The sequence below is a fragment of the Oryctolagus cuniculus genome, chromosome 14 (assembly GCF_964237555.1).
Source record: "Oryctolagus cuniculus chromosome 14, mOryCun1.1, whole genome shotgun sequence".
Classification (NCBI taxonomy): Eukaryota; Metazoa; Chordata; class Mammalia; order Lagomorpha; family Leporidae; genus Oryctolagus; species Oryctolagus cuniculus.
This window is the reverse complement of record NC_091445.1, coordinates 77,262,532-77,334,620: the sequence shown is the minus strand read 5'-3', so window position 1 is coordinate 77,334,620 and position 72,089 is coordinate 77,262,532.

Here is a 72,089-nt window from a genome sequence, read left to right as displayed (position 1 = left end):
CATGGGTGCAAGCGCTAACCTCTTCCAGAAGCACCTCACAGACACCCATAGTGTTTTGCCAGTATCTGGGCATCCTTTAGTCCGGTCAAGTTGACGCTTAAACTTGGCCATCACAGGAAGGATGGGAAAATTCCAGGCCTAGTTAAGAACTGGGACTAGATCTTCTCCAAGCTGAGAGGGTTGGGGTGGGAGGAAGGCTGGGGTAAGAGGCAACGGTGGATGGCCAACTGAGCACAGGAGGCCGGCCGGTGGCAGTGTCCCCTCCGTGAGCTGCAGGGGTCACACCTGTCACAGAAGCCGCCAGGCCCTCCCCGAGCGGAGGGGCATCCGTTCCTAACTCTGGGCAGCAGGTTCCCAGGCTGGAAGCAGGGGTTAAAAAGTGCAGGAGAAGCCAATGAGAGAAAGCCCCGCCGTGCGGAAGGAGGCAGAGCGCTCAGCGTGCTGCGGCCGCCGGCCGTGTTGTGAATGCGGAGGCAGGGTCGCTGCAAGCTGATTAAGTGGAATTAACTCCATGCTCTGGGATCTTTCAACCTCCTGTTGCTCGCCTCTCTCTAAACCCTTGTTTGACCTCTTCACAGCCTCCTGGAACCTGAGGAATTTAGTAATGAGGTCCAATTACGGGAAATTGCAGTGGTTTAATCAACTTTGGACGCAGGCTGCAGGGTCCACCTCACCTCTTCTGGGAAAAACATACATTAAACACGATCGCAGGTGAATTGTATACTTGACTTCCCGCAGTTCCCCGGCTTCCCATGCCTTTCCAACCATCTGAACCCCACTTCCCGCTGCCTCCCGGCCACCCCCAGGACTCGTGTAGCACGGGGGACGTCAGCTCCCCCCGCCCCCCATTTCAGAGCACAGGACAAGCCGAGAGCCGCGCACCGGCTGGCTTCCCTCCAGCCTTCCCGTCCTCCTCCGTGGCTGTCTCCTAGGGCCCGGGACAGACTTTTCCTGGCCATCTCCACCCTCATCGACGGCAGCAAACAGCCTTTGTTCCCTCCCCCAGGATATTTTTGAAGATAGATTAGGGGTTTGAAAAAACACACTCGGAATAATTCTTTAAACAGGTTCTCCAAACCCTGGCGGAAGGAAACCCAGGCGGTGGTGGGTGGGAGAATCAGCCCTGAATAATGTTCTGTTTCTCATCCCCTGTTGCCTCAGGCCCCTTGACGCTTGGGCTCTCCCAGGCCTGTGGAAACTTTGCAAACTTCCGGGGCGGGGTCTCTGCGGCTGCTCATTGCCCTGGGAGCCCTGGGCCCGCCACCAGCTGCTGTGGGAATGCCACAGCTGGCAGTGCCTGCGGCCACTTCCTCTCCAGGGAGCAGCGTGGGCTCCACCCCGTGTGGCCGCCCAGAAGGATGTCGGAGCTCCTGGGGGCGTGGGCTGCAAGCTCAGGTCCAGTGAGGCCTGCAGCCTCTGCTGGGCTGATCAACCCTGATCCTTCTGGGAAAGCATTTAAAGGGAGCTGGGCGTGGCCAGGTTTCCCATAGCTGAAAACTCCGCCTCACAAGGTGGGAGAGCTGTTGATTTGTCTGAGTGACGCTAAGTACGCTGGCAGGTTGGCCCACAGAGCTGGGCGCCTTCTCCCTCCTTCTTAGGTAGCGCCTTTCCCACCCACCCCCTGTAGCAGACCGGGCCTCTCTAGTTACCTACAATTCCTTTGGTCTCAAATGACTGAAGAGCCACTTTATCTGTAGTGGAAAAATCAGGGCATTTGTGGGCTCCTGAAATCGGGGTGGGAAATTGAGCTGGGCTTCGGGAGCCCCTGGCACCTGTGTTGTGTTGGATGTGGCTCATGCTGGGTCCTGCTACGTGTGAGCCAATTGTTAAACACAACTGTGATGACAAATTATATTGTATAAACTCATGAGTGAAAAATTCTGTTAAGCACAAAGGTCATTCTGAAACCTCATCATTTTCTAATGATTTTACTGTTTTGCTATTATGTGGACTCTTGAGAGTCTTTGTGGCATCTGGATGGTGGAAACACTATTCAGTAGTGTGCTGTGTGCATCTCTCCCTGACTCCGTGAGCACTAATGCCATCTGGAAGCTTGAAGCTGACCACGCTGGTGTTGCGTCACAGTGCTGGTGTCCCACAGGAGTGCCGGTCCGAGTCTCCACTTCCAATCTAGCTCCCTGCTAATGCTCCTGGGAAAGCAGCCTAGGATGGCCCAATTATTTGGTCCCCTGCCACCCACATACAGAGTTTCTGGCTCTTGGCTTTGGCCTGGTCCAGGCCCAGTTGAATGAATCCATGGATGGAAGACATGTCTTTCTGTTTCTCCTTCTCTCTCTCTGTAACTCTGTCTTTCAAATAAATATAAATCTTAAAAAAAAAAAAGTTGGCCTTAGTAGAGGCATTTGCTCTATAGAAACTGGCAAAGCTACAAGCAGGGCTTGATCTATGGTAGATTTTCTAGAGTGTAGTCTCAAGGAAATGATGGAGAGGATGTTGACAATGCAAACCACAGTAATAAGTGTGCTGTGTATCTGTTTCACTGTGAATAGCGTAAAATATTTGAGAAGATATTCTTTTGGGTTTGGAAAACTATTACCTGGTTTAGAAAAGAAGTTACTTACATCACTGAAGAGTGAGTGAAGTTCCACGGATGTCTGTGCTGCTTCACTTTCTTCTTACCCAGAACGAATTAGCAGCCGCCATTCATGTCAGAGCTGCAGGCAGACAGCTTGTTGTTAAAGCCACTGAGCAAAGCCGGCGCCGCGGCTCACTAGGCTAATCCTCCACCTTGCAGCGCCGGCACACCGGGTTCTAGTCCCAGTCGGGGCGCCGGATTCTGTCCCGGTTGCCCCTCTTCCAGGCCAACTCTCTGCTGTGGCCAGGGAGTGCAGTAGAGGATGGCCCAAGTGCTTGGGCCCTGCACCCCGTGGGAGACCAGGAGAAGCACCTGGTTCCTGCCATCGGATCAGCACGGTGCACTGGCCACAGCGGCCATTGGAGGGTGAACCAACGGCAAAGGAAGACCTTTCTCTCTGTCTCTCTCTCTCACTGTCCACTCTGCTTGTCAAAAAAAAAGCCACTGAGCAGCACAGAGCGGAGGAGCCAAGGGCTTTGATATCACTGGGACTTCCTTATCTCCTTTCTGTTTTTTCCCCTGTCTTGGCTTTCTTTCCTCAGACCAGTGCGAAGGCAGCAAGAGGCTAAGAACTCTGTGTTTTGGCAGCTGCAAAGTGCATGTTCTAGCTTCATGCCACCAGAGGACCAGAGTGCAGGAAGTCCCGTCCCTGTAGCTCCGAGTAGGCTACCATGGAAGAACTCGGATTGGTTTGATTTGTATGATGTGACCGGGAGTGTAGATTTCTATGATTGGCCCAGAAAAACACATGGTGGCAGTGTAACAGTCTGTGTGTGTGTGTGTGTGTGTGTGTGTGTGTCTATGACTGTGCATCGGAGGTAGGGGCGTACTGAAAACACAATCCTTGAAAGAAAGAGATTGGTGTGCCATAAAAGTAAGAGTTCTATGTAGGTAAAGCAACAAATTACTTATCTTTCTGGTCTTCAGTAAAATGGAGACAATTCAACTCATTTCATAGGATTATTGTGACGATTAAGTGAAGTAATGTGTACAAAGCATCTTGTGTATGGCAAACAGAATATGGTAGTTGTCATCATGGCATTAAGTTAGGATCGTTTTTCCAAGAATGTAGATGTAGGTGTCTTGTTGATATTTTATAGCACTTTCAGGATCCTATGAAGCATTTTTCTTTTCTTTTTTTAAAATTAAATATGCTTTAGTCTCTCTTTTTTTTTTTTTAAAAAAGATGTATTTATTTATTTATTTGAAAGGCAGTTACAGAGAGGTAGAGGCAGAGAGAGAAAGGTCTTCCATCCACTGGTTCACTTCCTAGATGGCCGCGATGGTCGGAGCTGCGCCCATCCGAAGCCAGGACCCAGGAGCTTCTTCCCAGTCTCCCACGTGGGTGCAGGGGCCCAAGGACTTGGGCCATCTTCTACTTCTTTCCCAGGCCATAGCAGAGAGCTGGATCAGAAGTGGAGCAGTCGGGACTCGAACTGGCACCCTTATGGTATGCTGGCACTGCAGAGGGTGGCTTTACCCGCTATGCCACAGTGCTGGTCCCAAAGCATTTTTCTTAATAGCAGGCACATAAATTGATACTTTTACAAAATGTTAATAAATATGTACAACAACAATATCCCCACTTGGGCTGTAGTAATTATAAACTATACATATTCACTAGTTATCATGTAATAGATAATGGGTACCACATCCTTGGTCTCACATGTCACTATAAAGTATGAGGGATTGGGTTTCTTTGAGGAACAAGTAAGTGTGCATGGCTGGGAGACTGATTTTGCTTTCCTGCTGACAGACCAATAATAATAATAGCAGTAATAATAATAATTTCTCTGATTTTTGATCTAGGACAGATGTGCAAACAGCCACTTAGCTGGATCATTACTTTATGACTGGCTGGTAGAAACTTTACTGTTTTTATTGCCTGTGTTTTACTTGAGGGAAAGATAATCATTAGTGGTTGACCATTGCTTTACATTCATGTTTAAACAGGGGAGCAGGAACAGGGAAAGCCACTGGCCAGAGAGGCTCCAGGTCCTGGGGAGGATGTAAGCTGTTATCTCTAGTGCTTTCCATCCAGTTCCCTCAAGTCTGGGTGTGGCAACCGGGGCCCTGGGCTCTGCACCTTGCTTTGCCTAGCTTTGCTTCCAAAAGTACCTTTCTCTGTTTCTGCCTCCATCTTCTCTCTTGCTAAATCAGGATAGATCCCCAGACTCGATTTTCAGAACTCACTTTGTATAACCTTTTCTCTGACTTGCCCCAGACAGCCTTAACCAGTTTGCTCAATCCCCATTCACTTGTATTTCTAGGCAGTGGCCCTTAATTAAGTCGTTTGGGTTCTTTCAGTTCTTGCCCATCTTCTCTTCTGAACCAAACGTACCTCACAGCAAAGGCAAGCAGTTCTGGTGCAACTGGGCTCTGCTGGCCCAGCAAGACCTCGGTTCTCAACAGCTGCATCTGGATCCCATGGCCAGAGCCTTCCACCAAGCATGGCTGACAGGGCAGCCAAGACTGACAAGGAAAACTGAAGCCTGTCACTGGCAATGGGCCATGGCGGGGTGCGAGTCCTGTGTCCCTGCTGTGATTTCCCTCTCCGCTGTCTTCTGTGCCATGATGGTTCCAAGCCACGTTGGGTTTTGTACAAAACTGTCTGCGTGAGCAATTGTTATTCTTAGAATATCCTTGGAGGTAGATGCAGAACCTCCAAATTCCGCCGTATCATGCAATTGGAATATCCACTCTTCTCCTGCGCAGATTCTGCTGAATTAATTTTCTGCAAATCCGTCCTGAGTCCCTGGCTGCTTCCTTTCCTAGGTTGACAAAGCAAGCTGGAGAGCTGCCAGTTAGGATTTCTAGTTCCAGGCAACAGAAGTTAATTTATCTATGGGTGTTGAGATCAGCTGCTGCTGTACTTTCACTCACAAAATGACAGTCGTGATGCATGGTGAAGTTGAAAGCCGGTCCCTGCAGTAAAAAGTAGTAGTCCCCATAGAAGTAGCAGAAGCTACTGTATGGTTTGCAGCATGTGTCTCCTGTTATCCTAGGTGCTTAACATGGGCTCTTATTTAGTCCGCAGAATAACTTGGTATATGTTTCTTATGGTGATGCTATCCCCATTTAAGTGATAAGGAAACAGCCCCTTGGGGGCTAAGAAATTGGCTCAAAATAGCAAAGCCCACACACGGCAGAGCCAGAATTTATGCCCAGGCCCCCTCAGGCCTAGCTCAGCCCTCCCTTCACTATATTATGTTATTTCTCTTGCTGGTGGGAGGGAGATTTGGGGTTTATCTTGGTGCCCCTCAAATCATGCCAAGTCGGTCTTCGTCTCCCTCCATGGGGCCAGGTGTGCAGATCGGTCCTCCTTCAGGGCCTTTGGCCTATGGCCTTGTCACACTCTTGTCAGCTGATTCTAGCAGACAGATGTGCCTGGTTGCCCAGCCTGGGTCATGAGCAGAAATCGTTCAGGATCCTGATCCCAGGTGTGAATCTCCATAAATGTGCTTGGAGGAGAGCTACTTCTCAGAAGGCGTGACTTGGCAGGGCCTGTGGTGTGGGGTAAGGGAGCAGGGCCCCACACACGTCATTCAACCCAGGACTCCGCCATGGGTTACTGAACCCTTGACTCTGCCTCCATGCTATTTCACTGAAACCATGTATGTCGGGGAATAGTCCGTGGCGGCATCGCTAGGCGGAGGTTTTTAGTTTCGGTTTTGACGGGGTGTGTGTGTGTGTGTGTGTGTGTGTGTGTGTGTGTGTGTGTTCCTATGGGCGGGGCTCTCCGGAGGCGCAGGGATCGAGGTCGCGGTAAACAACAAGATGGCGCCAGGACCCCCGCAGTGAGTCTGCCTGCCTGCCTGCTGCGTGACACCTCACCTGATTGGCCGAAGGACGCGTGCCCTTCACGTGAACAGAGACCGGATTGGTGTGCCTGATGCATGGACTCTAGCTTGCTCCTGATTGGTTGCATTTTGTATATAAGCCGCAGGTGTAAGGAGGAAGCTCTCTCTCTCTCTCCTCTCCTTCCCTCCTTCCTTTCTACCTCTGTCACGTCTATTTTCTCTAATAAAAAGTCTACTGAAGACCGATAAGTGCCGTTTGTTCTTTTCTCGCCCGAGAAACCGTCGTCGCGGGCCCTGGGTTGAGTCTGCTGGCCAGACTCCCCGAGACGCTCACAGCACATGTAAAAGGAATATTTGGAAAAAACAATTTTATGCAGGAACCTTCCAAATGCCTTATTACCTAAATCTCTCCTTCTGCATCTTGATCTCCCACTATTCGGTTTTCCAAGTATATGCAAAACAGTCATCTCTGTGTTTTGGATATCTCATGTTTCCTAAGACGGGATCCCTGTTCATCTTCCACTCCCTGTCCTCCAACATGTTGGGTATTTCCTAGTCCATTTGTGTCCTTTACTTCTCTGCACATCATCTGAATGCACCACTTGTTTCGGCTTTAGTGTGTTGACTGACAGAGTATATTAGTGCAGTTTGACTTGAAAATTTCATTTGACCAGCATGTGCTGAGTGGCAGCTCTGTACACAGCACAGCAGTGAGCTCTGGGGGATAAAGGAGCACATGCTGACGGGTCCCCACTCTTAACCACCTTAGCATCTGATCAAAAAAAAAAAAGTAAATGTTTCAAAATTGTTCTTTGGCCCAAATAGAAATGTCTCCCACAATGATTTTAAGACATCACTTTTCAGAATTTTTTTTTCCTGTCTTTAAGGTGTAGAGCTTGTTCTAGTTCATAATTTTTCGAAAGATTTGGACTCAGTAAATCTTTTGTACTCTTTCCCCTGCTGATGCCTTTTTTTCTCTGAATTCTTAGTGCATCTGGACAGTTCTGCACAGTATTTTTGTTCTCTAATTATTTCCAGTGCATGCCACTCCCTAACCCCGACCAAAGTGCAAGCTTTGTGAGGCAAGGACAAGAACTACTGCTTGTCTGTCCCTTGATATCTGCTCAAGTGCTAAATAGCTAACATCCCAGAAGCACATGGCGCCTTGCCATGTAGACTGACAGATGTAATATTCTTCTTCCTCCTCATGTCTACATCCCTCTGAGTTGCTACTTCTCATCTGCTGGCAGTGGGAGAAATCAAATGAAAACCTTGTTAGAAATGTGGACAACGTAAGAATAACTTAACTTCGAGTGATATTTTGATAGGTCTTGAATCAATGAAATTTGCAACGTTAAGACATCAGTGTTTAAGAGTTTAATATCTGTTTTGCTTACTCAGAAACTTCTCTTGTCAAACTTTTTGGTCATTAAGATACATTGAACTGGCTGAGGTTGGTAGACAAGTAAGTTCTGAGTAAATGTGTGGTCACATGGCCTTCCAAATAAATTTATACATTGATTTTTTAAAATTTTTTCAATTTCAGGAAATGCAGCTTCCTTATAACTTTATAGCCATTGATTGATGAATGTTTGGGCTGACTTTTTGGCGGCATTATAAAAAAACAGTGAAAATGAATGTGATATTTATAATCCAAGATATACTATTTTGTCTTCAAATAGTTGAAAGGGCTAAAGCATTAGCCCTTTAAGAACAACTCCTAAGGTCTAATGAACACGTTCAAGTATGTAGAAGATAATTCGTGCTCTGGTTCCTGTTCTGGTTCTGAATGTAGAGCATGAGAGGATTTGAAAAATCAACCCTGGTCAACAGAGGAGGGAGGGTCACACTTGAATTTAAATACACCTTCAACACCCAGAGAGAACATGTGTTTGAGATAATACTGGACTTGTTCTTATAGAAAACTCAAGTGGACTTGGGTAGCCTAGGAATTGGATACAGACTTCTTCCAAAGCGAGACACCTTTGCTAACATTTACTGAGTGCCTACAATGGACAGTATTTGCATATAGATGTTCAACCAAGCATTCATCAAACACAGCATTGCTTAGAAGTTGAGCACATGAAGGACTATAAAGCTTTATATCCCCAAGCATTTATGCAGTGCCTAATGTATGCCAAGAGCCATAGTTTTTCTGCGTTCTTGGTTTCAGATGAGCAGACTGAAGCTCAGAGTGTTCAAATTGCTTACACGTGAGAGCCAGGAGTTGCAGTCAGGCCTAACTCCAATGGCTAAGCTTCCTCTCCATCCCCTTGCCTCTGATGTGGCTGCAATCAGAATTTCCTGTCCTGATGCAATCCCTCTTCCTTTCACTGGGCTGGGGGCGGGACAGCGACCTGGGGAGAATGTCACCCACATCTACACAGATGGAGCCAGAAACGTGTAGACTTCACCAATGGCAAAGCTGCCGCACAGGTAGGAATCTAGTTCCCTGCCTTACAGGAATTCTGAGAGAATTGGCACTGATATTATCCAGAAGTGCTTTGAGCGTCTCAGATGAAAGGCTCTGGATGACTATAAAGCAGGGCTATTAGAAGCTGGCTTGGAATTTTATATGAAGAAGAGTGCTTACTAATTATAGCTAGTCACTTGTAGATTTATTTCCTACCTTAATCTCTATCATTGGCACTATTACAAGGACTAGAAAAGTGCTCAGAGCTCTATGCCCAGGACTCAGAAGCTAAGTTTACATGTCCTGGATAGACCTAAATAAATCTTAAAATAATAAAAAGAATTCTAGTAATTATAATAAACCATATTTACAACTTGTCTTTCCTTGAATAGCTTTCAAATCTCTGCAAAATTTAGCTACTAGTAGTGACATTGGTACATTGATCTCTGCCTTCTCTGAGCATCTGAGAACATTTTAGCCACCCCAGGAACTGGGGGGCTCACAGATCACGGAATTAATGATGTATCATCACCTTGGCAGCACACCTGTTGGCGAAGAGAAGGGAAAGCTGAATAATTTTTACTGTACCATCATGGCCAAACGTCTTCCAAATCTTTTATATCCTTGACCAATCCTGAATCAGCCCTGAAGGCTGTTATTATAAAGTCCCCCCAAGTTAATGTTTCTCTTTGTCTATTGTTTATTTTTAAATGACCTAGGCAGTGGCTCAGAAAGGAATGCAATTCCCATGAAACATTTTCCCACATTAAACAATTAAAAATTATTTGGGGGAAAAAGAGAAAGAAATCAAGAGAAGGAACTTGGAGTTTTGGAAAATCTTGTATAGAAATTTGATTGGTATCTTTCTTTTGTGGCTATAAATAGAAAGCCAAGGAAGGGTGAAGTGTGATGGCCAAGGTCACAGAGTAGATGGGAGTGGTTAAGCAGGAGTAGATATAGGCAGAACAGGTTATGAGGTATAGAAATCACAAATCAGTGTTCTTTATTCTTGGGTCCCCTGGCTTCAAAAAACATCTATAGATACCATCTGCCAGTCTCTTCTTTCTCCTACCTGTTTCCACTTCCTCTCAAATAATTCCCACTCTGATGATTAAACAGTGCAGCTGGTGGGCTCCTCAACCACCTTCCCAGCTTCATCAGCTGATGCTAATTAAGGTACTAATACCTGCTATCATACACTCAACCTGTCTGTACATTGGCTTCAACACAATAGAATCTTTTCCGCATTGATATAAAGCCTACAATAAAGGTCCTATCCTCTAAGCAGTGATCTCTAGAAACCTATGCTCCTTGGGTCTTGTGGCTCTACCACGTTCAATATTGGACTTCCAGTGTCACCCTGGGTGGGAACATCCAACCTCTGGGTAGGATACAGGCCAAGAGAAAGACAGGTAGACAGTTTGTGTGCCTGTGTGGGAGTGACCCGTATCATTCTGTTCATATTGCTCTGGTCCTAACTCGGTCATGTGGCCACATGTCACTGCTAGGCAGCCTCAGAGATGCAGCTGGCTGTGTGTCCAGGAAGGGGAAACGATATTTGTATCTAACCAGACTGCCTGGCTTGGGCTCTTTCTCTAGCCTTGTTATTTGTGGTTCCTTTTCCTTCCACTGGTCCTCTCAGTAGACAGAACAATGGACTCTCCTCAGAGAGATTTTTTTCCTACTTCTTCATCTCTTCTCCTCTGGGCCCACTTCCTGTGGAAGCCCCTTGGCACCCAACTTTTTCCAACCTTCCAAGTGCTGCTTTTATGGGGTTCTACTTGCCTTTTTCAATCTTCTCTTATTGTATGTAACTTAACACCCCTCAGGAGAATAAGTAAATTCCCTGTCTTCTCACTTTAGCCCTTAATGCCCTCTCCTCTTTATTTATGTATTTGAGAGGCAGAGAGACAGAGTGTTGGTTCACATTCCAAATGCCTATTATGGCTGGGTCTTGGCTGGGGCCAGAGCCAATAGCAAAGAACTCAGTCCAGGTCTCCCACGAAGGAGGAAGAGACCCAATTATATTAGCTATCACTATTGCACCCCCAAGGGTCTACATTAGCAGGAAGCTGGAGTCATGTTCTAGAGCTGGGAATAGAACCTGAGAAACTGATCTGGAATGCAGTCATCTCAACACTACACCAAATGTCCATCCCCCTCCTCCTTTTTCCTTTGAATCACCTCCTCTTACCTTCTCCTAAGCCAAAACTTTTAGGCCTGACCTTCCAACACTGTGTATTTTATATGTCATTCATATGCAATTTAGTTGTTCCTTCTGTCCCATACACCCAAATCTCTTCCTCCACTTCTGGTTGTGTTTTTCTAATTTAACCTTTCTGCTCAGTTATGTCCAGTGAACATCAGGCTGATGCCCCTCCTTATGAAACACAAGTTCTGTGGTCTCTCAAACACCACATGGGCTGTCTCACCATTTGGGCACTGTAATTTTGTTTATATAATTCTTTTGAGCAATTTCTTGAGTGTTTTAGTATTAATCCCCTCAACAGTCTGAAAGGTGGGCATCATTAATGCCATGTCACCCACCAGAAAACAGATCCAGGGAGAAAAGGGATGTTCTCAAGGTCACAGAATCTATACAAGATGAAGTGTAGGCTGAATAAAGACTTACCTTAAAAGCCTGTCAACTCTTCTGCATTCCAGAGAGTTCTCATTTTTTGCCCCTAAGCTATCTGTTGCAAGTACTTATTATTATTGCCTCCATTTCTCCACTGCCGTAGCCTCTTTGACTTTCTGCTGTCTCTGGCCCCAAACCTCAAGCTCCTTCATGCCCTGCCATTAAGTCTCTAAACTCATTGCTGCAGACTGGCATGGAATGTCCCTGGATGCAACATATGCTGTGGCTGAGACTTTGTAATGAGGAAAAGAATTTTTTTGACCAGTGAAAAGTTTTAAAAACTTCAAGCTCTATTATAGAAAAAGTAATGAGTAAATAAAATACAGGACTGCAGATATGAAATAAATAGACAAGTGATCCACCATTCAGCCAGCAGTCTTTTGAGTCACAGCAAGATAAGATTTTGTGTTTGCAGTTATGAATCATATGAAGAGTGAATGAGAGGGCTTTTTCTCAAGGAGCCTTAGAGTAGCAGGACAAATAAGACAAGGCTCCAGATAACGATGATGAAACATCCAAAATGAAAATTCATGCCAGCAAAAAGCACGAAGTTCACCTGTTACTTTGGATGATTACTAAGAAGACTCTACCAAGCTGGAGAGGCTGAGGGTGGTGCCTAGGGAAGTGGAAACTTGAACTGGCCTTCACCTTCACCCAGATAGCCGTTGATAGATAGTCTAAGAACCTACCATAGTCCTGTAGCTAGATGTAGGGCAAAGAATGCAATTAGTGCAATCTGTCTTTGGAGAACTTATTCTTTAGCAAGGGAGAAAGCCACCCACTGATGACCGCATCAGCAGTTATTTAATGGCAGAAGGAAGATGTGATATGAAGCAAAAGTCCAAAGTGAATGAGTGCGAATCTATAAATAGGGATTGCACTGGAGGGATGGAGTTTGAATGCGCAGGTTGACTGTCTCTTACCTGAAATGCTGGGGACCAGGAGAGTTTCTGACTTTTCCAGATATTTGAATATTTGCATTTACATGATGAGATATCTTGGGGATGGGACACAAGACTAAGCATGAGACCCATCTATATTTCACATACCCCTTCCACACACATAGGTAATGTTGTAGATTTTTAGCATGCCTGTGTTTTAACTGTGACCCATCACAGGAAGTCACGTATGGAATTTTGAACTTGTAGTGCCCTGTCAGCACTCACAAAGTTCCATGTTCTAGAGCGTTTTGGGTTTCATACTTTTGGATTAAGGATGTTCAGCTGATAGTAAGAGAAGGAGGTTCCAGGGAGAATTTGAGGATGGAAGAAAGCATGGAGTTATACGAGAAGTTATTCTCAGTTGGGTAGAGGGAAGGCAGAAAAGATAGATTAGTACCAGCCCCAGGGTCTTCCTGGATTTTGGAAATGTGAAGTTGATTTGCCAGGAAATGGGAAAAGCCATAATAAGTGAGATAATCCAGGAGAACAGTTATGGCCCAGACCAGAACAGGCCATCTGAGAAAGAAATACATAGCTTTAGCTTTTGTGTATAAAATCATGCCAGACCATGTAAGAGGCAAGACAAGGCGAGCTCATCCGGAGTATAGCTGGACCCACGGTTCTTCTCCATGGAAATCCTCTCTGCAGTTCCTAACTGAAAGGCTTGGTCCCTTGCTCATCTCACTGGGCATCAGGCAAGATGCAAGAGCGTGAACACCGAATCAGGAAAGAGTAGGAGGCAGGACTTTTTCTATGCCTGCAAGTGTGCAGCTGAAATGTAGGAGCTCCCCGCTGCCCAGCCCACGTGGCACAAGGAGCAGCCCAAAGCTTTCCCTTTTCACAGTGCGGACAGGATGGAAATGAGATTTCTCCCTGGATCCTGAGGGTTTTCCCTCCTTTGTCCTTCTCAGGTGGAGTGGTTTGACGGGCCACGCCTGGCTCTGGGCCAGCAGGCTCACCCAGCGATTTCCAAGTGAGACTATTATCCCAAGGTGAAAGAGGCATGCTCCAGCAGGGTGAACAGCACCAGTTTTCTCTGGACGCTTCTCTTAAATGTCTTCTTTAGCAAGGTCACATCCAGCACACAGACTCTATCCATCACTGATTACATTCCTTACCACCCCAAACCCAAACCGACGGCTGGGCAGAGCAGGAAGGGGGCTGGCTGCCATCCAGACAGTAAACAATGGAGGCAATAATTATGCAGCCATTAATCTTGTCAATTACATATTAACCCAGGTGCTAGGTACGTAGGGGAGCACAATTCTCTGCCACTTTTTCCTTCTTTTCCTCTGCCCTTTCCCCCTCACTCCCCAGAGAATAAAAAGGGACTGCACTTCACCACTTCCTCAACGTTATCCCTAATTTCACTTTTCTGTTTAGGGAAACAATCATGGCAACATGGAAATTCATTTAAGCTAAGTACTGATTTATTTATTTATTTTTTTCCTTTTGGGGACTCCTAACAGAACACTTTGCAGGGTGCTCAGGAAGCTGATGTTGCTGGTCCCTGTAGGTCTGTGGTTCCTTTTCCACTTTGAGTTCTCCAGCAGAAAGGCCGTGTTAACGTAACTGGCCTGATTAGGTAACACGATGACCAATATAGCACAAATGCGTTCCATGCTTTGGAATCTCCTTCCAGCATGCCTGTGCTGTAAGAGCCTATTTCCCATTCATCTTTGCCTGGATAGATGCCACCCAAGGACATCCTTGTTCATTTGAAAACCTATAGTAGTTGGTTTTGTGGTCAAAGGAGATTTAAAAAAAAAGGGGGGGGGAGCATTTCCAGATGCAATTAACTAGCATTGTTCAAGCAGACGGTGAAATGGGCAGTTTCTCTTCAGTGCTTTAAGCCTTTGTCTCCTTCACTCTCCCGTCAGTACCCTTGACTTCCCTTTTCCGTCCCTCCTTTTCCAAAGTCAGCTGTAAGAAATGGCCCCTGCCAGTCATTTATCCCTTCACTAGCATTCGTGAGACTGGAGAATGCTTGTTCTTGCTATATTTACCCTGAAAGCCTTTATCTATGGAATGAATGGAATTTCAGGTATTGGATCGCAACTCAAAGTTCAACTTTTTAAGGTCTATTCATGTAGTGGGAAGGAAAAATGTTGTGTTTTTTTTTTTTTTTTTTATTGGAGAGAAGGCAGTTCTGAGCAAGCCCTCCTCCCAGACTCCGGATGTGACTGGTCTCTCTCTCCTTTCTTTGTGGATCCATCCCCCTGGGGATAGGGTGAGAGGTTGGGGCGAAGGTGTTTGAGACCTAGTCCAGTAGAACCCTAATTCATGTCAGATAAGATGATCCCTAGATCAGGAAGGCAAGAACTATCCAAACTGGGCATTGATCTCCTTCTTCCTTGGGTTGTGGCAAAGGATTCCCCCAGAGGCTTCAATGTTCAGGGCCTTTGTAATCTTGCAGGGAAAACAAGAAGTGAATCCTTGCTTGCTGAACTTAGACTATTTTTCAGGGAGTCAGGAACCTTTTTATGCTACTTGTATAAACCTGCAGGTTCATTTCTCAGATTTGGTTCATGTATACAGGATGGTACCCTGTATTCAGTAGAAAGGATCCAGACTTGATGTCGCATCTTGGTTCTGTCTCTAGATCCAGGCTAAGGAATTTATTCTGGAGCTCAGTTTTGGTGAAATGAAAGAGTTGACTGTGGTTGCCTCTAGCTCCAGAATTCCAATGATCTCTGAGACCTATGAAGTAAAATTAATTGGTGCAACTTGATATGGTGTTATTTGCACCAAAATACTTAGGGTCAGGGTACTGGTGAAAGGTCAGAGCCAAGAATAAAAAGGGTAGAGCCACTTTCTATGGCTTACTTCCTCCCAAATTGGAGCAGATTCTAGGGTCATGGGAAACAGTAGAAACTGCAGGTGGTGAATCAATATTAATTGCATCACCAATAAAATTGTTCAGGGAAATATGTTTATGAAGGGTGGGAATGAACAGGCCCAGGGAGAGGCTGGTTTCTTCTAATGACAGTGGTTTGATCTGACAAAGGGCTCAATTCCTCATTTGATGAAATGATTAAATTGAACCGTGAGAGAGTTCTAAAGAAGCAAGTTGCAAGTCAGCAGCCATCAGACAATCAGCAAGTGTTCACCTCACAAGTAACCAGCTATTACACAAGTCCTTGTAGCCTCCAGAGCTTCAGCCTCCAGGTGTCCAATGAGCACTGGACTTCATAAATCAAGGAAGGCCAATAGAGAGAGATTTAGAGAAAGCTAACAATTGCAAGTTTTTTTAGGGTTTTTCTTTTGGCGGTGTTGGTCTTCAGTGTTGACAAACACTTTCTTCAGTAACACATTTGGTTGAAGAGTAGTATTAGTAAGGGGTGAGCATTTAGATTAGCAGTTATGATGCCTGTGGGCCACCTCAGAGGCCTGGGGTTCTAGTCCTGGCTCTGACTCCTGAGTCGAAACTCCCACAGATACGCAGGGAAGATTCAAGTAATCAGGCCCCTGCCACCCACATGGAAGACCTGAAGTGAGGAGTCCCTGGCTCCTGGCTCTGACCCCAGCCCAGTTCCCAGCTGTTGTGGGCATTTGGAGAGTGAGCAAGAGGATAGAAGCCCTCTCTCCATCCATCTCTCTGTCTTTCTCTCCCTCTGTCTCCCAAAGAAATATTGTTAAAAAAATAGTTTCAGTAAAGACAGGATTTCAGGATAATCTCCATAGGCTAGTTGTCTGTAGTTTAGTAATAGTTGACCTTATGCTTTGTGTCCTCAATACTTCACAAGGAAAGTAAGATGCACTTACAACCTTGCAAGAATTTAAAGTTTATTTTACATTTAAGAAAGTAAAAACACACTTACAATGGATAACAAATATGGAAATCCTTTAACCTTGCAACTACAGACTGTGTCACTAGCTCTGCTTAGCCACGGCAGGGTTGGGGCCACAGGAAGACTGAATGAATGAGGTAGACCAGGGTAAAGGCATCATCACCCCAGAGCGTGTGTATTCAGGCTTCTGTGTGTTATCTTCCATATAGGAAGATTTGTGTAGTTTCTGGTTGGAATGTTTCTTTCTTCTTTAACATGTATAAAAATTTAGTGATCAAATGACTTTAGCATTGGGTTTCAAGTTCCTCCAACTTCAAAAATGAAGACGTTAAAGAAGAGGAAGCTATTCTAGAATAGATATGTGATAAAAATATTTTAATATGCACATATTTATTGAAAATCTGTTCTGGGATCAGCTTGCTAACTCCTTTTATAATTCTTACTCTCATAATCCTTTGAGATTGATTAGCCATGTGTTTTGATCCTCGGAAAACTCTGTACAAGAGCTAAGCATAGAGTTCTACTGCCTTTTCAAGCAACAGAGTTTTATTTTTAATTTTAAAAAATAGATTGTTATTTATTTGCTTTCATTTTATTTGAAAGGCAGAGAGAGAGAGAGAGAGAGAGAGAGAGAGATACAGAGGCAGATTCTCTATCCATTGTTTCACTCCCCTAATGCTGGTAATGACCAGAAATGGGCCAGGCCAAAGGCAGAAACCAAGAACTCTCTCTGGGTCTCCTGTGTGGACAGCAAGCACCTAAGTGCTCGGGCCATTGTCTCCTGCCTCTCACAATGCGTTTTAGCAGGAAGCCGAAATGAAAGCAGAGTAGCCAGTACTCAAACTAAGCATTCTGAAAGGGTACATGGGTGTCCCAAGGGGCAATTTAAACAATGTGCCCAATGCCTGCCCCCCAAAAGAGGGTTTTAGAAGCGAAGGGTTGCCGGCGCCGTGGCTCACTAGGCTAATCCTCCACCTTGCGGCGCCGGCACACCAGGTTCTAGTCCCGGTCGGGGCGCCGGATTCTGTCCCGGTTGCCCCTCTTCCAGGCCAGCTGTCTGCTGTGGCCAGGGAGTGCAGTGGAGGATGGCCCAAGTGGTTGGGCCCTGCACCCCATGGGAGACCAGGATAAGTACCTGGCTCCTGCCATCGGATCAGCGTGGGGCGCCGGCAGCGGTGGCCATTGGAGGGTGAACCAATGGCAAAAGGAAGACCTTTCTTTCTGTCTCTCTCTCTCACTGTCCACTCTGCCTGTCCAAAAAAAAAAAAAAAAAAAAAAAAAAGAAGCGAGGGGTTGAGGGGGACTTGCAGACCCTCTCATTCCACCCTTAGCTATGGACAGCCCTGTTCCTTGTGCTGTTCCTGGCACAGTGTAAACTCATGAAATGGAAAATGTGCCTGTGTTGTTCAGGTGGTTAGCAGTTATGGAAGATTTAAGTGTATTTGGGACTCCTGCTGCTACTTGCTTAGTCTTGAAAAGTGTGAAATTAATAAATCAGTAAATGTTTAAAAACGATCAGATTACATTTATTCCACGAATTCTAAGTTGGTCATCCTATTAGTCAAATAAAGGAGAAAAATGATGTGATCATATGAATAAATGCCAGAAACGTTTTTATCCAAAATGTGCATCCTTGATATAAACTGTTTAGGAAAATGTTGAGTGCTTTGGGTCAGGTTCCTCAGAAACCGATTAAGAAAAGGAATCCTTAGGTGAAATTTATATGAAGTAAGGGAAGGAAACAGGAAAGGGCATGGGAAAAGATCAGGCAAAGATATGAATTCAGAGGAACTAGCCTCAGCAGGACCTGGAAACATAGACAGTACATAGGTTATCCCACCTCAAGACAAAAGGCCTCTCTGGTGTCCCGTATCTATTAGTCACTGGCTAGCAGCCACCTGTCTTAGTGTTGTTTGTGTTGCTATGACAAATACCAGAGGCTGGGTAACTGAAAATTGACAGGAGATTATTTGGCTCATGGTTCTGGAGCTTGGGAAGCTCAAGATCCTGGCACTGGCATTTTGTGAGGACTTTTTGGCTGTCTCATGGCATGGTGGAAGGCAGAATGGCAAGCTTCTACAACAAGCGCACTCTCACGATCACTAACCCACCCCTGTGAAAACAGGAAGCTGTGCGTGAGGGTGGAGCTCTCGTGACCGAGTTGCTGTTAGGCCTACCCCCCAACACTGGTGCCCTGGAGGTTCCGTTTTCAACCCATGAACTTTGGGGTACACAGGGGAAAAGCACAGCTGTGAGCTGAGAGCAGCTGTTACCAGTCCTGCAAGTCCCAGGAGACGGCACCTGCTGGCCACCACCGCACAGTCTTCTAGACTGACATTTTAATTTTACAAATAATCTAGCTCGCTCAGACCTAGAAAAGCCTCCATTTTAACCATTTCTGGGACTCTGACTGGCTTCATGTTCCAACTTTTGATCTAGTTCCATCTTCCTTCTGCCTGTGCAATTTCCTTTAGTACAGGTGGGTCTGCTGGCATTTCCCTTAGTCTTTGTGTATCTGAAAGGAGTCTATATTTTTCTCCCATTCTTGAAAAATGTTTTCCTTGGTCATAAAGTCTGAGTTAACAGGGTTTTTCCTCAACCATTTTAATGATGTCATTTTTCTCTCCTCTGGCTCGCACAGTTTCAGGTCAGAATTCTACCATGATTCTTAGCTGCTTCCCTCTGCATGTAACATTGCCTTTCCCCCCGCAGTTTTAAGCCAGTTGACTATGATGGGTCCAGATTTGTCTAGGAGTGGTGGTGGGGGTCATTTATCTCCCTCCTTATCCTTCTTTATTTTGTTATTTAATTTGGGAGTTCTCTGAGTTTCATAGACTTGTGGTTGTTGTCTTGGTTCAGGGTTTGCCTTAGACAGACTCTGTATCTGTAATTTAGGGACTCTTTTCAAAAGTTTTTCTACATGGAAAATAGGTTCAAATGGATTTGACAAGTCAATCAACAAGTGAAGCCTCAGGACTGAAGCCAGGGAGACTCTGATGTTAGCAGCCAGGTGAGACCAGCACAAGGATTTTGGATCACCAGAGTGCTTCTCTCCCACGGGGGTCCGCTTTGCTCTGGCGTAAATGTGAGCGTGGAGTCTGCAGAAACTCTGCATTGCTCCAGGGAGGACATTCGCGGAGAATACAACACAGATGATACCCGTGAGGTTGTGTCGCCTGGTGCTCCTGGGGGAGGGCATGTTCTAGACCAGTGTTGTGACTCGTGAGCAGTTGGGTGGAAGTTGTAGGGTATGGGGACATTTCTGGATTTTCAATAAACCTTTGGCCAGTTGACTTCCAATTCCCTTAGAATGGTGGGAAATAATAGGGGATAGTGAAATGGGGAACAAGAAGTACTGGGCCTATGTCATGTCTTTGCCGACGCCTTCCCCTGTCATCTGTTGGATGCCTAGAGAGAGCCCATTAATCTGTCTTTACATCTAATGTTTTAGGACCCAGATTGAGGGAGGAAAACGGAGGGGGAAGAAATGCTGTCTCTATATGTCTTTTCAAGGACCAGGAACTATTTTGCTCTTTTCAGAGCTTTGCCGGGATGTCCTTATATTACAGTTTGAGTGCTAATTTTGTAATAATAGAAAGACATTAGAAGCAGCCTCATTGTTCACAAACAGAGGCTTGGAAATGTAAAATTTTTGCACCTATCAAAACAGTGCTTCTGAGGAATTTTTAATGACATGAGAAAAGTGCTCATAGTTTAAAACACAGCCTTTTAAAAATGTGCATGTATTTCTTAGCTGTTGTGTAAACAAGTGAAACATTTAAGAACAAAGATTCAGTGAAATGTTTCTAAAACACTAGTCATTAATTTTGGATGGTGAGATTTCCCTTTTTATCTTTGTAATCTTCCCAACTTCCAGGTTTTATCTAATGACCATATGCTATTTTTAAAATCAGAAAAACTGGGCTGGCATTGTGGTGTTGCAACGTGGGCACCCCACATGTGTACCAGTTCATGTCCTGGCTGCTCCATGTCCAATCCAGCTCCCTGCTAATGGCATGAAAAGCAGTGGAAGATGGCCCAAGGGACTGAAGCTCCTGCCACCAATGTGAGAGACCTGGATGAAGCTCCTGGCTCCTGACTTCTTGAACCAGCAAATGGAAGATCTTTCTCTCTCCCCTCCCCAACACCAACTCTGACTTTCAAATAAATGAACAAACTTGGGTGGCATTTGGAGAGTGAACCAGCAGATGGAAATGTGTAAGGCAAATCCCTTTCTGACTCTTCTTCCTCTGTCACCCTGCCTTTCAAATAAGTAAATCTTTTTTAAAAAATCAGAAAAAGAGAAAAGGCAACAATGTGAATGTGACCTGTAGCAGTTAGAAAGGACAAGACAAGTGCCATTATTTCTCACTTAGTGATTATTATCATGTGAAAGCTCTTAATTTTGTATAAGAATTGAGAGAAGTCACACTGTTTTTACTTCAATTGTTTTCATAACATTACATAACATTACATAACATTAGCTATGATTCATTGATTCTGTACCATTGTTGTTATATTTGGAGTACATTATTTACCGTACATATATAGAAGAAGTTAAATGCTTTCTGTATTAACGTTTGTCTTTCTCTTATTTGGTTAAAGTCCAAATCTGTGTGATTTAAATAATGCATGTGGTTTGATTGTTCGCTTGTAATAGTTTCAGCATTAGGCAGCTCTTCCCAACTAAATTCTTTCCACTCTTTCTTGGGTAGAGCAGCAGCACAACCAATCTCTGGTTTTGTTGAATAAGTTTTTTCGGTTTTGCAGACACAAGCCACCAATAGGTCTAGAAACCATTCTGATCCTTAGGGAGAGACCTAGGAGCACTTGACATAGCACTTTACCCTGAGGAAGTCCTCAAATATCAATTAATTAATAATTAATAATTAATTAATTATTATTAAAAGCATTACTTTTTTTAATTATTACCAAATCATTGTGTCTATAGACCGTTATGATGTCCTGTAGTGGATATGATTTGAGTAGCCTATTTGTTGCAAGAAACAAATCAAGGATTTCTTTGCTTCATTTTTTTTTTTTTTGTCATTGAAATTCAAGTTTTTACTTTTGTTACTTCTATCTTTTTCACATATGGACATCACTAATTTGACTTGCGAACACTATAGAAGGCTGAGCAGTGCATGTGCATGATATTGTGATGGACACATGCATGGTCATGATTCCTCTGACCTTAGCCCTTCATCAGGGACAGGACTTTCACGTCACAGGACAGTTCCTTCTCATGCAACAGCATTTGAAGGATAACCTCTTCCAAACCTTTTTATTTTTATTCTTTTAGTACCACTGACAGGTTGAGTTTCTTTCCTGTGATGAGAAGTTTTCCAGAATTCCTGAATATTGGTTCTTCTGGGACACACGATTAGAAAGACAGGAAAAAGGTTTTTTGGAGGAGAGTCAGCCTCGCCTCACAGATAACAGCTGAGCCAAGTGAGACGCATTCCATTCTCAGGCATTTCCACATGATAAAGGGCAGCGTGAAATTATTTTTTAAATACATATTTGTGTGAGAGAGAGAGAGAGAAAAAGAGAGAGAATTGGGGTATGTTGGCAGACGGGTTAACTATTGCCAGGTCATAGATTTTACAAGAATAAGGGAAGGCAGTATTTACTACCTGGGAAACCCATAGCAGACCAGAGCTCTAACTGGCACTGCCCAGCCCTGTGGAGGGGAGAATTGCATATGCCCCGGCTGTGGCTGGATTACAGAGCAGATGAGCGCCGGGGTCCCCGACCCTGGGGGAAGCCTCTCCCTGCTCCTGGAAGTCTCCTTGCACATGGTCCTTGCACTTTACTCTCGCTTCCCACAATTCATTCTCTACACAGAAGCCAGAGTGATGTTTAAGCAAACATAAAGAGAAAAAGAAAGAAAACGAGGAAATATAAATCTGTTTGTTTCAAGTTTAGAACTCTCCCAGGACTTCCCATAACACTTAGAATAAAATCCAGAAGCCTGTAAATTGTTCCTTGGCCTCTCCTTGGCCCCATCTTGCACCATTTCCCCTTATCTGCTGTGCTCTGGCACGGTGACTTCTTTCAGCTTCCAGAAGTGATTAAGTTTGCTGGTGCCTGGATGTTTCGTGCCTCTGCCTGCTCTCAGCCAGCAATGCTTTTGCCTCTTCCTGGTTCATAGCTCTCGACCAGATGCTGTCTGTAATGGCCTGCTTTACCTCCACCATCTTAACCCTCTGTGCTCAACTCCCTGAGTAACAGTTTCACTTTAAGTTTCGTGTCTGTTCTTCGTTGATTGTCATTCACCCCGCACTGTACCCAAATAAAAGCCTCCTGAGTACAGGGACCTCATCTGGACTTGCGGAGCTCTAATCTCACTGCCCAGAACAGTAAGTATCTGGCACATTGTAGGTCCTCAACAAATTAGTGTTAAATGAATGAATAAGTGTCAAATTGAGGTCCCAGGGCTGATCACAGGATATCATTATGAGGATTAAACATGATAATGTCTATGAAGTTAAAATAGAAACAGGCACATAATACTCTCAATCAATCATACTTATTGTTGTTGTTGTCCTCATAATTTTGCAATTTCTTAGGTGATTTTCCCCCCGATCTTTATAATTGGGAAGTGCTTTCTTTGATGTACACCGACACCTGCTCCAATTATCTATTTTCCTATGTGTGGGCCACACAGAGTTGTAATTTTTCTGAAGCCATTTTAAAATAGCAAGTTTAGCCCTTGGCACTGTCTCTTCTAAGTCAAATAATTGTGATTCTGCTAAGCTGTTCTTATATTATCCTTGGAGAAGTAATTCAAAAAAACCCCTGTGTCAACCTCATCTGAGCCCCAAGGCAGGCTACTGAACCGAGCCATCACCACATACTAATTAGCAAATTCCTGCACAGCTCTTATTTGTCCAGACATAAAGGAAGCTGCCCACACAATTTCCCCTTGAAAATGACAACTTTGCCACAGTACTTCTACCTACTGATGCACACTTTCCAAAATGCCTTGACAAATAAAAGAGGTCTACTCAACTCTCTCTCCAGTAGATATTTTTGGGTAGCTTCCCCGCTTATCAAAAGGACATCATAATTGAAATTGGGATCTATGAAATTCTTTCATAACAGTGAGTGTTACTGCTTTCCAGTGTGATGGGAGAAGTGATTTGTTTTGAGTCTTTCAACAAGTATAGAGGGTACTTACGTTATGGGGTTTGTTTATGTTTCATTTCCATCCTAAGAATGAAAAAAGATATAATTGTCAGATGAGGGAGGAAGAGAGAGAGACAGAGAGACCACTTGTTCACTCCTCCAGTGCCACAGTAGCCAGGGCTGGGTCAGGCCAGAGCTAAGGGCCATAACTCAACTGGGTATCCTAATGGGTGACAGGGACCACGCTACTTGAACCATCCACCGCTATCTCCCAGGGTGCACATTAGCAGGGAGATGGGAAGATGGATGGAAAGCAGACCCAGGACTCAAACCCAGGCTTTCCAATATGGCGTAAAAGCACACCAGGTAGCAAATGAACTGCTGCACCAAATACCCACACCAGTAGAAATTTCTAAGAATCTGAGGAGGGGCTGGCGCTGTGGCATAGTGGGTTAAGCCTCTGCCTATGGTGCCAGTGTCCTACGTGGGCACTAGTTAGTGTCCCGGCTTCTCCTCTTCCAATCCAGCTCTCTGCTAATGGCCTGGGAAAGCAGTGGAAGGTGTTGGGCCCCTGCACCTGCATGGGAGACCCAGCAGAAGCTCCTGGCTCCTGCCTTCAGTCTGGCCCAGCCCTAGCTGTTGCTGCCACTTGGGGAGTGAACCAGTGGATGGAAGACTTCTCTCTCTCTCTCTCTCTCTCTCTCTCTTTGCTTCGCCTTCTGTCTGTAACTCTGCTCTCAAATCAATAAATAAATCTTTAAAAAAAGAATCTGAGGAACAATTACAGTTGACATACTATAAAGGAAAGGGAATTTGTCAGCTCACTCTGGGTGCGGCTGGTCTTACTCATGTTTGGCTATTTTCCTAAGTTCCTTCTCAAAATGGAATGTGCATTTGGAGAATAAGAACATGCAAAGAAATGAAAAACACCAATCTTTATATGTATATGCAAGAATAGCTCAAAAAGTTTGTGGGAAAGGGAATCAAAAGGTAAGTTTATTTTGGGGCAAAAACTTTTTAGAAACCCATGCAACGTGGGGGTCTTCAAAAAGCTTGTGGAAAACACCATTAAATTGTTCTTTCAATTTTTAAAAAAATGTCTTGCACCAAAATAAACCTGTATTTTAATTCCATTTCCATGAACATTTAGAATTACCCTTGCATAATATATTCATATGTTTCCCCATCACAAGGAAAGTTTTATTTTTACTTTTCATAGAAATTCTCAACAATTGTGAGATTAAGGCTATTTTAAATCTGAAATACCATGGTCACGACTGCAGCCTGACTAGCGTGAGATTTCGCTAGAGAAATTAAAGTTATGGAGCCGGTGTTGTGGTATGGTGGGTTAGGCTGCTGTCTGAGATGCCAGCATTGTGTATGTGCAGGTTCATGTCCCAGCAGCTGCACTTCCCATCCAGCTCCCTGCTAATGGCTGGGGAAAAGCAGTGGAGGATGGCCCAAGTCCTCGGGCCCATGTCACCCTTGTGGGAGACCCACATGGAGTTCCTGGCTGCTGGCTCCACCCTGGCTGTTGTGGCCACTTGGAGTGTGAACCAGGGAATAGAAGACCTCTTGATCTCTGTCTCTCCCTCTTTCTGTAACTCTGACTTATAAATAAATAAACCTTAAAAAAAAGAAATTAAAGTTTCTTTAGAAGTAATAAAAGAACAACATTGATACTTTGAAGAAGCAAAATTAAAGAGATAAACAATAAAACTGAAAAAATTCCCAGAGTGGCCAAGGAAAAGGACTGAGCTCCAAAAGATTAGAAATTAAATTATCAATATGCAGGGGGTTGGTGCTGTGGCATAGCAGGAAAAGCCCCCACCTGCAGTGCCAGCACCCCACATGGGCACCGGTTCTAGTCCTGACTGCTCCACTTCTGATCCAGCTCTCTGCTATGGCCTGGGAAAGCAGTAGCAGATGGCCCAACTCCGGGCCCCTGCACCCGCACCCTGCACCCTGCACCTGGAAAAAGCTCCTGATTCCTGGCTTCAGATTGGTGCAGCTCTGGCGTTGCAGCCAACTGGGAAGTGAACCAGCAGATGGAAGACCTCTCTGTATCTCTCTGCCTCTCCTTCTCTCTCTGTGTAACTCTTTCAAATAAATAAATAAATCTTTTAAAAAATTATCCATATGCAGAAGTCAGTGGAGATCCAGTACACAGAAAGCAGTGATTCATGAGCACACAAAGAGGACATGTAAATCATTCAAAGGTATGCTATTAGAAAACATTCCCTGAATGGGGCCGGTGCCGTGGCTCACTTGGTTAATCCTCTGCCTTGCGGCGCCGGCATCCCATATGGGCGCCGGGTTCTAGTCCCGGTTGCTCCTCTTCTAGTCCAGCTCTCTGCTGTGGCCCGGGAAGGCAGTGGAGGATGGCCCAAGTGCTTGGGCCCTGCACCCACATGGGAGACCAGGAGGAAGCACCTGGCTCCTGGCTTCGGATCATTGCAGCAGTGGCCGTAGAGGCCATTTGGGGAGTGAGCCAGTAGAAGGAAGACCTTTCTCTCTGTCTCTGTCTCTCACTGTCTAACTCTGCCTGTCAAATAAAAAAAATTAAATTAAAGAACCAGAAAACTTCCCTGAAATGGAGGAAGAGCTAATCTGCAGATTGGAAAGGTTTACTATGGCCTAGGAAGTTTTAATAAATTTAGTAAGTAATAACCCACATCAAGATTCATCCTGGTGCCCATCCTAGTGATTGCAGAAAGCAGAAGAGACCCCCACCCATGCCAGTGGACGCGACAGCCATCTTCCTTCCAGGGATTCCATGGCTTGGATGCACGTTCTCTCGCATTTCCACGTAGACTTCCCACCAGCGGGAATCTCCCCGGTGTCTTTCCTTTGGATACACAGGGCTTCTCCCTCGGGTAGCAGAAGGCGGCTGGAGAGGGTGGGCGGGGCCCTGGCCCCAGCCCGCCCCCGGCCCTGCGACCCTCTTGGCAAGTCAGCAGGTTCAATACGGACTGACAAGACGAAAAGGATTTTTTGTTATTCTTAAATGAAATAGCAAGGAGCTCCTTGGGAGCATGTGTTTTGAGTAACCACAGGTAATGGATGCTACGAGTATAAATGGATTAACTACCTCAATCCTTACAGTCAGACTGGAAGCTGAGGGCAGGGACTCGTGCGTCAGGGTATGGATCCCAGCCGGAAGTGAATTTGAAGCTTGTGCCACGAAAAGTTTGTCCTCAGGGGACAGACAGGTCTGCCAGGACCCCCACTCAGACAGGTTGGGTCGGGGGGGGGCTGCTTCCGGCCTCCACCCCTGACCTTCCTTGCCTGTGTTGCGCCCCGTCAGCTCTCACTGCTACAGCCGTGTTGGACCAGATGGTGAGGAAAGGCGTAGCCGCCCCCATTCCCAGAGGGGTTGCGCGGGCTGGGGCTGGGGTCTGGGCCTGGCCTGGCGCCCATCACTCAGCCCCAACATCAGGAAGCTAGGGGGGCAGAGCTGAGACCTTTTTCAGCCGTGTCTTTGGGGTCCCCCCACCGTCTTCAGCGGGACGGCTGACTCGAGGGCGCAGAAGGTGGTCCGAGGTCCTGGCCTCCGCCGCACGCAGGCGTCTTGGTAGTGGGGCAGCGTCACCGGGCGAAGCCGGCCCCTCCCCACCCGCTGATGGACCTCCTCCTAGAAGCCCCGTTTCACTTTGTTTTATCTACCTCTTAGCAGGCAATAGAGATGAATTAGTAGTGGCAACTCCACTTGCTTAGGTTAGGGGGGAAAAAGATGTCTTTTTCCAAAGGAAAAAAAAAAAGTTACCTTAAAAATACTTTCCAAAAAACTACAAAAAAAAAAAAAAACCAAAAAAAAATTTTTTTTGATAAAAAGAGGGAGATATTTTCCAGTGACCACTGGATTGTTTTAATTTCCCAAACTTTACCTTTTTTTTTTCCCCCATAATGAAGTTTCACTCTTTGGCGATTTTCTTCACGTGTTTAAGATAATGCTCTAGCTGTTCCGACAGGTACACCTGTCACTCTGTCCCCTTGGCTCGTCTCACCCGTACCCGTTCCAAGGAGCCCTACCTGGACCCCTCACCTCCTCCCCCTCCCAGCCAGGTGACTTCCGGGGGCTTCACCAGGGATGAAGGCGTGTGTGTATGTGTGTGTCGTGGGCACTGACGTCTGGACCCTGCACTGCCTCCGGAGGGGCTGGGGGACCCCTTGTAACATTTCTGTGTGGATTTCCTGGAAGCCACTGCTACGGGAGGGTGTTCGGAATGAATTTCAGCAGCTCATGAGTTGGCATAATGAATGAACCACCTCTGTTTTTGTGTGAGTTCTCACTCTTTTTCCAGAATCTGCAGCCAGAATGTGTCACAAGAGCCGCTTTCCTGATGGCGGGTGGGTTGGTGTGCATCTCCTCCCGACGCGGGAGAGCGACGGGTGTATTTTTATGAATGTGGGGGGGGGGACTGAGCACCCCCTCTTGTGACTTGTGATTTTCAGAACGAGTGCTACCTTACTCTGTAATCGCGATAACTTTGAATACTGTACATGACTGGAAATCTGTCAGCCACCGCCACCCCAATTCTGATTGTACCTCTCTTCCCAGCCTTGAGTCTGTTCTGTGCTTGTCTGGGGGGTGGGGCAGCTGGCTCTGACCTTCGCAGGGCACACCCTCCGCTTCTCTTCCCCGTGACAAACCACTGCATTCCACTGTTTCAATTTCAAAATAAAAGGAAACTTATATTCAAAAAAAAAAAAAAAGATTCATCCTGGTGAAGTTAAATAACATCAAAGAAGAAAAAGAAATTAAAAAAAGAAATTTCTACAGCCATACAACAACAGAATCAGAAACAAATTGCTCTCATTACTCTATTTCTCCCTTTACCTTTATAAAGCTCTATCCACAAACACAAAAACAGGCCAGCAGTCTGGGCTGATTTGGAAGCTAGTGGGATAATAGGTATAGGATGCAGAATGAGGACAGGAGTGTCACTTAGCCCAGGTTGTCTTTCTCATGTGAGGGCAATGCTGAAATATTCTCAGGAACGGAATTATTCATGGGCACTTCCTGGAAAATTCCTTGAAAACATAATTCAGCCAGCCAGAATAAAAATAATAGCAATATGCAAAAAGAAAAAATAAAGACACCCAGCTTTATAAGTGAAATCAAAAGACTTGGAAACAGCATAGAATTAATTCAGGTTGTGACAACTGGACTGAGCTGATGGTAAAACGAGGCAAACCATCCGTGGCTGGAGCGGGAGAGCGGGAGCCTCTTCAGGCAGGTGGGAACCCTGACCAGCTTTGCTGTGTGTGATATTCCCTTAGGCTCATCCCTGGGAGGTTTTCCCGGGATGTGAATGGACCATGGGACAGGACCAAAGGCAGGAGCTTAACCCAGGTCAAAGCAGACTGAGCACCTCTACGAAACTCTGGACTCGTCTTCAGTGAGTGCAAGAGCGACCAGGCAGGCAAGGACGCTTCAGCTGAAAGGGGTGGGGGACAGTGTGTTGTCCTTAAGGAGGATGGGACCCTGCAAGGCCGCCCCGTCACACCCCCCACACAAATCAGCCCAGGTGGATTCATCCTTAGAAACCGTGTGCCTTTTAGGAAGAAAGTACAGAATATCTTTATGACTTCAGGAAGGGAAAAGATTTGGAATACGAGACATCCAAGGGAACTCACTGTAAAGCGAGAGATTTAGCAGATGGACTTTCTAAGATGAGGAACTTCAGCTGATCGGCAGACACAATGTCTTTCAGAGACAGAAAATAAAATTCATAAGGAAGGAGAAGACATTTGCCAGATAAATGACCAAAATGTTTGCATGTAGAGTACAAAACCCTCCTTGAATCATTAACAAAGAGATGAACAACCTAACAGAAAAATGAGCCATTGTCATGAATATTTTTCGGAAGAGGAAACATGAGTGGACAACAAACATATAAAACATTATTAAACTGATTATGTGTCAGCACCATGCAGATAAAAGTCACAGTGACATTGTTTTTTATATTTCATGATCACAAAAATTTAAAAGTTGGTTAATATGTATTTGCAAGAACACAGGGCAGCAGGAGCTTTCAAAGTCTACTTGAAGGAGTATAATTTGTTACGATCACTTTGCAGAACAATTTGTAATTAACTAGTAAAGGTAAATACATGCATACCTTATGGCCTGGTAGCTTATTTCCTATGTATATATCTTAGAGAAACTTTTACCTTCGAACCAGGACATGTTCAGAACAGTAGTATTACTATAAGTAAAATCTGGAAGTAATGCGAACATCCATCAACAATGGATTGTATTAAAAAATTGGGGATATACATGTAAATGTAATACTATCTAGCAAAAAATACATAAACTATATAATATTGTATTTATTTGAAAGTCAGAGTTAGAGAGAGAGAGAGAGAGAGATATCTTCCATTTGCTGGTTCACTCCCCAATTGGCCGCAGCGGCCAGAGGAGCTGCACTGATCCAAAGCCAGGAGCCAGGAGCTTCTTCTGGGTCTCCCACACGGGTGCAGGAGTTGGGCCATCTTCTACCGTTTTCCCAGGCCACAGCAGAGAGCTGGATTGGAAGTGGAGCAGCTAGACACGAGCTGGTGCCCACATGGGATGCCGGCACTGCAGGCAGCGGCTTTACCTGTCATGCCCCGAGAGCAGATTTTAAAACCAGGCTCTCCAGAGCCCTGAAACAGCCTCAGGTACATACAGAAAGGCAGTACATAAGACAGTGACAGCTCACACTGACGTCATATTTGTAGGCCCATGGTGTCTTTAATGTAAATTAACCCCCCTGATGGATTCAAGATGTCAAAGCAAAACAAAACCATACACATATAGACCAAGTGGTAGCTGATATATCACTCCTAGAGACAACTTCTCTTGGATTCCCCACGAGCCCTTAAGTGGCCTGACTGTGGCTTCCGTAGTGGCCTATCCTTTCCCAGGGACTGCAGGAAGCATTCTTTCAGCAATTCTGTGTTCCAATTCTTTCCCCATCCCCACCCTCACCCCACTTGAAAGGCTGTGACCTCAGAAAAGTGTGGCTCCTGCTTGGTCTCATTCACTAGCAACAGGGACAGGACCTGGCTCGGAGCACCTGCTCAAGGAATGTTTGTTAAATCTATGCATCAATGATCAAATAAATGAACATGGACTTGGGGCAGGGGCAGGCCTATGAAAACAGAGGCCATTGAAGCCAATAATTCTTGACCATATCAAAAAGAAAACTCAAAACTCTCTGCACAGCAAAGGAAAGGCGAAAGGCAAAATGGGGGAGGGGAGCTGGCACTGTTGCACAGCAGGTTAGAGCTCTGGCGTATGGGTGCTTGTTTGAGTCCCGGCTGTTCCACTTCCTATCCAGCTCCCTGCTGTGGCCTGGGAAAGCAGTGGAGGATGGCCCAAGTCCTTAGGCCCCTGGACTTGCATGGGAGACCCGGAGGAAGCTCCTGGCACCTGGCTCCTGGCTTTGGATTGGCGCAGCTCTGGCCGTTGCGGCCAATTGGGGAGTGAACCAGCGAATGGAAGATTTTTCGATCTCTCTCTCTCTCTCTCTTTCTCTCTCTAACTCTTTCAAATAAATAAATAAATAAAACAAGACAAAATGGGGAAAACGTATGCTGTTAAATGCCAGGCAGTTACTATCCCTCATTACAAAGAGCTCTTATACATTGATAAGGAAACTATGAACAAGGGAATTTCATGCTAATTCCCACATCCCACACCATTTTTTTTCTCATGGCTCTGTGGGTCACCTGGGCTCAGTCTGAATCCTTGGTGCAGTTGCAGGCAGATGCTGGCTGGGCTGCACACCCAAGATGGCTTGTTTGCCTGGCCACAGCCGCTGGGAGCTGCTTATGGGGAGCCCAGAGGGGTTTTTGATCAGAGGACCAGCACGTGGCTTTGTGTGCGGTTCAGCCTTCGTACAGCAGGGGGGCTGTCCCAAAAAGTCGTATCCTGCCCCCGGGGACTCTTCCAGATCCCAGGGAAGCCCAAAGTCACACAGTCTCATGTCTGCCGCATTTCTCTTGCAGCTGAGCACTAAGACCAGCTCAGATTCTAAGCAGTTAAATTCCCATCTTGTTGGGAGAAGCGTCGCCCATTTGTGGGCAGGGAAGGCGGTGGTGCAGCCATCTCGGGATCCTGTCCACCACCCCCACCCAGGGCTTTCCCACTTACTGAGCTAAGCTGGCCACGGAAGGGCTCAGATTCCCTGTCCCAGGAGAGGCGCACATCTCTTTGCTGGATCTGGTGTTCAGTGGCCATGTCATTTGTGCTCTGCTCCTGTTTTTTTTTTTTTTTCTATAATCATACTTTCTTTTGTAAAACCAGTTTGCTTGTAGTGATCTCTCATGATTTAACGTTTGCAAGTGGCTGGGTTTGATAGTCATCCTTAAACTCCTGAAACTCATCTGGACCGCGGAGGTGGCTGTTGAGAAATGACGAGCTGTGCCTGCCCCCCTTGCCATGCAGTTCTCATGTTCCAGGAATAGCAGCAGGGTCGCTTGCTGTGCGTGTGTGTGCATGCACGCACGTGTGTGTGTGTGTGTGTGTGTGTGTGAAGGGGTGTCCCTGCACTGGGAAAGCTCTGAATTTGACAGAAAGTGTTGTATTTACTTGAAAGGTCTTATTTGTGAGCTTGAGCAGTCCAAAGTGTTCCTGTGTCTAAGCCCCGCCTCTGCTGACTCCTATTATTATCTTGCTGCAGAAGGCCATGCCAACTGCTTAATTACATGGAAAGTTATGAAACAGCGAGGGCACCAGAACATTGTTCAACTGTGGGTTCCTAAAGGAAAATAAACTCTCCTCGCACTGAGGCCGCCTGCCAATCCAGGCGTGTTTGTCTGTTTGTGGGCGCACGGGTAACTCCCTTGCAGAGGTAACTCCCAGCTGTGGCTGCGCAAAAATCCTCGATTCACCTTTCCCCACAGCACCAGCGCTCCGAGGACAATGCAGCCATTTTAATTCAGAGAGATTAGATCTGAGTACTTCAAGTCAGACTTTTCCTTTCATTGAATGTAAACAATAAAACTTCTCCATGAAGGCTTTCCTGCTTCACTCAGAAGCAGGCGAATACGTTTCACCGACCTTCGGGCTCAGTACAAACGTGGGTTTATGAAAGCCAAGGTCATACTGTTTGAGGCTCCCCTAAGCCACCTGCCTCTTGATGATCACCCTGCAGGAGAAAAGAATTTGTGCTAACAAAACCCCTGCTGGGGGAAGTGAGGGCTTTGCACTGGGTCCAACCTGTCCTATTCTCACCTAGAAAATAGCCAGCCCTTGGCTTCCCATGTGTCCCTTTTGCCACTATGCGGTTTACATGAGCTCCCTGGGAAGTTTACAAGCTGAAAGAGACCCCTGGAGAGAGAGCTGCCCCCCTGAAGGAGTGGTTTTCGTGGGGAGCACTGGGTTAGTTATTAGCTCCCACTTCTGCAGGAAATAGCTCTGTCGCAGAGGGCAGTGCCCACTCTCATGTCCCTAAATCCTCAAACTCCCATGCCCAGTGACAACTTTAACCCTGGAATCCCAGAGCTCAAGGTCAACCAAAGGTCAGACATGCAGTGCTGACACCAGAGGGCTGGCAGGCTCGCTCCCCAGGTAGTGTCTGTCCCTGCCGAACGCCACAGCTAACATGGGGGCTGTGGAACCCTGCTAGCACACCTGTGATGTATTAAGTGGCGTGAGCTGTTGGCTAGGACATGAAGTGAAATAATGAAAAGGGCTCCTGCTCCCCCAGCTGCCCCTCCTTCTTGAAACCTAATTTAGACCATATCGAAGTTTTTATAAAGCCATTCCTGAAACCATTGTGCTGTAAATCCTGTCTGATCCAACCTTCAAATATTTATGTAAACTGAAATATGTCTGGAAAGAAATCAAAACAAAACAAACACGCCACCCCATCTCAGGGCAGCAAGTCCCTCCTCCCTTATTTACATTCAAGTGTAAACCTCTCCAACTGGCTCCCAGCTGTTAGGTAGGGCTGGTTAATTAGTGACACAGAGATAATTTCTCTGAACCCACTTTCAGCCAATTGAGGGTGGACTTTTTAGCACGTGTGAAATGCATTGCTAGCATTTTTTAAAAAACCACTACAGATAAGCGAAGGGGGTTTAGTTTCCCTTTGGTCTAGCAATAATTAGTGCTTTTACAGCACCTGCAATTTGGACCCAATGTGTTCCGGAAGCAGTGAACCCAGCCATGCCTTTGCTCTGCCATGTGAGTGAAGTGTCTACTCAGTTTCGGATGCAGTTTGCTAATGAGCATTTGCGTCACTTGCAAGTTGGAGCAACATCAAGATCTCCTGGTCTATCTTTTGGCCCATGATACTATGTAATTAGAGAGAGTGGAAAATGGAAAAGCACTTTAAGGGGACTGTGTCCTCCTGTTACAGCTCTGAAACCCAAGGGAAGAAAAGAGGTAGCAGCCATTTGCCTTAAGGATGAAATATTCAAGTACTCTCTGGAGGTATTTTGTAAACTTGTGATAATAGAATTTAAAAAGGGAAATGCTGTAGCCAGTCTCTTGCCCTCCCAAGGTTTACTTGTTTAGGTTGGCTTTTCGTCATCCTTCCAATCTTGGTTGGCCACTAACACTGTGATGTGTTTAGAGAAAGAATGAATAAGCATGTGTGGAGCATAGGTCCTCCCTCAAGGGTTCAAGTCCACATCCCATGTCTTATTTGGGCTTTTCGGCAGTCTCGTACAGTAGGCAAGGCATGTGTTAATCATTCCATTTCACAGATGAGGAAGTGGAAGCGTGGAGGGGTTAAGGGACCTGCCCATGAGAGAGGATATTAGGAAGCTAGAATCTGACCCCAAGCCTAGTTTTTCTTCCTTACGTCCCGAGGTCTCCAGGGTGGGGAAATGGGACAGACAGCAGGCACAGCCACCTTCCACTGACCTATTCAGAGCTACGAATTCTAGAGCTAGATCTTTGGGGGCAGCAAGAAGTGCAAATACACAGGGAGAATGCGGGAGTGATGGGAGAGCCTGGACTCCGACCTCTGGGCTTCACGCAGTAGCCCTCGCCTTGTCCTTGCCAAGGCCCACCTCACAGGCCACCCCGAGTGTCCAGGGAGCCAGAGGGGGAGTAGCCTGTCCAGTCCCCGTCCTGCTCTAGACCGCAGCCACTCAGGGCTGGTCTAGAAAGATTTCACAGAGGCGGTACACCTCGAGCCCGACTGCAGAGACGGGTTTGGGCACGTAGAACACTGTGGTTGAAGTGACAGAGATGATGGGTGCTCTTTTAAGAGCATTGGGCCAGGTGGCGGCTGTACGACCAGACACAGAGCTGGCTTCATGGTCACGTGACCTGTGCAGTCACACAAAGCCCTGTGCTTAAAAGGGCCCAGTACTTGGTTTGATGCTCTGGTGTTGCCAACTTGAAATTCTTGATACACTTAACAATTTTTTTCCTGATTTATTTTCATTTTATTTGAAAAACAAAGAGAGGAAGAGAAGAGACAAGGAGAGAGCTTCCATTGGGATTTACTCCCCCAATGCTTGCAACAGTCAGAGCTGGGTCAAGCTGAATCCAGGAGCCCAGAACTCAGTCTGAGCCCCTCCATGAGTGGCAGGGACCCAAGGACTTGAGCCATCATTTGCTGCCTCCCAGGGTATTTACTATCAGGAAGCTGGAACAGAAGCAGAAGAGCCGATCCTCGACCCAGGCACTCCAGTTTGGAATACTGGTGTCCCGGGTGGTGACTCAATCACTGTGCCAAATAAATGCCCCTTTCATGTATTTTCAACAAGGGGCCTTGCACTTTCATTTTGCACCGACCTCTGCAGCTTAGGTAGTGGGCCCTAATCATACGTTTTACTCTATTGTTTAGGAAGCTTCAGTGTTTGAGTATAGAAACAGTATTGGTATTATTGACCAATTTGTGTAGCAGATTAACATTGAGAAATAGTGAGTAGTAGACCAGTAATATGCTTGCTTCTGAATGCAGAACCAACTGGAGAACGCGAGGCATGGAGGGGGAGGGAGAAGAGAGAGAGAGAGAGAGGGGAGAGAGAGAGAGAGAACGCACAAGATACTTCATCTGCTGATTTACTCTCCAAATGCTCACAACCATCAGAAGCTGAGTGCTGGAACTCAGTTCAGCTCTCTCTCATAGGTGTACCTGACCCCTCACCACTCCTTCCAGGGACTACATTAGCAGGAAGCAGGAGTCATGAGCTGACATCAGGACTCCAATCCAGGCACTCCAATGTGGGACACAGGTATCTTCAATAGTGTCTTAACCCCTTGGCCAAACAGCTATTCTCCTGCACCTTAATCTTGAACAAAACTGTCTTAATTTTTTCAGTTAATGCTTATTCTAGTTGATGAAAATACATGAGAAGGGGGATGGCGCTGTAGCATGGTAGGTTGAACTCCACCTGCAGTGCCAGCATCCCATATGGGTGCCCGTTCATGTCCTGACTGCTCCACTTCTGACCCTGCCCTCTGCTATGGCCTGGGAAATCAGTAGAAGATGGCCCAAGTGCTTGGGCTCCTGCATGTACATGGGAGACCCAGAATAAGCTCCTGGTTCCTGGCTTCAGATAGTCCCAGCTCTTGTTGTTGCAGCCATTTGGGGAGTGAATCAGTGGATGGAAGACTTCTGCTCTGTCTCTTCCTTTCTCTCTCTGTAACTCTTCCTCTCAAATAAACAAAACTTTTTTTTTTTTTTAAGAAAATATCTGTGAAAAAAGTTTCCTCTTGGTTTCTACTCTTAGAATAGAAATCTCCATCAATGCCTGATATCCCTTCCCCTGCCTACTGGCTCAGATGATACAGAGAAGGAGTCTAAAAACTAAGGTTGGGTACCCGCTGATGCAGACTCAGAGTAGTGAGCAGCTTGGGATAGGAAACTCAGGACAAAATGGGAGAACTGTGAGATGCCATCACCATTTTCTGGGAAAGTGAGCGAGGGTGGTAGGGGTCCCAAGTCCTGTATTCCGGATGAGAAGACCATTAAGGCAGACTTGTCCCACATGGCCAAGGAGAGACCTGTTGGGCTCTTTGTGACTTATAAGTGTTTTCACGGGGAGTCAATGAGGAAGTTGCAGGTGCATCCTAATTAGAGGGACCCTCCTAGAAGTTACAGGCCTTCACTTCTGATTGTAAGGTGCTGTCCCCTGCCCAGGTGTTTCTTTACCATGACCTCTGTGGTTCAGGTTGTTTTACAGGCCAGTGTCCTTTAAATAGGTACACCCTTTTCCATGATTGATTTTTCTGTTGATTATTTCTCTATCACCCAATTCATTCTTCTTAGCTTTGTACCACACCATATAGAGAAACAGGTATTGAATTTCACTGACCGTTCTTCAATGTAGGCTTACCTTGACTTTTGTCTGTATGATCTCTTAATTTTCAGTAGGTATTCAGCATTGCAAATGCACACGTTGAAGTGGAATGTTATTCAGTCTCCTTAGAAACTAAAGGAGATTGGCTGGCAACACGGACTTAGAAACACATTTAAGGCCGGTGCTGTGGCTCAATAGGCTAATCCTCCGGCCAGCGGCGCCGGCACACCAGGTTCTAGTCCCGGTCAGGGCGCCGAATTCTGTCCCGGTTGCCCCTCTTCCAGTCCAGCTCTCTGCTGTGGCCCCGGAGGGCAGTGGAGGATGGCCCAAGTACTTGGGCCCTGCACCCCATGGGAGACCAGGAGAGGCACCTGGCTCCCAGCTTCGGATAAGCGCGGTGTGCTGGCCGCGGCGGCCATTGGAGGGTGAACCAACGGTAAAGGAAGACCTTTCTCTCTTTCTCTCTCTCTTTCACTGTCCACTCTGCCTGTCAAAAATTAAAAAAGAAAAAAAAAGAAACACATTTAAATGAATGTCTGTGGCTCATGTCACTTAGGTAGGCTCTGTAAAAAGGGCTGAAGAAGTCATTGTCACTGGGTTGGGACTGGGGGTGCTTTCTGGCGAGTTTGTTCCCAGCTTACCAAGCTACCACGCCTGGGACCTGCATTCCTGTCCTCTTTGAGTGCTGCTTAGACATCAGTTTGTTTTACAGCACAAAGCCAAAGAGTGAACCCATTTGGTAAAACTGAGCGGGTCTAACAATTTCTCTGAGGTTGAGTTCCTAGAAGCAGAACCCAAGAGCAGGATTCATGGGCAAGTAATATAGTAATAGAGTACTCCAAGAAGAAATAGAGACGGAAGGGAAAGAGGCCATAAAGGTAGTGGTGGGGGCAAAGCAAGGGTGTGAATTGGATGAAATCCTATCCTTAGCTTGACCCTAAGAGCAGCTCTCAGTCTCAGTTATCTAGAGTCTAAATTGCCTTGGTGAGAGAGATGGCCTTCCATCCTCCTGCACCAGTCTGCCATCGGCCAGGAACGCCTGGGTGGTGGCAATGCAAACTCCCAGGCACCTCTGACTCCAGGCACTTCCAGTCCATGTGGGCCTGACAGCTCAGGATAGGTCTCTGTGCTTTCAGGCACAGGAAAGGACTTAGCCCAACTCCGGGGATGCAGAGGCTATTTCACTCTGTTCACAACCTTCCAACCACAGAGCCAACTCCTGGGCCTGGAGCAAGGCAACTAAAACAGTCAGGCAAGTAGGACCTGGGTGAAAAGGACAAGATAGCCCCCCACCTCTCCATCCCTTCATTTTTCTCTCTCCTCCATCTACTGTCCTCAGATACTGAAGATGGTAGCTTCCTGAAACCCCAAACGCTCACCCATCCTCTGTCCCTTCTCCTCGCCCCTCCCATTCTTCCCCTCCCATCTCTTCAAGATCTAAGGAACTAATTGTGAAATACTTTTGTGATTACAGTTTATACATGTAATTAGAAGCTGGGAATTAAGCTTCCAAACACCACAAAATGAAAGCTTGAGATTCTCCCAAGAAAACCCCAGCTTTCCACGACTGTGGGCTGACTCATCCATCTGTCTCTGCTCTCCCTCTTCTTCCCAGTCTTCGACTTTCATGCTGAAGTCATCCAGTTTCTTCACCCGGATTTGGAAAACTGCTGAGATCTCACTGGGCCTCATTCCAAAGTCAGCCTGCAAAGGCAGGGCCACGGAAAGTGGCAGCCTGTTGCAGGCGGCAGCAGGTAGCACGTTGCATTTGGGAGCCTCACCAAGAGCGTGGATAACTAATTTCTACAAGTGAGGACACACCAGACATGCACAATTAAATATGGAGCAGGAGCAAACATCTTGCCCTTGTGACTTGATGTTTAAATGTCACATCTAGCAGACTGGGTAATATTGAAATATGTGGCTTATTTCCTTTTATAAATGGAGATAAAAGGGTCCTAATTTTCTTGCCATTTTCTGGCCATGAGGCCCTGTGAAAGAATGTTTCTTGTCTTGCTTTTGGTGGGAACTGGATGTCTGTCCATGCAGCATATGTTTAAAATATTTTGGCTTTGGAAAGCTGCACTGATAGTCTTTTCTCTGTTGTTGAAATTAATCTCATCCTCCTCTTGCTCTCATAGCCTATGAGCCCTGGCACTGATACAGCCCTTATCATATTTTCCTTTCTTTTATGGTAACTTTTATTCCTGTTTGTCTTCTACATCAGGCCAAGATTTATATGTGGGGAAGAACTCTGTTATACTCACCTGAGTCCCTTTGGGTTCACTCCACTTAGCAGGCATTCAGTGCACATTAAATGACATTGAGTTCTGGAAGGTCACGCAGAGAGGGGGACTCTGAGTGGCAGAGAACAACAACACAACCATCTTCGCAGCAGATGCTGTTGGTGTCTCCTTGGCCACCCCAGCTGCTGCACACATGGACACTTTCCTGCTTCCATCACTCACCGGGGGGAACTTGGAAGCACACAGGTTAGGGTGCAGGGGGCAAGGAGCTGTTGTCTGAGGAGTAACCATTGGTCAAAAAGGGACAGCCTTGGCTGGGCAGATAACTCAGCCTCCTCGCCCTCATTCTGAGTGTGTTCTACATAATCTCTGAGACAGGCTCTCGCAGGAGGAAGCCCTCGTATTCAGCAGCTTCTTAACACACTCTTTAAAAAAAAGTCATGTATTTATTTGAGAGGGAGAGAAAGAAAGAGGGACAGATAGAGTGTTTCTGTCCACTGGTTCAGGCCCCGAATGCCTTCAACCACTGGGGCTGGGCCAGGCTGAAGCCAGAGCCAAGAACTCAGTCCAGCTCTCCCATGTGAGCGGCAGGGACCCAATGGCTTGAGCCATCCTGCTGCCTCCCAGGATGTGCATTAGCGGGAAGCTGGAGTCAGAAGCCAGAGCTGGGTGTCAAACCCAGGTAAATGATATGGGACAAATTGTCTGAACTACTGGGCTCAGTACCTTCCACTTAACACTCTCTTGATTGCTTTTCCTCCCTCCCTGTCTCAGGCTCCCTCAGGCTCCCTGGGATCAACAGCCAAAGAAACTTTACCCAAACCCTTGCCTTTGAGGATATGGGCAGGAGAACCTGGACAGACACTCTTAAAACACTAAAAAGCATTAGAGGTGATGGCCGGGTCACCAGTGAGGACGTGGGTCTGCACATAGAAACTCTGTCCTCTCCTCTCTGCTCTTCCAACAAAGAGGGCCGGAGAGGGCAGAAGCAGGGAAGCAGAGTCTGCAGGTGGGCTTGGGCACAGGCTTCTGGCCAGGAAATGGAGCTGGTGCTTTGTAGAAAAGCTCAAGGTGAGGCAGCCAATGGGCAGGCTGGACAAAGGAGCTGGTGAGGACAAGAATCCAGCCAATGCATCAGACAAATCAAATCGCACTGGCCTAGGAACATGGTGTTTGGAAGAAAGGGCTGGCAGACCCACATCACAGATATCTTCAGAAGAGGTGTGAGGAGGAAGGCATTGATCACCAGCCACAGGAGGCCCCAAAGCCTGGGTTAGTCAGGGAGAGTTTGGCCACATATGAGCAGGATTCGAGAGAGGGTGGGAGGCAGAGGGCAAGAGGAGCCAGCTTCCCCTGCGGATGCAGCCAGCTAGGAACGCAGCCTCAGGCTGGGGTCTCAGGCCCTGAAGATGTAAAACTTGTCTGGTTTTAGTGGCTTTGCATTTCTTTCTTAGTGAAAGTGTGCATGGATGAGACCTGTCTCAACTGAAACACCAGGCAGCGCGCCAGGCGATTCTAGTACTCTTCTGTGTGTCTGTCAACAGCAGTGTCTTCGTGCCCCTTGTTCCTGGTGGCTGGGCATGGCAGGCTTCCAGACGCAGGCTCCTGTGAAGTAGAGAGGAGGCCCGCGGGCACAGAAGCATCTGCTGTACACGTAGGTGCCCCTTTCTGAACGAGTTTGATTTGGTTACAAGATGCTTTCCTGGGATCAACTTTAAGGGATCCTGCATCAGAGCGAAGCAACAGAGGCACTTGGTACCTGGATTTGAGCAGTAATGACAGACCTCTCTCGTGGGTTTGACAGCTTGATAACTTGCAAGGAGGGTTCTTCTGAAAATGAATCTGGGGGCGGATATTTGGTACAGCAGTTAAAGATGCTCCTTGGACACAAGCTCACCATATCTGAGTGTCTGGGCTTGAGTCTTGGCTCCCCTTCCAATTCCAGCTTCCCCTAATACGCATCCTGAAGACAGCAGTTGATGTCTCAAGTGCTTGGGCTCCTGCCTCCCACATAGAAACCCTGGGTAAGTTCCAGGCTCCTGGCTTCAGCCGTGTCCAGCCCTGGCTGTTGAAGGCATTTAGGGGGTAAATCACCAGATGGAAGATTTCTGTCTGTCTCAGTCTCTTTCTTTGAAATAACCTCAAAATTAAAAAAAAAAGAAAGAAAATGAAGTTAGATCTGTATAAGACAAAAATAAAGCAAAACCCCTAGTTTCTGTGTGCAGGAATCAGTGGAAGGCATTAGAAGACCTCAGCCCTAAACTCACCAGCCCCAGCACTTGGGGCAAGTCTTTTTTTTTTTTTTTTTTTTTTTTTTGACAGGCAGAGTGGACAGTGAGAGAGAGAGAGACAGAGAGAAAGGTCTTCCTTTGCTGTGGGTTCACCCTCCAATGGCCGCCGCGGCCGGCGCACTGCGGCCAGCACACCGCGCCTATCCAAAGGCAGGAGCCAGGTACTTATCCTGGTCTCCCATGGGGTGCAGGGCCCAAGCACTTGGGCCATCCTCCACTGCACTCCCGGGCCACAGCAGAGAGCTGGCCTGGAAGAGGGGCAGCCAGGACAGAATCCGGCGCCCCGACCGGGACTAGAACCCGGTGTGCTGGCCGCTAGGCGGAGGATTAGCCTAGTGAGCCACGGCGCTGGCCGGGGCAAATCTTTTTACCACCTGCCTGTTGCCTCATCTGTAAAACAAGGCAGGGGCCGAGCCAGGCCTCATGGCTCCTGAACTTTGTGGTCCCGACTGAGGTCTGGAAGGGCTGGGATCAGTTGCCAGTGAGGAGTGACCTGTTGCATGGGCAGGCTCTATGGGACAGAGCTGGGATTTGGCATGTTGGTGTGACTTGGCCTCCACAGAGACGGAGGTATGAGAGCCTTTCTGAAAATCCTTTTAATCGAAGCTGTTCGGGGTGTGACTTATGAAGCTGCACGATGCGCCTCCCTTCCCTTCTCCTAAGTCGTTTCTCCTGCTGCATGTCCCCAGGCAGCTATCTCTGTTGACGTCTCATTGAGTGTCTGGTTTCAAGATAAATTCTCCCTGTTGAAGTGGCTTCTGCCTGCAGAGTGGCTGAGGGGACAAGGAGAAGCCGGCCTACAGGAGTGAGAGTGAGGGCCTGTGTAGGCCAGCCATGTGGTCAGGGCCTTCCCCAATGCCCCAGCTTTCTGTGTTTTGGAGGTTCTGCTATGTGCTGTCATAAATTTTAGTGCTAAAATGGCAGGGCAGAGCAAAGAGAGTTCAAGGCTGGGCCTCTCACACACTAATGGGACTCTGGTGGCCACAGCAGAGAGTTATTAGAAACATAATACTTTTTTAAAAAGATTCATGTATTTGAAAGTCAAGAGCTAGAGACAGAGGGGGACACACACACACACACACACACAGAGAAGTCTTCCATGCACTGGTTCATTCCTCATTTAGCCGCAAAGGCCGCAGCTGAGCCAGGCCAAAGCCAGGAGCCAGGAGCTTCATGCAGGTCTCCCACATGGGTAGCAGGGGTCCGAGCACTTGGGCCATCCTCTGCTTCATTTCAATACAGCACTTGTTTTAAGCAGTGCTTGGTATAGTCTGAACTTAGTCCCTCAAGTACAGGTGTATGTTTCACACCTACCTGCCAGCAACCAGGCTCTTGTTCCATTTCTCTAGCTCAGCTCCCCTCCCTTCCTCCTGAGAAATGGATCTTTCAAAAAAAATGTTTTAATCCTTATGTCCTCTGAGGCTGTTTTCTATCGTTGTTGTTTTGTGGGTGCTTGAGTATTGAGACCAGTAGTATGTTTCTCAGATTTGGAAAATGTAGTTGAAAGATCTTAAGCTATTTTCCCAAAGGTCAAGAAGTGGAATCACGTTAACTAGAACCCTGCTCATCATTACTCTCTTCCAAACCCAGTGACCCAGAGGCTCCTACGCAGCCTGGGCCTCTGTGCTGGGCCCTGCACAATCTGTAATCTGACAAGGGATCTTTTCCATACTTGAGCTTGATACCTTTGAACTTGGCTTTACAGTTACCTAAAACTTCCAGGTTTCATAATTTCCAGGCTGCCTCTTATGATTCTTTTTTTTTTTTTTTTGACAGATAGAGTTAGACAGTGAGAAAGAGAGACAGAGAGAAAGGTCTTCCTTCTGTTGGTTCACTCCCCAAATGGCCACCACAGCCGGTGCTGCGCTGATCTGAAGCCAGGGGACAGGTGCTTCCTCCTGGTCGCCCATGCAGGTGCAGGGGCCCAAGCACTTGGGCCATCCTCCACTGCTTTCCTGGGCCACAGCAGAGAGCTGGACTGGAAGAGGGGCAGCTGGGACTAGAACCCGGTGCCCATATGGGATGCTGCACCACAGGCAGAGGATTAACCAAGTAAGCCACAGCACTGGCCCGCTTATGATTCTTACATTCTAGGTGAAACTTAAGCAACGATAAAGCTCCTGGCAAGAAGTCTTGTGGTGGTAATAGGAGAGCAGGGGTGGAGCAACCCTTTAGGTAGGGTTATGATCTATGGTAAATAATTGCAAAACTTAACATTACTGCTGACATATTGACTTTACTCCAAAAGAACACAGCTTGGCTGATTGTGGCCACTTAGATGCATGTTTCTGAGACCACTTTTCCCACCAGCAGCAGCCAAAGTAGCCCATTTGGCTCCCTTTTTCTCTAATCTGACTGTGGAGTCCCATAATAACCCTACCTATTTTTGACACTTGTGTACTCATGATACCAGGCCAAACAAATGTTTATAATACACCCTTGCCCTTGAAAAAAAGTCAACCTACTTTTTTCCATGTGTTAATTTTGAGAGGATTTAGAAAAAAAGGAGTTGCAGGGGTGTGTAGTGTGGCATAGTGAGCAATGATGCTGCCTGTAGTGCTGGCATCCTATATGGGCACTAGTTCATGTCCCAGAAGTTCCACTTCTGATCCACTTTCCTGCCAATGGCCTGGGAAAGCAGTGGAAGATGGTCCAAGTGTTTGGGCCACTCACATGGGAGACCTGGATGAAGCTCCTGGTTCCTGGCTTTGGCCTGGCCCAGCTCTGGCTATTATGACCATTTGAGAAATGCAGGGGCAGAGGAAGATCTCTCTCTCTCTCTCTCTGTCTTTCCTCTCTTTGTCTTTCCCCTCTCTGTAACTCTGACTTCAAATAAATAAATAAATCTAAAAAAAAAAAAGGCAAAGGGCATTGTGGAGTAGTGCTGTTGCTTATGTGTTGCACAGGGCATTGTCTTTAAGAATCTAGTAACTTGGGGGCCCATTGTTATATGAATGCTCATATTTGCATAATTCTGTGCAATTTAGGAGAAATTTTGCATGTGCAATTTCATTTGGACTTTGCAAAATCCCTGTGAGGTAGGTGTCCAGTGTATCCTTATCCTGAATCTATTTATAGAAGGAGAAATGGAGGCATGGAGTGACCTGCCCAAAGTCAACAGTTAGCAAGCGAAGAATCCGAATCTCAAATTTTGATCTTGTGATCCTTTTATTCAGAAGTCTTTTTTTTTTTTATTTGACAGGTAGAGCTACAGACAGTGAGAGAGAGAGAAAGAGAGAAAGGTCTTCCTTCCGTTGGTTCACCCCCCAAATGGCCACTACGGCCGGCGCTGTGCAGATCCAAAGCCAGGAGCCAAGTGCTTCTTCCTGGTCTCCCATGCGAGTGCAGGGGCCCAAGCACTTGGGCCATCCTCCACTGCCCTCCCGGGCCACGGCAGAGAGCTGGACTGGAAGAGGAGCAGTCGGGACTAGAACCCGGTGCCCATATGGGATGCCAGCCCCGCAGGCAGAGGATTAGCCAAGTGAGCCACGGCGCCGGCCCCCATTCAGAAGTCTTACTATTTTGCCTCATTGAGCAAAGAGTGAAGAGTCGCAGCGTGAGCTCACCTGCGGGCAAGAGACTTGTCTTGGCTCTCTCTCACTCTTCCTGCCCCACCGTCAGAGCATGATGCCTGGTTTCTGTCAGGCGAGAATCCAGGTTCATTGGTTGAAATGAAAGGTCTTCAATGAGAGAAGAGAGTGAGCCAGTCAGCCCTCCATCTCCACACTGCCAGCCTTGAACTACTCTGACAACAGCCCAGTCTGCTCCGTTCCTGCCCACGGCCCTGCACAGACGGCACAGAGCTATTTGTTACTCCGTTGGTGGGGACCATTCCATTCCCCCGAGCCCAGGGCATTTTGGGTAGACGTAGACCTCCTATTGAATTTGTGAAACTCCCCATTCACATCAGAACTTATCTTCAGTCCTGTGCCTCTTTGAGGAGCCCCTTGGCGAGATTGGACTTCCTCACTACTCCAGGGGCAAGCCCGATGGACCAGGGAGGAGGCCGGGGGCCACCAACACTGTCTTTTCCCACCTGCTGGTGCAGCCGTGAGCCAGGCGCTCATCCCGAAGTCCAGGACTCTGGAAAAGGTGCCTCTTGTTCCCACCTTCTGGAAGGATCCTCAGCAGAGGACCATTTATTTTAGGCTAAAATAAGTTCTTTTCCGGATGAGACGAACGTTCGTTTTCTCTAAGGTCGGCAGGCACGGCGCTGAGCTCGCCAGTGCATGCTCACTGACCTGAGCTATGAGCCGCCCTGGGCGAGCACCACAGCTATTGCAGGACGAGGCTCCACTCCCGCTCTGCCCCATCAGCAGGAAAGAAAGGGCACAATTATTTGGTGATAATTACTCTGCTGCCGTAATCTCTGGCAGCTGCTAGAGAAGAGACATAATTGCCCCCGACCACCCCCTAACCTTTTACAATACAGCTCTGGAAGCTTGCTAAGAGGGCCTGAAGATTTGCGCGCAGCCTCGAAATAACTTTCTGTCCATTTGCATTACTCAGGCTTTAATTAAACACAAGCCATACCTCTTCAGAAACTTGAGATGATGCGCGTGAAGGGGTCTGATCCGAGGGACAGGCGGTGCAGACCTTACGCCTTGTTCCACCTTGTTCCGTTCCTCTGGTCCAAGTCGGGAGACCTTCGAGGCTGCTGAGCTACAAGTCAGGGTTTTTTCCTGGGAGGATCCGGGCAGAATGGGAGAAGAGTCAGATGTTCTTTGGGAAGTTTGCAGAGAGGATTTTGAGGTAGAAGAAATGAGAGTCAACATGCAAGACCCAGTTCAGATAAGTACCATTGATTGACAATCCTGTGCTGTGAAGTCCCATTCCTTCTGTAAACGGGCTCCTGGAAAAGTCGAGAAGCACCTCCGGGTTTGTCCTAGGAGGAGATCTTTTCCGTCCCTGCTCACTGTAGGATGTGGAAGCAGACGGATGGTGTTTCCACTGAATATTGTGGTCTTTCTGCCCATTCCCTGGAAGGCAGGAAAAATGGCAGCTAAGAAGGGTAGTGGCAGGCGTGCTGTTGGAAGCACACTGAGCTGGTTTGCTTTCACATTCTCATTCTTCTAAGTGTCAGACACCAACTTCGAGTGCATTTTAAACATCTGATAAAAATGTCCTGGAAGTTCTGCCTAGCTTCAACTATTCCATCAAGCACTCTAATCATAAATTATCAGCAATGTTGAAAAATGTAAAGGGCCTTAAGAACACAGTTGAATGTATTTGATGAAAGCCAGAGACCAGCTTCCGCTGTGAACTCCCCTGAATTTTTCTCCACCTGCGCGTCTAGCCAGACCTGCCAGGCATCACAGCAGTGGCTGGTAAGTCCTGGAGAAGTTGTACATTACCCCTCCCCTCCCCTCCCCTTCCCTCTCCTCTCCTCCCCTCTCCTCTTCCTTCACCCATGTCTTCACTTCACCAGTGTTGCACAATCTCTCATCCTTGCACTTTCCAGCACAAGCCTGCTGGGACACAGCCTAGCTGAAGGTTAATGAGTGTGCCCATGAAGAACAACAGCAATACAAGCTTATGGCCTCCCAGGCCTCCTGCGCCCTAGCACGCCATCACAGTCTTCCAGCAGGGGCCCTGTGGCTCCTCACCTTGCCATGCCAACATTTTGGATCCTGTCTCCGGAGGTCGCCACCAGCCTCCGATCATTCATTCACCTGAGGGGAAGTGTGTCAGCAGGGCTCCCATCCTGATGACTAATGTCACACACACAAAAAAGTACTCATTCTAGTTGTTTGATGGCTGTGACAGAATGAATCTGCTTTCCTGGGGACCCCCAGAGAATAACCTGGTGTAATCTCCCCTTGGGTTTCTGGTGTTCTGAGCCCTTCTCAACGTGGAATGCACACATGGATCCCCTTGCACTCTTATTTATTTTTAATTTTTTAAAATTTTTTGACAGATAGAGTTAGACAGTGAGAGAGACAGCGAGAAAGGTCTTCCTTCTTATTTAAAAGGCAAACTCGGATCCCCTAGGGCTAGGGCGGGGCCTGGAAATCTGTATTTCTCACAAGCTTCTAGTGATGTCAGTCTTTCTGATCCATGGGCTTTGCTTTGAGCTCTAGGAGATGTAGCTGTGGGCAGGCTCCCTGTACAGGGAAAGGTGGGCATCTGGGACCCGTGTTAAAATGTCTGGTGGCCCATCCTCAGCCTTGGCAATAAATACAACACCTCCTTTAAGTATTTCAGGAGAGTGAAGATTGTAGTTGAATCTTTAAAATCAACAGCCTTTGTATACACAGACAATGCCATGGCTGAGGAAGAACTTCTAAGATCAATCCCATTCACAATAGCTACAAAAACAATCAAATACCTTGGAATAAACTTAACCAAGGACGTTAAAGATCTCTAAGATGAAATTTACAAAACCTTAAAGAAAGAAATAGAAGAGGATACCAAGAAATGGAAAAATCTTCCATGCTCATGGATTGGAAGAATCAATATCATCAAAGTGTCCATTCTCCAAAAGCAATTTATAGATTCAATGCAATACCAATCAAGATACCGAAGACCTTCTTCTCAGATCTGGAAAAAATGGTGCTGAAATTTATATGGAGGCACAAGAGACCTCGAATAGCTAAAGCAATCTTGTACAACAAAAACAAAGCCGGAGGCATCACAATACCAGATTTCAGGACATACTACAGGGCAGTTGTAATCAAAACAGCATGGTACTGGTACAGAAACAGATGGATAGACCAATGGAACAGAATTGAAACACCAGAAATCAACCCAAACATCTACAGCCAACTTATATTTGATCAAGGATCTAAAACTAATTCCTGGAGCAAGGACAGTCTATTCAATAAATGGTGCTGGGAAAATTGGATTTCCATGTGCAGAATCATGAAGCAAGACCCCTACCTTACACCTTACACAAAAATCCACTCAACATGGATTAAAGACCTAAATCTACGACCTGACACCATCAAGTTACTAGAGAACATTGGAGAAACCCTTCAAGATATTGGCACAGGCAAAGAATTTCTGGAAAAGACCCAGGAGGCACAGGCAGTCAAAGCCAAAATCAACTATTGGGATTGCATCAAATTGAGAAGTTTCTGTACTGCAAAAGAAACAGTCAGGAGAGTGAAGAGACAACCGACAGAATGGGAAAAAATATTTGCAAACTATGCAACAGATAAAGGGTTAATAACCAGAATCTACAAAGAGATCAAGAAACTCCACAAAAACAAAACCAACAACCCACTTAAGAGATGGGCCAAGGACCTCAATATACATTTTTCCAAAGAGGAAATCCAAATGGCCAACAGGCACATGAAAAAATGTTCAAGGTCATTAGCAATCAGGGAAATGCAAATCAAAACCACAATGAGGTTTCACCTCACCCCGGTTAGAATGGCTCACATGCAGAAATCTACCAACAACAGATGCTGGCGAGGATGTGGGGAAAAAGGGACACTAACCCACTGTTGGTGGGAATGCAAACTGGTCAAGCCACTATGGAAGTCAGTCTGGAGATTCCTCAGAAACCTGAAGATAACCCTACCGTTCGACCCAGCCATCCCACTCCTTGGAATTTACCCAAAGGAATTTAAATTGGCAAACAAAAAAGCGGTCTGCACCCTAATGTTTATTGCAGCTCAATTCACAATAGCTAAGACCTGGAACCAACCTAAATGCCCATCAACGGTAGACTGGATAAAGAAATTATGGGATATGTACTCTTTAGAATACTATACCGCAGTAAGAAACAACGAAATCCAGTCAATTGCAACAAAATGGAGGAATCTGGAACACATCATGCTGAGTGAAATAAGCCAGTCCCAAAGGGACAAATACCATATGTTCTCCCTGATCGGTGACAACTGACTGAACACCAAAAAGGAAACCTGTTGAAGTGAAATGGACACTATGGGAAATGGTGACTTGATCAGCATAGCCCTGACTGTTAATGAACAACTTAATATATTATCCCTCTTAGTAGTTTTTTTGTCTGTTCTACTTAATATGACTGGTTTAATTCTGTAATTAATACACAGTTATTCTTAAGTGTTGAAAATTAACTGAAATGTGATCCCTGTTAAACATAAGAGTGGGAATAAGAGAGGGAAGAGATGTATAATTTGGGACATGCTCAAGCTGACTTGCCCCAAATGGTAGAGTTAGAAACATACCAGGGGATTCCAATTCAATCCCATCAAGGTGGCATGTACCAATGCCATCTCACTATTCCAAGTGATCAATTTCAGTTCACAATTGATCATAATGAAAGGACTAAGAGTCAAAGGGAGCACATAAACAAGTCTAGTACCTGCTAACACTAACTGATAGAATAAATAAAGGGGAGAGTGATCCAACATGGGAAGTGAGATACTCAGCAGACTCATAGAATGGCAGATGTCCTAAATAGCACTCTGGCCTCAGAATCAGTCCTAAAGGCATTTGGATCTGGCTAAAAAGCCCATGAGAGTATTTCAGGCATGGAAAGCCAAGACACTCTGGTAAAAGATCTCTGTGAGTGAGATCCCAGTGGAAAGAATAGGTCTTCAAAGAAGGAGGTACCTTTCTCTGAAGGGAGGAGAGAACCTCCACTTTGACTATGACCTTGTCTAAACAAGATAAGAGTCGGAGAACTCAGAGGGCTTCCATAGTCTTGGAAACTCATGACTGGAGCTTAGGGAGATTACTGATGCCATAAACAGGAGTGTCAATTTGTAAAGTCAACAACAGGAGCTCTGTGCACTTACTCCTCATGTAGGATCTCTGTCCTTAATGTGCTGTGCATTGAGATTTAATGCTATAATGAGTACTCAAACAATATATTTCACTTTGTGTTTCTATGGGGGTGCAAACTGTTGAAATCTTTACTTAATGCATACTAAACTGATCTTCTGTAAAAAAAAAAAAAGAAAGAAAGAAAGAAAGAAATTATCAATTCCCAACTTGACTCTCACTGGGATTAAACATGACAATAGGTCTGATCTGATTTCATCATCATTTAAAAAAAATCATCTATTATTTTTCACTTTATGTTTCTGTGTGGGAGCAAACTGTTGAAATCCTTACTTAATGTATACTAAGCTGATCTTCTGTATATTAAGATAATCGAAAATGAATCTTGATGTGAATGGAAGGGGAGAGGGAGTGGGAAAGGTGAGGGTTGTGGGTGGGAGGGACGGTATGGGGGGGAAGCCATTGTAATCCATAAGTCATACTTTGGAAATTTATATTCATTAAATAAAAGTTTAAAAAAATCAACTTTGTTGGCTGTTGAAAATACAGTTATTTGTAACATATTTTGGGAGTAGGTCATCTCGATTTTTTCTTGCCTATATATATATATATATATATATATTTTTTTTTTTTGACAGGCAGAGTAGACAGTGAGAGAGAGAGACAGAGAGAAAGGTCTTCCTTTTGCCGTTGGTTCACTCTCCATTGGCCGCCGCGGCCGGCGCACCATGCTGATCCGATGGCAGGAGCCAGGTGCTTTTCCTGGTCTCCCATGGGGTGCAGGGCCCAAGCACTTGGGCCATCCTCCACTGCCTTCCCGGGCCACAGCAGAGAGCTGGCTGGCCAATATATTTAAACACGATTTTCCATTTTTTCTATCATTGCTGTGATCCTTGCTATCTTCATTTTCATAGTAGTATTACAGTGGAATCACAGTCCACAGAACCAGGTCTTGCCTCTGGAAAACTCACAGCCAGGCTGATTAACAATACAGATCCTTTGGTACTGACGAGGAGCCCACAGGGAGTGTGGAGCAGTCAGTCAGCAGCCTGTGGTCTTGTTCAGCCTCCCTCTATGGGTCACGTAGAGTCTGCTTCTGCCATGATTAGAACTCGGTCCCTTCCCTTTAAGGAATCAGTGGTTTGCAAAAAACCTTGTACTCCCTCACCTCACAGATTCTGAGAACTGGTTGGTAGAATCAACTCCTACTAGCTGCAAGTTTTTAGTTTGTTCTTTAACTTGTTTGAGAGACAGAGGGAAAAGGCCCCCATCTGCTGGGCCACTCCCCAAATGCCTGTAATGACCAGGGGCCAGCTGAGGCTGGGAGCTGGAAACTTAATCCAGGTCTCCCACATGGTTGGCAAGAACCCACTGATGCCTGCCAGGGGCTGCATGAGCAGGAAATTGGAATTAGAAGCCAGAGTCAGGGATCAAAACCAGGTACCTTGATGTGGGACATGGGTGTCCTAATCCGTGTCCTAATTGCCACGTCAAACACTCGCCCCCAGCTCCAAGTTTAAGCAGAAGGAAGCAGGTCCATTTATTTACCGTATTCCATGTATTCCATGGCTTGAGAGGAAAGCATGCCAAAATTTGCCTTCTGCTCCCTTCCTTCTCAGAACAGTAGGTATACAGACCCCGGGGATATAGACCTGATGAGGAGGGACTCCCCAAGCCCCGCCTCTCCCCCTTTCTCCCAAGCTCTCGTCTCGGCCCTTTGCCCCTTAGCCCAGCCCGGGTTATGAGAGATCCCGCAGCTGTGAGGGAGGGAGAGAAAGACATTTGCTGGACTGCAGCCCTGGGAGCTGTGGTCTACGGTAACTGGGGATAGAGGTTAGGCCACCGTAGTGGCTGGGAAGTGCAGGCGCATCCTTCCACAGCCTGCAGGCCCAGAGGGCGGTCAGAGGCTGGACGCCCTTGGGAAGGGAAGTCCTGAGCTGGGCTCCCTGCGTGGCCTTGGGAATAGGGGCAGGAGGGTTTCATGTGACTGGAGCTCTTGCCACCAGTGAGGCAGTGAGCTGGAGCTTCTCACAGCCACACAGCCACCCAGAGGAGTCCTCGTTACCCTCTCTGGGGAGCTGTTGCTCCCAGCTCGCGGTACAGGCAGGAGCCGTGGCCAGGAGAGGAGCCCTCACCTCTGCCAAGAGTTGGCCCCACTGAACTGCTAAGTGGCACAGCCAGTATTTGAACATAGGTCTTTCTGACTTCAAGTTCCTTGAAATCTTATGCTGCAAAGCAGTGCATTGTGGGAAATAGTAAGACCTTTCCTAACCTCAAGACAAGTGAGCAGGGCAGCAGGCAGGCTGAGATCTGGATGTCAAAACAGATTTTTGTTGCAGTTTATGTGGTTTGAAAATCCATTGCATTTGGTGAACACACATGCTGGCGGTTGAGAGGGTCTAGTTTTTGCGAAAATGCAACTAAATGCCACATGAGAATTCCTTATGTACTCTCTAGAAATGAATTTCTAAATGCACCTGCTCTGAGGGCTGGTTAGAGCAGCACCATTTGGGTGTACAGGGAGACAACCTCGGTGTTGATGGCATAGCCTTCAGTGCCAGGGCCGGAGACTCCCCACACGACGTTTCAGAAAAGACCGCCAAAGCCGGCTCAGCTTCTCTCTGGCCAAACCACAAAATACTAAGATTTTCTTAAAGTCCCAGAATCCCAAAGGATGTAGGCACACCCCGTGAAAGAATGCTGAAGGGAAGAGCCAAATCTACCTACGGGAATTTGGGTGTGAGTTAGATGTTTATTACGAGGGATTGGATTTTGCAGGTAGAGGTGTTAATCTGTGCCAGCATGGGCATCACCTGGCTAAATCCAGATTCCGAGTTTCTGCGTCTGGGGTGGGACTTGAGGCTCTGCATTTCCCAAGCTCCCAGGTGACACTGCTGCTGCTGTGGCTGCTGTTGGTCTGTGGACCATCCTTTGAGGAGCAAAGTCTGATTCCCCTCCCCAGCTTCCTTGTTCTTCTCCATGTGGGGTCGACCTTCATTGTCTCTGGGATACTTTTATTTTGAGAGGTAGGACAGACAGGAAGAAGGGTGTCTGAGGAATCTTCTGAGTGGAGAATTTCAAGGGAGTTCTTTTGCAGCACATTCTGGACGGGTAGAGGTGTTGGGAGAGCAACAACAGGCATGCCTGTGATTTGTACACAAGGAATTCTCACATGGCATGATTTGCACACAAATAAGTTTGGAGATGGGACAGTTGAATGGATTTCTTTATTTTAGGACTTCTTAGAGCCTTTAATTGGCTGATGTGTTTGTAACTTCTTAGGGGAAGTTTTCTCATACTTATTTGACCAAAAGAATGCTTTTCTTGGTGTTGGGGGGGGGGGGGAGGGCTATCTTAAGAGCATAAGGCTCGCTGAGACTGGCTAGTTCAGACTTTGACACAGGTGGCCACGACAGGATGTCCAGGGACTGAAATCCTTTCCCTCTGGGGGCATTTCCTGGCGTGATGAGGCAGCTGTTTTCTTCTCATAGAGAAGCTAACCGTGGCAGACCCACGCTTTCTCAGCCTGCCTTTGTAGCTGGGTTGTGGGACAGTAACTGGGGCTCCACCGACTGGGAGTATCGCTCCTACACCTAGATGCAGGACAGAAATAGGCCCTGAGTGGACTCCATTCTGGTGAGGGTGGGATGCTACTGAGACTGTGCTCAGCTTCCACAGAGAACAGTGACTGTTGTTCCATGGCCAGCACCCTGTGCCCAGTGCTGGCCAGGCTCAGATGCCGGTGGCCGGGTCTGTGTCCATTAGCAATGGCAGCCGTGTCTCCTCCAGCCCGACTCTGTCCTGATCTGGGGCATTGCTCTTGGTGGAGAATTTCTGCGCCTGGCTGTGCACCATCTGGGAAACTCCTAGCAACCTGCTTGCTTTTCATAACTTCCTTTTCTGCAATGAATGGGCTGGTTTCTGTTCCTTGCTGCTTGGAGCCCTGGCAGACACACACGGGCGAACGGGACCTCTTGACTCAGCTTCAGAGAGTCCTGGAAAGCGTTTTCCAGCCTGAATTAAAATCCCAGGGTGGGCCTTTGGGCTGATGAAAATAAGTCTCTATGGCTTGCAAGTCAAGGTCAAAGGCGACCTGCGAGCCAAGCTGAGTCCAGTCAGGTGATAGCAGAGGTTAAGAAGCAAGCGAACATCACTGCGTGGGCACCTACCTCCAAGGTGGCCTGCAGAGGAGGCTCTCAGCAGGATGTTCCGCAGTCACCTCTGAAAGAAGTGCTGTCGTCCTCATTTTGCCCAGGGGAAGCAGACGCATCGAAGGACGCGGAATCAGTTGCCTACTTTGTAAGTCCCTGAGCTGGGATTCCCACCCAGGCCCGCCTGACTGCATTACTGCTTGCTCCATCAGGCTGCCTCGCGGCAGTCTGGTCCACTGTTCTCGTTTGTCAGACATGATGATAGTCATCGTGGGTGACACCTGCCTCTGTGAAAGTCAACAGCCCTGGCTTGGAAGGTACAAACTAGCACGCACCTGCCGACTGCGAAGGCGCGATCCCAGGAGAATGTGCGACGGGGAAACCTGCCCCGGCCACGAGTGTGTGCAGGGGAAATGGTTTCCGTGAAAAGGTGCTTCTAGAGCCAAGGTTCAAGGGCTGGGGAGGCAGTACCTAGGTCGGATGGGAGAAAGGGAGAAGAGCTTTCCTAACAGGAAGAGCAAAGCCCAAAGACAGATGTCACCCGGGCTTGGCTTGCATCCTTAGTGGAACAGCAGGGTCTCAAGGTGGTTTTGTGGTGTCAGCGGTCCTCTGCTCTGTTGAAGACAGATCGAGGTAACTCATGATCGGGAAAGGGTCAGAGTTCCAGGGAAAGGGTCAGAGTTCCAGGCATAGCAGGAGCGGGAGGAAAAGCCCGGAGCCATCTGTCTGCCCAAGGTCTTAGCACCTGCGCTCCCTCCGGCTTTCTGAGCAGAGCACGGGAACTGCTACAGGCAGGGGGGCTGCCAGTCACTGAGGGAAGGGGGTGGCACGACATCCGTGGAAGCCCACCCCCCATGTTGGCATGCAGTGCAGATGGATGGAGTCAGCACGAGCCAGGCTGCGGAGCTCTCTTTGTCGGGACATGGCCGCCTTTCTCTCCTGGTCTCCTTGGGCATGCTCCTCACCCAGGGACACTATGAACACATTTTTATATCACAATTTTAGGTGGTAAAGATCCAGATATTAAACACAAATGAATTTTTTAAAGGCCCAAGTCCTTAGAATCTGTCTGCTAGAATCCTATGTGCGGGGGATGGAACTGCGGCGTGGCAGGTAAAGCCGCCATCTGCATTGCTGGCATCCCATAGGAGCACCAGTTTGAGTCCCGCTACCCTACTTCCGGTCCATCTCCCTGTCAGTGTGCCTGGGAAAGCAGCCCCGACAACCCATGTGGGAGACCCGGAGGAAGCTCCTGGCTCCTGGCTTTGGCCTGGCTCAGCTCCGGCTGTTGCAGCCACTTGGGGAGTGAACCAGTAGATGGAAGATTCTCTCTCTCTCTTTCTCTCTCTCTCTTTCTCTCTGTCTCTCCCTCTCTCTCTCTCTGTAACTCTGCCTTTCAAATAAATAAATCTTTAAAAAAAAAAACCATATGACTGATAAGGCTCAGCTTCTGTCCCCTTCTCCAGGAAGTCTTCCTTGATTAAGCCAAACACTAGCAATGATCACCCCCTTGCCCCTCCCCGTACCCTGCAGGGCAGCATTCTCAGGATGCAGCTTGACTGCTTTGTGATTATTTGGGTCCATGTCTTATAGCCCCAGCTCCACTGCAAGTTTGATGAAGAGGAACTACAGAGCCGTGTGTTCTTAGGAGTTGCTTCCTGAAAACATCTGCAAAGAGGGCCAGGCATTGGGCACGGTGGTAAGATGCCACTGGGATGTCCCCCTCCCATATCAGAGTGCCGAGCTTAAATCATGCTTCTGCTTCTCACTGCAGCTTCTTGCTAATGCACACCCTGGGAGGCAGCAGACGCTGGCTCGAGCACTTGGGTTCACGCCACCCATGTGAAGACCTAAAAGAGTTCTGGACTCTTGCCTTCAGCCCGGCCCGGACCTGGCTGTTTTGGGCATTTGGGGAGTGAATCAGCAGAAGGAAGATCTCTCACTCTCACTCTCTATCTCTCTTAAAAGTCTAACCTTTAAAAAAACTTACAAACAGAATGGAATGGAAGATCAATTGTTGGTAGAGACCCTCTTTTTCACCACCCAGTTCAGTGCCCTTTATCGACACTTTTAAATGAGCCGCCGCGTTATAATGTGGAATGAGAAATCTGAATTCAAAACCCTGTCCTACTTCTTGATCTCTGTGCAATCTGGGACAAGTAGTGAGCCTCTCTGAAGTCTGCTTTTTCTCCTGTGTAAGGTATGGAAGCTACCCTGTCTAACTTGTGGGACTATGGCAAGAACAAAACAAAATAGCTTACAGGTGCACTCCTCCTTCAGCTTCCAGGTTTATCCCAGCGCAGGATGGCGGGAAGGATCCGCCTCCTTGTCCCCAGCTCAGGGCTGAGATGCGTTTGTGCAGCCGTGTGCAGCTCCGGGACAGGAAGTGGGGCCGGCTGAGCCTGGGGCACCGCCCTTCCCTGGACGGCCTCCCTGGGCTTCGCGTCAGAGCACATGCGGCTCTGGGCCTCCAGGTCCGTGTTGGTTTGTGAGTCAATGGGCAGGGCCAGCTACCCGTTTTCCAGTCATGCTCACGGCCATCAGCGGAGGGCATAAATTATCATCCTCATTCGTCCTCTTCTAGACCTGCCCCACCTGGAACGAGGACGCTAATCCCCTCATAGCGCCTTCCACGCGGTGGAATTTAACAAGGGCGATAGCCAGACCCACGTTATGTTTGGGTACAAGCTCTGGGCTCAACAGCAATGGCCACCCCTTGGGAAACTGCCTGCTTTCCTGGGGTTGGGTGGAGTGTCCAGACGCTTGGGAAGACCACATTCTGCTCCAGGCCAGCATGCTGGGGTCCCGCCCTCTCCCTGGGGCGCTGGCTGCAGCCAGGAGGAGCTCAGAGCTGGGAAGCGGTTCAGCTCCGTAGGAGGGTGGGTAAGCACTTGGTTTCACAGAAGATACTTTCAGGGGGTGGGAGGAAAGAGAAGCCACCAAGAGGCAGGGCCTTGCAGCCAGGGGTCAGGGTCAGCCCAGGCTGAGCGCACAGGGGGTTTGGGCAGCCACTGTTGTTTTCGTTGCTGTGGCAACCAAAGGGGAAATAGACGCCCGCCCAGTGCAGGTGCACAGAGCTGAGCACAGGCCCACTTCCTCCCTGCAGCCCCCGGGAGCCCAGGGCTCCGCGCGAACAGCTCAGCGCGCACAGACTGACATGTAGAGACTGAATCCAAGGGCAGGTGGGCAGCCCCTGGCTGGGGGCCCTCCCGGGGCAGGCACCGGAAGGCTGGGCTGGGAAGGGTTCACCAGGCTCTCCTGCCTGCCCCTGCTCAGCCTTCCTGCCTCTGGCGGCTGCAATCTCAGTAGCTTATGTCCCGGATCTCGCTGAGGAAGCTCAGTGCTGGGCCAGACCCAGGACTCTCAGCTCCACTCCGGAGTTCTGGTGAGAAGCTGCGGCCGCCAGGGAGGGCGCCTGGGCTCCCTCGCTCCAGGGCCCTCCCTGGCCGCACCCCTCTGCTGCGCATGCCCTCTGGCCTTCCACTCTGAATCGGGCTCAGCCAACAGGCCCAGATCTCTCTCTGCCTGACTGATGGGTCTTCACTGAGCTTCTGGTTTCCTTATCTGTGCAGTAGAAATACTCAAACCTGCAGCGAGGACCTATGCGGAAGAAGGTCCTGTGAACATACCCAAGGCACCACCTGGCACGTAACAGGCGCTCCACAGAGGGGCCCCCGTCCCTTGTCTAACAGCCAGAATTCCAGAGGCCCCCTTCTCAGATGCCCTTGTACCTCCCTGAGCTGATCCTGGGTCCGCTCCCTCGTCAGAAGTTCATGACCAGGAGAGCGTAAACCCTATCCTCCAGCAAACCCTGCCGCCCCGCCTCCCACCCCCTTCGCGCTCTCCCAGGGAGAGCCGCCTCGGCCTCTCCTGCCGCCTCGGCTGTTACTGCCTGGTCCATCACCATCGCCTCTTGCCCGGGTTACTGCCGCTGCCTCCAAACTGGCTTCCTCGCTTCTGTCCCACACTCCGTCACCGCCTCCCCTCAGCAGCCAGGAGCCAGAGGCTGCCTTTCTTCTGCCCATCACCCGTCTCAGTCTGAGTCTACCCCATCAGGCCGCCCTCTTCTATGACGTCACATTCTCCCGCCCCCTCCAGCCACTCTAGGCTCCTTGCTGTTCTTTGTCATGGACCAAGCAGTCTCCCCTCCTCTCCCAGGGCGTTTGCACTTGCTCTGCTCTCTGCCGGAGCTGTCCTACCTGCAGATGTCTTTATGGCTTATGCTTCACTTGCTTCAGCTTCTGCTCGGCTGTCACGTTCTCATGGAGGCTTCCCTGGCTACCTGTCCAAAACCTCACCCCAGCCGCCATCATTTCCTGTCCCCTGCCTACCTTTCCATCATAGCCCTTCTCAGAAACTAAAATAGACACTTTTATGTTGATGTTTCTCTTACCCCACCAAAATGTCAACTCCAGAGGACAGGGAATTCAGTTTCTTCCTCTTGAATCTCCCAGTGCCTGGAACAGTGCTTGGCATAGAGGAAGCTCTAAACTGGATGAATGAATGGGATGGGGGAAAGGATACACATATATGTAAATCTGCAGTGAGAGAAAGTGTTCTTGCCTTCCGCCATATACAAGGGCTCTTCAACAAGTTCATGAGAACGTGCATTAGGAAAAAACTATGCATGGGTTGGAGGAATTTTTGCACCAAAATGAAATAATTTTTAAGCCCATTTTCCATGACCTTTTTGAAGCATCCATTTGCATTTTCTTTGGGAAGGCCTTCTCTTGGGGGTGGGGCGTGCACCTGTGCTGGAGATACAGCCCAGTCTCCTGGCCCGACTCCCAGTGTTGCGGAGAGCGCTCTGGGCACATCAGTCTAGTCCAGCGTCGGAATGGGGGGCCCTTTTAGAGGGACCTGAGCTTTAAACGCAGGGCCCACTACCAAGAGCTCTGTCCGTACGTGTGGGTGACAGGTTGACCGACTCAGAGTTGTAGCAGGGAGGGATGGCTACACAGAGGTAGTTGGAACAGACAGGAGAAGGGGAGGGATGCAGTGGAAATCATTTTCACACCCTTGGGTTTGAGATGTGCATCTGTCCATGCAGAGTAGAACCAGAGGCCCCAGGACTCACTCGTAGGGTCTGGCAGCTCCGGAGCGAGTACTGCCAAGGGGAGAGAGCTTCCTGACATCATCTGTGCAAACTTCCCAGCCGCGGAGCCGCATCTGGAAGCATGGAGCCCCTGCGCAAACACGGGGCAGGATTCCGCCTCTCTCTGCAATGGGACAGAAGCCCCCACCGGATTCTGAAGAGGCCACGTAGGAGGAAAGGAAAAACTCGTGCAGCTAACACAGCACAAGGCTGGCCAAAATCACCCTGCCCTCGTTCTCTTGTCAACAGAGCTGCTTCCCCCAAGAGCTGAATTCTCATGGCTTGGTTGCCTGATTCTGCCTGCCACCCCTGCTGTGCACCCAGTCCCTCCCAGGACCCCTGTCCAGAGTGCACCCTCCCTCATGTTTTCATTCTTCAGGCCTGGACATCTCAGAAACCCCAGGGAGAACACAAGGACCTGCATTCGGGATGTAAATGGCCACAACTGACGTCTGCTTCTCTCGCTCTGTGCAACACCCAGCAGCTGCCGCGTTTGGTGCGGAGGCCGCTCAGGGCTCTGAGACCCATCCTCTGTGTGCTTTGTTTGTGCACTTTGCAGCTGAGTTAAGAGCAAGAAAGGAACAAACCCGATCTGATGTCTTTACTCCAGAGATCATTCCACATCCTTCCTAGGGCAGGAAGGGCAGGTGACTGGGACAGCGGACATTTGGCAAGCTGCTGGCTTTCCTGCTTTGGCATGCTTTGCTGGGGTTTTCATGAAAAGACAATGACCTTTACCGAGAACAATGACCTTTGCAGAGAGCTCCAAACCCTGGCAACTCGCTCAGCAGCAAGCTTGGTTCCAAAAACGTTCCGATTGCCTCTCCCAACAGATTTGAACAATTGGATAAAAAGGAAGGACTTTTTCTTTCTTTCTTTTTTTTAAATCACCAGTCTTTGGCAAAGCTTGGACACTCTTTCTCCCACCCTGTAATTAAAGCAGGAGTAAACAGTAAGAGAATATCAAATTGCAGTGCGCCTTGGTAGTGGGTGTCCAGGTGGAGCTGTTGCTTGTACGGACCTGTGCCTTGAGAGCACGCGCAGGCTCCGTGGGGAGCACTCCAGCAGGGCCTCGGATGAAGATGGGAAGATTTGGAGCTGAGACGCAAGGGAAGAGTGAGTCAGCCGGGGCACTGTGCGAAGGAAGAAAAAAAAAAAAGAAAAAAAAAAAGAAGCGCTTCCTCTTCCTCTCCCAAGCATGTCCTCTTTGCACCAAGGCTGACCTCCTTCTGGCGCGGGGAGCGCATCACTTCTGTGGTACCGTCTCACCCCAAAGGGGCCTGGGGTCCAAGCAACACACGTGAGGACTCTGCCTCCAACGAGCATGGTCTCCGTGCTGCCTCTGCCACTGCATTCGGCAGCTGGCTGAGGCCAGACAGGTTGCTTCCCCTCTCTCTCCAAGCTTCGGTTTTCTCAATTCTGGAGAGGTGAGAACAAGCGTCCTTACCTTACAGGCTGCCCAAGAGACTTCAGTGGACAGTGCACCATGCTTGGCACCAAGGAGTCCCCTCCCTCCTTTGACGCTCCATGTACCATGAGTTCATTTCTTCTTAGTGTTGAGTAATATTCCACTCTGTGGATTTATCACAATTCCTTTATTCCTTTACCTATTGATGGACATCTGGGCTGCCTTCACTTTTTGGCTATTACAAATATAGCTCTGTTTGTGTGCAGTTCTTACATGGTTTCTCTTTTCTCCTGGGAAACTGTAAGTGGAAAGGCTAGGTCACACGGTACTGGTAGGTATATCCAACATCCTTGGAAATTAACTATTTTGTTACGAATCTATTTTCCAAGCTAGTTGCTCCGTTTTACATCCCCATCAGCAGTGTACAGCAGTTCTTGGTATCCCACATCACTGCCAATGCTTGATACGATTGGCCTTTCTAGATTACCCATTTTAATACATGATTAGTGGTAGGTGATTTATGAGGACGTTGGCTTGTAGGGAAGGTGTGTAGATGGACATTCTGTGCAGCTGTAGCACTCATTCATTGGACAGTACACAGGTCTCAAATCTGGAGTTTTAGATCAAGATCATTGTGAAAGTTCATCCTTTATGCACGGTTGGTTTCATTTGATGTGGGAGATCAAGAGAATTTCAAGTAGCAGCAGCAGTGAATTTCAGATCTGTAGACCTCTAATTCTCTTCCTATCTTTCCTACTAGAGCCAAATAATTGCTGTGGTTTCATTACTTCACCTGGGACTCCAGTAATGATCCCTGGGCCGCATCACCTTTGGCTCTTATTACTAATAACAAGCATCGTAAGACTGAGGACTCTGTTAATTTTGCCCCTGTATTTGCAAGAATGAAACTGAAGGTGTTGTTTAGCCTTGCTCGGCTTCTCCTTCTCCATCCTTCCTCCCAGCCCGGATTCTCTGAACGTGTTTCCTTAATAAATTACTACTACGTGAATCCTTGGTTCAGGCTCTGCTTCCCAGGAAGTCAAGCTAAGACAGCAAATGTTTAAATACTGGCTCTGTCCTGTGCCGCTGTTGGGAGTTCTCCACCAAGGCCTTCCAATCTCAGCTCTCCTGATATGGCAGAGGCTGCTGGGAAAAGGCTACTCAAACTCAGCTCTGGTCCTGGCTTCCAGGGCCCATCCCCTGGACTCTTGATTGGGGCCTTTAACTCTGGCTATCAAGAGCAAAGTTCATTACATTCCCATCATCACACATTTCCCTTTCTTCTTCTTGAACACTTTATTGATGCTATCATGTGTACTGATAACATTTCCATGGCATTGTATAAAGTCCCTACATTTGTTTTAGTTGTTTTCCCTCTGTTAATTGGACAAAATGCACAAAATAACCAGTGATTCTCTTAGTGAGGCTTTCCTAGTCTTCTTTGGGTTGAGTAATGTTTGTTTCCAGCAGCTTCTTCGAATTAGAAACTAAGAGTCATAGAACTCTCGCATTTTTAGAAATGTTATCCTGATTTTTTTTGCACTCTATTGATGGATTATAAATTCTTGAATCACACTTTTGCTCCTTGGGGACATTATCAGCATTGCTTTCCTGTTTTCTGGCACTAAGTTTTTTCTACCTTCTCTAGGTGAATTCAGAATTTTTCAAGATTCTTAAAGGATTCTTCCTTTAAAAATATGTATTTATTTATTTGGAAGTCAGAGTCATGGGGGTGGGGCAAGGAGAGATCTTCCATGTGCTAGTTCACTCCCCCCATGGCCACAGTGACTGGGGCTGGGCCAGGCTGAAGCCAGGAGCCAGGAGCTTCTTCTGGGTCTCCCACGTGAGTGGCAAGAGCCCAAGCACTTGGGTCATCTTCTACAGCCTTTTCCAGGCTGTTATCAGGGAGCTGAATCAGCAGTAGAGCAGCCAGGACACAAATCACTGCCCAGGCAGCAGTTTTACCTGCAAAGCCACAATATTGGCCCCAAGGATTCTTTTTTTATCTTTCAAATCTAACAACTGCTCTGTGATATTTTTTTCCTAGGGACAAAACATGTCTTTGAATTTGTAAATTTAGATATTCCCTGCTTTTTTCTCTTTTTTCTTTTTAAAAGATTTACTTATTTATTAATTTGAAGGCAGTGTATCAGAGATGGGCAAACACACACACACACACACACACACGCACACAGACATGGAGTGTGGGAGGAAAGAGAGAGAGAGATTTTCTATCCACTGGCTCACTCTCCAGATGGTTTCAATGGCCAGGTCTTGACCAGGCTGAAGCCAGAAGCCAGTAACTCCATCCTGGTCTCCCATGTGGGTGGCAGGGATCCAGGTACTTGGGTCATCCTCCACTGACTTCCCCAGCACATTAGCGGGGAGCTGGATTGGAAGCATAATGGCCAACACACAATTCCTCTGACATGGAATGCCAGCATCACACGGTACAGTGTAACCTGCCATGCCCCAATACCCGCCCCCACCTAGGCCTTTTATTTAAAAATGGAAAAAAAATGTGTATGTTATATCCAAAGAGTCAATCTTCTTACCCAAAATGCTACACTCCTGAGCGTGACTGAGGAAGCTACATCAAAAAAGTTCTCTTAGATTCAACTCCACAGGGAGTGGGCAACCTCCTGCAAGAGCAACCTTGTCCCGGGGAGACCACAGGAGGCAGCAAGCAGAAGACACTGGGATTTGTATCTGGAAACAGTTTACTGTTGCGTGGTTCCTTCTCCAGGGATGTCAGTTTTGCTCGTATTTTCTCACCTAGTCTCATCCATGTTCATCATTTCTCCCAGCAAATTCTGTGGTGTATACATGCATGTATGTATGTCTTGTGGTTCAATTACTTCCATTTCATTTTCTTCCTTTTTTGTATCAGGACCTTCATGTCCTTTATTGCGTTTGCTGTCAGGATCTCGTCTCCTTCATGCCATAACCCCCAGGGACTTCATTTTTGTCATATTCTAATTTTATTCTTCTACTTCTTTTCTAAATTCTACCAGTTCTTGTTTCATTTACACCTGTTTTATGTTTTCTTTCATACTTGCGTCTCTACTCTGTGTTCATGGTTTACAGAGACAGCCTGGCATATTTTCTCTTTGCTGAGCAGCACCTCCCTGTGTCACCTCTGTTCCCTACCAGGCCCCAGGAAGCTCCACAATAGCTGAACTTTCCAAGGATGTTGGATTAGTTCGGCTTGGGAGGCAACAAGGACCGGTGGACATGTTTTTGTTCAAATCCTAACTCTGCTGTGTAAAAGTTGGGTTATATGGAGGAAGTTGGTCTCTCCTCCCCTCTGTTTCCTCTTTTGTAAAACAGAGATGATATTATCTCACGGTGCTGTGAGTATTTGGATAAAATAGATAGTGCAAAGGGCCTAGTTCAGCATCCAGCTTATATAGACGGTGCTGTACAGATGTTTTGCTCCTGCTCTACCTTTTTCCCCTAATTAAATGGATGGGAAGGGATAAGAAATTTTACTATAACAAGAGGAAGTTTTTTTCTTTTGAAAATGTTATCTTAAATTTCTATTTGTTTTCATTTTATTTGAAAGGCAGAGAGACACAGAGAGGAGACAGAGACAGGGATTCAGGCAGGGGGTGGTCTTTCATCCTCTGGTTCACTCTGCAAATGCCTGCAACAATTGGGTCTGGGCCAGGTTGAAGCCAGGAGCCTAGAACTCAGTTTGGGTCTCTTATACGGGTTTCAAGGGCCCAAGTACTTGAACCATTGCCTGCCTGCTGCCTTCCAAAGGTGCAGGAGCAGGAAGCTGGGACAGAAGCCCAAGAGCATGCACTCTAATATGGGATGCAGTATTCCAAATATCTACTTAAGCCACTAAGCCAAATACCACCCCAGAAACTTTGTATCTCAATGCCAATTTTTAAACTATCATTTGAAAATACTCATCATGATAAATTACATTATAAAATATTTATTGAAGGCTTACTATAGGGATTTTTCTAAATTTATCACATATCTTATCTCATTTAACTGTTCAGCAACTCTGTGAGATATGTAATATCATCATACCCACTTTATAGTTGAAGAAACTGGGCCTGGAGTAAGTTCTTGCTCAAAGTAGTAAGCAGCAAATCTACCTCTGGAACTAAACTCTAATTGCAGTGTCACTGTCTTAATGACTATAAAATACTATTTTGTAATATGATCCTTCGCTGTGTGAGGAGCTACAGAAGAAGCAAAGATGTGTACACTACGACTCCTGGCTTTGGGGAGCTCACAGGTTACACACACACACACCCATGCACTATGTGACGTATCATAAAAGCACAAGATGGTGTGTAATTTTCTAACCACGTGCCTAGGGCTCAAAAGTGGACTTGCATTCTCAGTTGAGTAGAGTAAAATTTGAGATAGTGCTCAAGAGAACACTCAACCTATGGATTAGAGCCTTGAACCGGAACTTCCTATTCTGCCTTCTGTTTTTAAGTGGCCTGGTAAAAGTGAAATCTTAATCCCTTAGATTACTGGGTTTTCTCAGAATGTGGGTGTCTGTGTGTGTGTGTGTGTGTGTGTGTGTATGTACATGCGAGTGTGTAGATGGGTGTTAACTATGTAAATGATTGGTGGGAGACAAGGTAGGTGGAGGAGAAAATTGGGTAGAGAATGAGGACTCTACTGAGAGGAATAGGTCATGCTGTCATTTATCAAAATTTATTTCCATTTGAAAAATGAGGGCAAGTATTGTTCGACTAAGTTGTTAAAGAAATTCCTATAAATACCCAGAGATTTAGTGGTGTGCTTGACGGGAGCTACAGAAAAGCAGCTCAGGGCTCTCCTGCATTGTTTAACAAGAATGGATTCTAAATCGCTCTAGAAATGAGTTTCGTACTTGACAGTTTTTTTGGGGGGGTGTATGTAGCATACACAAACAAAGCAAAAATGAAAAGTACAGCATCTTAAGAACTGTATCCTTTGGGTTTCTCCAGACTAAACAAAAAGTCCCAAGTATGGCAAGATAAAAAGATTATTTTCCAATGCTCCCCACTCTCCACCCCACCATGCTATCAGAGGACCAGATTTGCAATACGGTGCAAGAATGTCAGATTGAGGGCTTGGCCCTGGTCCTGTTCATGGCACACCTCTTGGCTCTGGGCGGAGTGTAGGAATTCAACCATGCCACAGCACTGGTTTGCTGGAATCCAGACAGTGAGTGTTTCCTCTAGATTACGATAGATGCTTTCCACAAACAATATTTTTCTAGGCAAGTAGTCCCATAATTTATTAGCTTCAAGGACCTACAAAGTCAAATGAAGATAAACTTTGGAAGAAAACAAGTAGGAGCTGTTAGAAGATGCAGAGCACAGCCATTTGGGGAAATCGCACTGGGGCACCTGCTGTCCATGCAGTGTGAGTGCCCTGTGAGCCAGACCGCGTGCTCCCTCACAGCCTTAGCTGCTGCGCACCAGCACATCAGCACGAAGCAGCTGCTCATCAACACAGAATGCTCTGCTGCTCCCAAATCCTTCATTTTTAAAGATTCATGTATTTATTTGAAAGTCAGAGTTACACGGAGAGAGAAGAGGCAGAGAGAGAGAGAGGTCTTCCATCAGCTGGTTCACTCCCCAATTGGCGGCAACGGCCTGAGCTTCTTCTGGGTCTCCCATGCGGGTGCAGGGCCCAAGCACTTGGGCCATCTTCCACTGCTTTCCCAGGCCACAGCAGAGAGCTGGATCAGAAGTGGAGCAGCTGGGACTCAAACCGGCAGCCATATAAGAAGCTGGCACTGCGGGCTGAGGCTTTACCCGCTACGCCACAGCGCTGGCCCCAACCAAATCTTTCACACTTTCTTTTCGTTATCTCAACTAGCATGTCCAGCTCAGATCTATCCTAATAATTTTAATATATATATCTTTAAATGATTTATTATACTTTTTAGTTTATATTCTGTGTTTTCTGAATTCTTCAATTAATTCATAGTCATTCATTAGCAGAAATAGATTTACATGGTGTTATGTCACTAGGAGCCATTCAATGGTGGTGACACAACAGTCTAGCAGCACACATGTGCACTCATGTGTGAGCTATGATAACATAATGAGATGGGCTGTGTTTCTCCTACTTTCTGTTTGTTTTATTTCATAGGAAGGTCTTATCATCAAAGATGACCATTTTCTGCTTCAAAGCACTGCCTGGGAGGCTTGTCACTTGTGTCTGTAGGCTGCTTGGGCTGCCACCCTTTGTAGTTTCAAATCACACTTTTGACCGTGGGGATCCTCTGATGGTCGTGGTTACGGCCAATCACCCCTTTAAAGGCAAGTTTGATTTTGATTGTAAGCTGGACCAGCATCTTTCTTAATTAAAGAAAAGTTGTAATTATGAAATAATGAGTTTCATTTTACCTGTCTGTGTGTTGCACACAGTTGATGAAATAGCCCTAGAGGCAATTTCCTAAGAGTGTTTAAAAACCACTCTCCTTGCTATTATTTTAAAGGAAAAAATCTTCATGTCCAATTGGTAGGTCTTCAATTTAATCCCTCTTTTCTTTGAGCAAAATCTTGGACAGTTTACATGCATTGTTTTAAGAGTTTATACTGGAATCAACACAATTTTTTTTTGTGCTAGCTCCTGAAAACATTAATAGCAAAGGGGATAATAACAGAAATGCCATAAATTTTTTAAGAAGTTTAAATTGTCAGTATTTCTTGGTGTAAAGTTATAAACCTTTAAGATGAGAGAAGATATCAACACCCTTAGAAGAAGAGATACCGAGCAGTGAACAGGAAGAATATAGAAGGGGATTCTAAGTGTCTCCTCGCTGGCTTCTCTGCATTGAAACCTGAAATGGCTATAAACACTGCCTGGGTTGTTGACTCTTCTGGAAACAATGAATACAACCCTTGGTGGGCAGCAACGACACATTAGTTGCACTTTCAGCACCAGAGACTACTTCTAATTGTATTCATAAAAATGGGAAACTTGGAAAATATTCCGGAGATTTTTTTTCTAAAGTCTGTGGTAGCAGGTGCTCTCAGCTAGCACAGACCCCGGAGACAAATCCGTGTCCTCCCCTGGTTCCATGTGTGGGACAGCCTGTCTTAGTCTCCTCCCTCCTTTTATGTACGAAGCGGCTGTGACATGGCCCTCCGCCCGATGACCACTCTCCATCACTTCTTTGGTTCTCCACAGGGTAAAATGACTCTAAGTGAATTACCCCAACTCCGTTTAGTTTGTCACACTTTCGTCTGTTGAGTTATGGTCCCTCCCCAAGATCCACCACATATTCCATCAAGCAGGCCATTGAAAAATACTTGAAGGGATTAATCAGAGGCGAGGGTCTCCTGCCTCCCCATTCACTCTCTGGAATTTCTAGTTGTGCCACAAGCATGGGTGTATGGTTGGAGTTGGTTCTCTTCTCTGTCCCATTCAGGAATCCCAGTTTCCAGCCCTGAGCCAACCATGGGGTAAAGTGTTTGTCCTCATCTGTGGTACACCAATCCTATTTCAGTCTGTGGATAATGCTTTAGTGGACTCTTTACAAATACCTGCTGTGTAAGTGAATTACCTAGTAATTTTCAACAGAGAGGATGGGAGGATACACTTCTGCAAACAGGATATAGAATAGTGAAGTTGAGGGAAGGGCCCAGCATTGAGGCTTAGCTGGTTAAGCTGCCACCTGCAATGCCAGCATCCCATATGGGTGCCATTTTGAGCCCTGGCTGCTCCACTTCTGATCCAGCTCTCTGCTCCCTGCCCAGGAAAGCAGCAGGGGATGGCCCAAGTCCTTGAGCCCCTGCACCCACGTGAGAGACCCAGATGAAACTCCTGAATCCTGGCTTCAGTTTGGCCCAGTCCTGGCTCTTGTGGGCATTTGGAGAGTGAACCAGTGGATGGAAGATCTCTCTATCTGTCCCTCTCTCTCTGTAAGTCTGCCTTTCAGATAAAAATAAAATAAATCTTTAAAAAAAGAAGGGCAGGATTCTAATTAGATAAAAAAATTCAGTATTATTTTAATTTATTTTATGTTTAATTTATTTAATGTTATTGAAGTGCAATTTCTAATATTTTACATATTTTATGCCTATGTAATTATCACCTAGACCAAGGACTGAAGCATTTCTCTCACCCCAGAGAGTCGCTTCACATACCTGTCCAGTCCTTAGTAACTTGCCTCCCCAGTTCAGGGTAACACTGATGCTTCCTTCTGTTCCATGGGCTAGATTTGTCTTTCCTTGAAAGTTAAGTAGAATTCCAAAGTTGTTCTTTTTAGTAGTTGATCTTTTTCACTCAATATTTAAAAAAAAAAAAAAGGTTTACTATGTGGTTGTAGGTTATTGAGTTCCTGCAGTTTTTTACTGTGTAGTGACATAAGGAAGGTAGTCCCATTGCTATCCATAAACTACAGTTTACTTACCCATTGTCTTGTTGATAGATGTTTATTATTTTGGTCTTTTCACTATTATGAGTAAAATGTCCATGAACTTTCTTACACTTTTGCAGGTATGTGTTTACTTTTCATGGTTGTAGCCTGGTAGTAGAATTTCTTGAAGTAGGTGGTGCTCAACATTGTATATTTTCCAAAACAGTTTAAACATTTTCACCCTCAGCAGCAACGCATGACATGTCCAGTTAGTCTACGTTTTTGACAATGACTGGTTTTACTCTTTTTTTTTTCCATATCGAGTGACATATTGTGGTATCTCATTATAATTTACATTTATATAATTTACATTTCAGTGGCGATTAATGGTGTTGAAAATTTTTTTCAAGCACTTATTGGCTGTTTAGGTGCTGTTTCTTATAAAGTACTTGTTCAAGTATTTTGCCCATTTTTAAGTTATGTTGTCTGTCTTTTTATGATTGATTTATTAATATATTTCAGATATGAATCTTTTGTTAGATACCATGGTGTATAATTTTCTTAGTCTATGGTTTACCTTCTCATTTAGTGTCTTTTGATAAACAGAAATTATAAATTTTCATGAAGTACTATTTCTTTTTTTTTTTTTTTTTTTTTTGACAGGCAGAGTGGACAGTGAGAGAGAGAGAGACAGAGAGAAAGGTCTTCCTTTGCTGTTGGTTCACCCTCCAATGGCCGCCGCGGCCTGCACACCACACTGATCCGAAGGCAGGAGCCAGGTGCTTCTCCTGGTCTCCCATGGGGTGCAGGGCCTAAGGACTTGGGCCATCCTCCACTGCACTCCCTGGCCACAGCAGAGAGCTGGCCTGGAAGAGGGGCAACTGGGACAGAATCCAGCACCCTGACCGGGACTAGAACCCAAGGTGCCAGCGCCGCAAGGCGGAGGATTAGCCTAGTAAGCTGCGGCGCCAGCCATGAAGTACTATTTCTTTTCTTTCATAGTTAATGTGTTAGTGTCTAAGAACTTATCACCTGTCTCAGGTTTTGAAAATAATTTTATGTTTTCTTTCAAGAGCTTTATCATTTTCAGCTTTCATGTTTACATGTGTTTCAAATGAATTTTTAGTGTAGTGTGAAATAGAGGACAAGGTCTATATTTTTCATTTGAATAGCTGGCTGTTCCAAAAACAGTTTGTCAAGGTCTTCCTTTCCTCATTGATTTTTGCTCTGCTCCAATGTGGTTCTACTTCTGGGCTCTCTGTTCTATATAAATATGGAAATAGGCTCTTTATTATATATAAATTATTTATTTGAAGCACAGAGTTGCACACACATGGAGAGAAGCGAAACACAGAGAGAGAGAGATCTTCCATCCACTGATTCACTCCCCAGTTGGCTCCAACAGCCAAAGCTGGGCCAATCCAAAGCCAGGAGCTCCTTCCAGGTCACCCGTGTGGGTGCAGGGGCCCCAGGACTTGGACCATCTTCCTCTGCTTCTCTAGGTGCATTAGCAAGTAGCTGCCAGCTGAGACTTGAACTGATGCCCACATGGGATGCCTGCTTTTCAGGTGGTGGCTTTACCTACTCTGCCACAGTACCGGCTCTGGTCACTATTCTCTTCCACAGATCTTTTTGTCTATCTTGATGACAATACCACGCCATCTTAATTACTATGAATTAGTTTACAACAAATTCTGAAATCTAATAGTTTAAATTCTTGAATTTTTTCTTCTTTAAAGATTGTCATGTATATTCTAGTTTTTGTATTTCCATATTTATTTAGAATCCTTTTATCTATTTGTATTTCATAAAAGTTTGCTGGGATTTTTTTTTTTATCTTTTATTTAGTGAATATAAATTTCCAAAGTACGACTCATGGGTTACAATGGCTTCCCCCCCCATACCGTCCCTCCCACCCACAACCCTCCCCTTTCCCACTCCCTCTCCCCTTCCATTCACATCAAGATTCATTTTCGATTATCTTAATATACAGAAGATCAGCTTAGTATACCTTAAGTAAGGATTTCAACAGTTTGCTCCCACACAGAAACATAAAGTGAAAAATAATAGATGATTTTTTTTAAATGATGATGAAATCAGATCAGACCTATTGTCATGTTTAATCCCAGTGAGAGTCAAGTTGGGAATTGATAATTTCTTTTTTTTCTTTTTTTTTTTTTTACTGAAGATCAGTTTAGTGTACATTAAGTAAAGATTTCAATCGTTTGCACCCCCATAGAAACACAAAGTGAAATATACTGTTTGAGTACTCGTTATAGCATTAAGCCTCAGTGTACAGCACATTAAGGACAGAGATCCCACATGAGGAGTAAGTGCACAGTGACTCCTGTTGTTGACTTTACAAATTGACACTCCTGTCTATGGCATCAGTAATCTCCCTATGCACTAGTCATGAGTTTCCAAGGCTATGGAAGCCCCTTGAGTTCTCCGACTCTTATCTTGTTTAGACACGGTCATAGTCAAGTTTGCTGGGATTTTGATTGACATTGCATTGAATCTAACAAATTGATAGGCAGAAATGTAAAGTATCTGTCAAAACACACTCATACCTTGTATATGTATATTGTAAAAGAATAATATTTAATATGAATTTTTGTTATGAGAAAGAATATCTAACAATTTTTAAAGCTGGCAACTCCTCTCAGAGGATAGAATGTCTTTTAGGGAGAGAATTTTTTTTTTTTTTCTGCACAATAAGGCATGATATGGAAAGAGAATTGAGAGACCCAGAAAGAACTAAACTGTTTTTGGAAATCAAGTAACAGAAGATCTCTCTGGCACTTTAAGGAGTGAAAGTACTGGGAATACTCACGACTCAGAATGAATTTGAAGGTAAAACAACCACCCTACGACAGTTAGAGCCAGAAGACAGAGAGAGATCTGCTGTGTCTTGGAGGGACACTGCATAGGGGGCTACATTCATTTGTTCTCAGTAGAAAGTGAACCTGAAACTATGGTATATGTTTGGGGGCAGAAAATGGGCTATATTGAGAAAGCAAATTAAAAGACCCTTGTTGTGTAATATAAGCATAAGAGAAGCCTTCTATAACACCATTCTGTCTTTTGTGGTGGGATTCTCTCTGAGCTACTCATCACCATGTCAGCACAGATAACAATTCAAAATAGAGTGATCTGTTCACTCCAAATGGACACATAGCAATTTGGGGTACAACAACAATGTAATATAATTTTCAAAAGTTAGTATTTTCCTGGAAAAGCTTGGATAATGGTGTGGTGGCGGTTTCAAAATGGCCTCCAATGCTCTC